At 43.1% G+C, this 72,089-nt stretch overlaps 2 protein-coding genes across 4 annotated transcripts; one reads left to right on the top strand and one right to left on the bottom strand.

Annotated features, from left to right (window-relative positions):
- Positions 1-36,637: 36,637 nt before the first annotated feature.
- LOC120106510 (serine carboxypeptidase 1-like) lies at positions 36,638-40,357 on the top strand. Its single transcript, XM_039119437.1, has 8 exons — positions 36,638-37,050; positions 37,604-37,711; positions 37,965-38,239; positions 38,310-38,561; positions 39,291-39,409; positions 39,511-39,597; positions 39,710-39,815; positions 40,048-40,357. The coding sequence occupies exons 1-8, from the start codon at positions 36,675-36,677 to the stop codon at positions 40,189-40,191; spliced, it is 1,467 nt and encodes a 488-aa protein (XP_038975365.1). The 5' UTR covers positions 36,638-36,674; the 3' UTR covers positions 40,192-40,357.
- A 3,853-nt stretch (positions 40,358-44,210) lies between these two features.
- Positions 44,211-66,796, bottom strand: LOC103723783 (polyadenylate-binding protein RBP47-like). Of its 3 annotated transcripts, XM_008814817.4 has the most exons (7): positions 66,390-66,796; positions 51,905-52,358; positions 45,710-45,765; positions 45,499-45,629; positions 45,278-45,374; positions 44,839-44,878; positions 44,534-44,659 (listed from the first exon to the last, which is right to left on the bottom strand). In XM_008814817.4, exons 1-6 carry the CDS (start codon positions 66,690-66,692, stop codon positions 44,867-44,869), a joined length of 1,053 nt encoding a protein of 350 aa, XP_008813039.2. In that variant the 5' UTR covers positions 66,693-66,796; the 3' UTR covers positions 44,534-44,659; positions 44,839-44,866. The 3 variants fall into 3 exon arrangements, with proteins under 3 accessions (XP_008813036.2, XP_008813039.2, XP_038975364.1); XM_008814814.4 differs by lacking the exon at positions 44,839-44,878 and having other exon boundaries at positions 44,211-44,659; XM_039119436.1 differs by lacking the exons at positions 44,534-44,659; positions 44,839-44,878 and adding an exon at positions 44,885-45,067.
- Between the last annotated feature and the right edge of the window lie 5,293 nt (positions 66,797-72,089).

Here is a 72,089-nt window from a genome sequence, read left to right as displayed (position 1 = left end):
AGTGATAAACGTGAAATAACACTGAAATTCTGTAATATCGAGAATGTAGAGTAATCTAGTATTATTCCAAAATTTGTAGTAATTACTCTTTCTAATCCTTTACGAACAAGTTATGCTTTCTCTTAATCTTAGAGAAAATGTATAGAAATATTAATCAGAAAATGATTCATTTGAAGCTCAATTTCTTTCAAAAGCATTTACATTTTCTTTCTTTTAGAGTCATTTGAGTGAACTGAAATATTTCTAGTTTTAAAGATCATTCACTCTATTGATGGAAGTCTTTAATAATGTAGGAGAGAAAAACATATAGATGATCATTGAAGTATATCTATTTATAGAACTCAATTTCTTAATTATAGTTTTTCTGCAATGGATACATGAAGCACAAATAAATCTTTTTAATATCAAAATAAGATCATATATTTAGAAATTTTTGTTTGCAATCAAGATCTTCGAAAGACACATCATTTGGACCAATATTAGTACACTTTGAAGATAAGAAATGATATGTTTCGGATGCGTATCGGAGCAATCAACCAAAGGCATCAGAATTAATTCTGTTTTTCTTACATTAAGATTTTATTTAGAAATCATATTGAGTCTAAGCTTGTATACAAAATCAGATTCTGAATTACATAGGATTTCAATTGAGGCTTTCAAAATCATAATTTGAGATATGTATCTTCCACATTATAGCTCATCTAAATCATTAAGATTGAAAACGCATATTTCAATAACATTAGAGCACTTTCAGAATCTTTGTATTTAATTTTGAGTTTTGATACAAAATGGAGGATATTTTAACAAGTATTAGGATATTATGTATCAAAGTTAGGCAAGTAGAAAGATAGATCAAGATTAATTCATTCTGCCTAAATAGAGATATCTTTCTCTCTCCTTTTTACAAATTTATTAACTTTCAGATTTTAAAGATGATTGTGAACGACAAATCTGAAATTTCTTTTCAATAATACCCAAAAATTTATGCAGTATTTCAAACATTCAATTAAATTATCTAAGCATGGAGCATTACAAAATATTGAGAACCCATAATTCAAAACATCATACCATATGCACACTATATTAAGTGTTAAGTCATACATTAAAATAATAAGAACAAGAATGTCAAGGATCAAAATCAATTCTTTTCAAATAAACTCCTCCTATTTAAATATTATCTTGCATTGATTTCATCCTTAAATTATGTTTTCAAGTGATAAAAAAGACTTGATTCTTCTTATATACTTTCATTTACTTTGTCTTTCATTTTTACTTTCTTATGCTCTATACTCTATTTGCTCCCTATCCGGTGGAGTTGGGAAGGGGCACGAGGTACTACCACTAGCCTCCCTCTTGTGCCGTCCCTAATATGCCCTACACCGAATAGTTGGGTCAAATAGTGCCGGGTACTACCACTAGCCTCCCCATTGGCACCATCCCTATGATGAGCAATATAGAAAGGTTAAAATGTTTACTTCAAACTCTCCCTGTTTGAGTGTAATTAATTATAGATTTTATCCCTTCCAAATGTGCCGAATATATTATGCTTGTTTTGCTTTTCCTTAAGATTGAAGTACTTGCCTTTGCTCAGATTTTTCATCTCTTGAACAATGTCCATTTTCTTTTCTTTATCTCTCTCTCTTTTTGTTATTCTCAAGTAATCTACATGAAAGAGCAGAATAAAGAAATAATAAAATGTATCGTATAGAGGTATATCATGCAAACACTATTTTCATTATGCCCAAGAATTCGTAGCTTCTCACAAGTCATTCTAAATCAGAGTTTTAATCATATACTTGTGTATTTCATGGTTATGATACAGCCATAGAAATATTTTAGATTGAGCAAACCATGAAACAATTTCCAAAAGTATAAGTCAGTCAATACACATAAAGACATGATATCAAAAATTAATAATTAAAGAATTTAATCATGCCATAATAGGATTTAAGTTATTGACTTTGCTCAATTAATTTGTGAGAAAGGTATCTAAAATTACCTATTCATTATATGTTCTTCAAGCCAAACTAGATTTCTTATGTGTGAACTTTTGGCTGAAGAAGATCCTCTCTCTTGTTTGCATGTGAATGTTTAGTGTATCTTACATGAAGATATCCTTCAAGTTGAAATTTCTCATTTTTCTTTCTTGAAGGAAGGTTATTAGTTTCTTTAAGATATAAAGCATTCATCCAACATATATATTTTTTAACTAGATGACTCAATATAAGATATGACAATAGTTGCATGTTGAGTCACTTTACTCAAGAGATTCCCTAAATATAAGCAAGCACATATCACTTGAACTAAAGAGATAGTTTCATTAAATCAGATGGTTCAAGGACAAGCATGTGAGGCAATAGGTAGATTTATCGAGGTCAAATCAATTTCTTATTTTCAAAATCAATTTAGTTTAGATTTTATTCAATAAGGCACGCTAGCTAAGTTTTAATCAACTTATCTTAAACAGTTGTTTCTATCACAATTCAGATTATGATTTATTTGTTTATCAATAAAATATGATTCATTAAAGTTAGATTGATGTCTTGCACAAGGTCACATAATGAGCATACAACCTGGTCTACTAGCTGTATGATAAAATAATTATTCTATCATGCTTCAATACAGCTTTAAAAAGTAGATCTATTTTGCTCATTCTTTTCAAATTCTACAAGATGGGGTCATAGACATACCTTCTTCATGCCAATCTTCTATGAGAGTTTTCTTGTGGACTAACATTGGTCAATGAAGATCCCCTTTCCTGTTTGTCTTAATTTGGAGTTTGAGAGAAGATGTTAATTCATTCATCATACATATTTCAAACTCACCTTGCAATATAACTCTTCATTAGTAGAACCAGAAATGATGTCATTAATGTATACTTTGAGCAAGTGAGGTGTCACACATTTTTTGATGCAAAGAATTATCACTATTACCTTCTATCAAAAAGGTTATTTAAGCTTTTATATCATGCTCTTGATGCTTGTATCAAACCATATATTGCTTTATCATATTTGTAATGAGTGTTTTCAAATATGGTGGTTATTTAACATAGATCTACCTTTTAATGAAATAACCACATAGGAGTGCATTCTACACATTCATTTGATAGAGAATAAAGCTCATTAAGCAAACAAATGATAATGGTGATTTTTACTTTTAATTATGCAAGAAACTTATCAAGATCTATTTCATTTTTTCTTGATTTAGTCTTTTAAACAGTCATCACTTTTTCTTCATTAAGAGCATATCTGAAAAATCCAAGTTGGTTCTAATTATTAACAAGTTTTTCAGATTGTTATATGTAAAAGATTAACCATATACATACATAATTTAATTTTAGTATCTTGATAATAAATCATTAGTCTCATAAAGAATAAAATACCTTGATATTTTTGCAACTAAAAACTTTTCATTGAATACTCTATATGCATTGCTTGATGAATGATATCCAAGGATAGACATATCTCTATCAGATTTGGCATTATTTTCATAAGAGCATATCAAGCATAACATGTACGACTGAAAAATATGAAAGATATGCAATGGTTCATTTTTCATTTTTTCAGAAGATCAAAATTTTCATCAGAAATAGATCTGTTGCTGGTGGTCCAAACCGTGAACGATTGGCACTGCGGTGTGAACGGGGTTCCGTCTGAGTTGTCTTGGTTGGTGTTGGTTGCGCTCCACCTTCCGCCAAGAAACCTGCAAACAAGCCTTGCACCACCACCAGGGTGGTGATGGCCCTCCGACGGTCAAGTCAGAGGAGATTGGAGGAGGAGGAGTGGTGATAATCGTAAGTAAGAGAGTGCTCTGGGAGATATTGCTCACCTCCCCCCTTTCTCCCCCCAGCCGCATATATACCTGGCTGGGGGGTCTCTCAGGGGGGTTCGTTATCGTGGGGCACGATGGTGTGGCCACTAACATGGCCGTTACAGGGCGTCGTGGAGCAGCACCGGGTACGGCCACGTTAGGGCATAGTGGGGCTCCGCTTTGTACGGCTGATGCAGGAGATCGTGGAGCAGCATCGGATACGGCCGTTGCAGGGAGTAGTGGAGCAGGAGGCCGCGGCGTGCCTCTGGGGAATAGCCTGTCGTTATCAAGAGATCTCCGACTCGGGGTCGGAGCGCTGGATCAAGGGGCAGCCGACTCGGGGTCGGGCTGCGGAGCCGAGGATATCCGACTCGGGGTCGGATTGCTGGATCAAAGGGCAGCCGACTCGGGGTCGGGCTGCGGAGCCGAGGATGTCTGACTTGGGGTCGGAGCGCTGGGTCAAAGGGCAGCCGTAGTCTTCCTGGGCGCGCGTGCCGGTCACGTGGGGCATGGCGGCTTATTTTCCCCGTAACAGTAGCCCCCCACTTCCGAGCCTGGAACCAGAAGGGGAACAGGTGAAGGGAGTGATGTTTCGGGATTGTCGCCGTTCCTCGGAGAGGCGCGCGCGCTTCGAGCTCCCCGCCCTTTTTATGGCGTATGGCGGTTATTGCTGACCTGGCAGTCTGAGGATTTCGGCGGACATCCTTCCTTAATGGTGTCGATTCGCCTTTGGGGCGCGAGCGACCCTTCGGCAGCCAGGCGTCCTCTGGCGTCATTGAGGCGTCACTTGCCTTTCCGCCTATTTAATTGGGGGCCTTTCCCCGTCCGTCTTCTTCTTTACAGATATTTTCAAGTTTCCCCTTTGCGCTGCTGTTGCTGCCGTCGGACTGTTCGCTCGTTTCTCCTTTGGCGCTCTCGGAGCCGTTCTTACCTCTTTTCCGGTGAGTTTTCCCCATTCTTCTGCTTAGGGCTCTCCGTACTTTCCCCTCTTATACTAGTGTACTCCAGTCGCTCCGGTCTTTCCCCCCTTTCTGTCCCCGTCCTGACCGTAGGTTTATTGGCCATTAGGAATGGGCGAAGTGAGAGCAGACCAAATTAAGTCGGAGCTGGTCGCCACAGACTTAGACAGACTTGTGGCTCGGTACCACCTTCCCGAGGCCTGCAACGCCACGCTCCCGGGGCCTGAGGAGAGGATGTCCCATCCTCCTCCAGGGAAGATCGCCATCAATGAGGGCATTCTCCAGGCCGGGTTCCGCTTCCCCCCTTCGGATTTGGTCATGCAGGTGCTACGGGATTTAAGAGTGGCACCGACGCAACTGGTGCCGAACTCGTGGCGGGCCCTGACGGTCTTCCAGGTTCTCTGCCGTATGCACGAGATCCCCGCCACCCTGAATGTTTTTTGGGAGTTCTACAGCCTGAGCGGCCACCCCCAGGACAAAGGGTGGTGGTGCTTCGCAGCGCGGCGAGGATGCGGCCTTGTCAAGGAGGCTCCTACCTCCATTCACAAATGGAAGGAGCGCTTCTTTTTTGTTGATGCAGATCCCTCTTGGGAAATCAGGGCGACCTGGGAGACCCCGATGAAGTCTCCGATCGGCCTATCGAGACTGTCAAGGGAGGAGTCCGATGGCTTGGCCGCCTTGAAGGGGTTGGTTGCCGAGGGCCAGCTCCCCCCGGTGGCCCGCCTTATTTCCGAGGATACTTTGGTGAATGTCGGTCTGAGCTCGGTCCCCACCGACCGTGAGTCCGCCACCGATTCTTTCTTGACTTTTTCCCTTCTTTCGTCCCGTTCTTTCCTTTGGTTTCTCCGTCTCCGACTATCCCGTCCTTTTTGCAGAGATCGACGACGTCATGCGGTCGGTGAAGACAAAGACTGTTGGTAGGGCGTCCCTGCTGGAAGCAGCCCAGAGGAGGAAACGAGCTCTTCCGAGCGGGGGCCCCACCGGCGAAGAGGTCCCGTAAGGAGGTGCCTCCGACGCCGACCGACGAGTCCGGGCCCACCGATCAGGGAGACGTCGTGGGCACGGACCGGCAGCTGACGCTGTATCAGCCCTCCGGTGGTAAGATTGCCGCTACTCCGGAGGTATCATCCGAGCCTGCCCGAGACGGACGGGTCGGACGTGATCGGTCCCCGACCCGGCCTTCGACTCGGTCGGCTCCTGATGACTCGAGGAGGGACGCGCCGAGGCCCCGACCGAGCGAGACCCTATCAATTCCTGGGGTGACCCCCGCCCCGAGCGCGATCGGCCGGACTCTTCCCCAGGCGATGGATAGGGGTAAGGCTGCAGAACCACCGTCCAGCTCTGGGGAGAAATCGGGGTCTGCCTTCACTACCGATGGCGCCCGAAATCTCATCGAAACAGTGCTGCTGGAGAAGGACCGTCGGCGGGTCCGGGAGTTGGAGGTCTCTGACGTTGGGGCTGCCAGCTGTGTCTGTCTCATGTCGGTGAGTGTTCTTCTGGCCGCTTTTCACCATTTATTGGCTCTGTTGTTCTCCGCCTGACTCCCTTATTTTTCCTATTTCTTAGCTCGCCCAGTACATGATCCGTCTGGAGGAGTGCTACAAGGAACAAGCGGGGCTTCTGGCGAAGGCCGAGGACCGGCTGAAAGCAGTGGAAAAGGAAGGCCAGGCTGTGGCAGGCAGGACGACCGGGGACTTCGAGGCGAGGCTCCGGGAGGCCGAAGAGCGGGCACTCGGCTTTGCTGCCCTCGAGAAGCAACTGTTGGAGGCTCAGGAGCAGCTCAAGGTTGCCTCGGGTCTCGAGGGCGAGGTCAAGAAGGCGGATGAGCGGGCCGAGAAGCAGTCCCGGAAGGCTGCCGACTACCGGGAGAGGTGGGAGAAGGCCCAGCGGTCAGCCGACGACGCCCGCAACCGAATTCGGTCTCTTGAAGCTAAGCTGGGCGAATTGGAGCCGGCCTTGGAGAAGTTCCGTGCGAGCGATCAGGAGCTTCATTCGCGCCTGACGGAGGCTGAGGCTGCTCGCATTGCTGCCGAAGCGAAGCACAAGGAGGCTCGGGCTGAGCTGCTGAGGGTCTCCACCGAGGCGGAAAGCCGGATTGTGGCGAAGGTCTTGGAGGCGAAAGCCCAGATTATGGAGCGGGCAGAGGCGGCGCTGGCCGAGAGGAGTGCGGAAATCGGGCGTCAGGCGGTAGAGGCTTATCGCCAGTCCGCCGAGTTCGCTCATGATATGTCGGAGGCAGTACAGACCTATCGTCAGTCCGACGAGTTTGTCCGTGACGCGTCGGACGCGGGGGCCGAAGCCTTTATCTTAGGCTTCGAGGAGGGCCTGGCAAGGGTGTCGGCTAAGTACCCCGAAGTTGACCTGAGCGAGATTTCCCTTCTCGACTCCTCTCCGGCGCCATTGCCTGCTGGTTCTCCTGCTGCTTCCCTACCTCCTGCGGACGAGCCCGACGTTCCCGACCCGGGAGTTCCTCCAAGCTGACCTCTTGTACCTTTCGTTGTCTTCTCTTTTTTTTGTATACCGGGGTTTTGCCAAATTGTATGGGCCTCGGCCTTGAAACAATGAAAATTAATGCTAGTTGAATGTTTCTTCATCTCGCCTTCGTCCTTCTTTTTCTTTTAACTCTCGGTAGCGTCTTGCTGACTCCTGGCTCCCGAAATTCTTCCGGCGCTAGGCCAGGCATCCGAGGGTTAGGCCTCAGGAAACTCTTCCGGCGCTAAGCCAGGCATCCGAGGGTTAGGCCTCAGGAAATTCTTCCGGCGCTAAGCCAGGCATCCGAGGGTTAGGCCTCAGGAAATTCTTCCGGCGCCAAGCCAGGCATCCGAGGGTTAGGCCTCAGGAAATTCTTCCGGCGCTAAGCCAGGCATCCGAGGGTTAGGCCTCAGAAAACTCTTCCGGCGCTAAGCCAGGCATCCGAGGGTTAGGCCTCAGGAAATTCTTCCGGCGCTAAGCCAGGCATCCGAGGGTTAGGCCTCAGGAAATTCTTCCGGCGCCAAGCCAGGCATCCGAGGGTTAGGCCTCAGGAAATTCTTCCGGCGCTAAGCCAGGCATCCGAGGGTTAGGCCTCAGGAAACTCTTCCGGCGCTAAGCCAGGCATCCGAGGGTTAGGCCTCAGAAAATTCTTCCGGCGCTAAGCCAGGCATCCGAGGGTTAGGCCTCAGGAAATTTTTCCGGCGCCCAGCCAGGCATCCGAGGGTTAGGCCTCAGGAAATTTTTCCGGCGCTAAGCCAGGCATCCGAGGGTTAGGCCTCAGAAAATTCTTCCGGCGCCCAGCCAGGCATCCGAGGGTTAGGCCTCAGGAAATTCTTCCGGCGCTAAGCCAGGCATCCGAGGGTTAGGCCTCAGGAAATTCCACTCGTTGGTCGACCAAGGCTGGCGCATGCCGAGGCAACTGGTCGGGACTTCAGGCTAGTCTGCTCCCGGGATGGTCATCGGGTTAGCCTGGCATCCGAGGGCCGAGCCTCGGAACCTTCCACTCGTTGGTCGGCCAAGGCTAGCGCAAGCCGAGGCGACCGGTCGGGGCTTCCGGCTAGTCTGCTCCCGGGATGATCGTCGGGTTAGCCTGGCATCCGAGGGTTGTCAAGCCTCAAGAAATTCCGCTCGTTGGTCGGCCAAGGCTGGCGCAAGCCGAGGCGACCGGTCGGGGCTTCAGGCTAGTCTGCTCCCGGGATGATCGTCGGGTTAGCCTGGCATCCGAGGGTTGTCAAGCCTCAGGAAATTCCGCTCGTTGGTCGGCCAAGGCTGGCGCAAGCCGAGGCGACCGGTCGGGGCTTCAGGCTAGTCTGCTCCCGGGATGATCGTCGGGTTAGCCTGGCATCCGAGGGCCGAGCCTCGGAAAATTCCGCTCGTTGGTCGGCCAAGGCTGGCGCAAGCCGAGGCGACCGGTCGGGGCTTCAGGCTAGTCTGCTCCCGGGATGATCATCGGGTTAGCCTGGCATCCGAGGGCCGAGCCTCGGAAAATTCCACTCGTTGGTCGGCCAAGGCTGGCGCAAGCCGAGGCGACCGGTCGGGGCTTCCGGCTAGTCTGCTCCCGGGATGATCATCGGGCTAGCCAGGCATCCGAGGGCCGAGCCTCAGGACATTCCGCTCGTTGGTCGGCCAAGGCTGGCGCAAGCCGAGGCGACCGGTCGGGGCTTCCGGCTAGTCTGCTCCCGGGATGATCATCGGGCTAGCCAGGCATCCGAGGGCCGAGCCTCGGGAAATTCCACTCGTTGGTCGGCCAAGGCTGGCGCAAGCCGAGGCGACCGGTCGGGGCTTCCGGCTAGTCTGCTCCCGGGATGATCATCGGGCTAGCCAGGCATCCGAGGGCCGAGCCTCGGGAAATTCCGCTCGCTGGTCGTGCGCTTGTCGCTCGCTGCCCGACGGGGTTTCTCCGTGGCCAGCCGCGATCATGTTTCTCCTTTTCTCAAGCGTTGCCTGGGGGAACACGAGAAGGGCATTAAACGCTAATTAATGCGTTACCTGGGAAATCGGATCACCAGCTGCTGCTTGCGAGGAGTGTTAGTTGAGCGGCCGCGATACGCGGGTTCTTCGAGGAGGATACGGCCTGGGCGCGAGCGGAGATATGTGGACCTAGGGGTACATGACACCCGGATTGTTAGCACAAAGAATGCGGTTTAAGGAGAATGACGCTTAGGAAATCGCGGGGAGATACGCCTCGGGAGCCGGAACGGCTCCGGTTTCAATGCGCCTGCATTTATTGGAGCCACCCGCATCGGAACGACCAGGGGGCCGCAGTTTGGCTATAAATACAGGTGCAGGTACGATGGAGTTTGCCAAGCCGGAGCTGTTCAGGTTGCCATGGATCGCGGACCTCCTCCTTGGCATATGACTGAGAGACTCCTGTTGAAGGAAAGGGGAGACGCTCCCCTTGCGACTTCAGCCAACTAGCCGTTTCATCTGGGATCAACAAGGAGGGTCTTCCCGGCGGAGCTCCGCTCTAGGCGTTTCATCCGGGATCACATCTCCCCTCCTTGAAGTTCAGCCTCCCGATCGAGCTCTGCTCCAGACGCTCAGTCCGGGACCGCGCCTCCATATGCTCTTTCCCCTCGTATTCCTTCTCTTTCCTACCACTGGGGAGGATGGGAATATCCTTTGGAGGCGGCGTTCCCCTGGGGGCAGCGGGAGCTTCTTCTGCGGCGGCTCCTCGTCTTTTTGGTGAGGTGCTGGATGGCGCCTCCGGTTAGAAGCACCCACTTCCGGTGGGATTGCAGCTGCTTTGGATTGAGGGTTTGGGATCCTCGGTCCTCAGCTCCACAGATTCTCCACCTCTTCTTTGCTTTCTTTACTCCCTAATTCCCCTCTGGGAATTCCTTGTAATCACACGAGCACGCCATTGTAACCAGAAATTATTGAAATGAAAAGTGTTGCACCTTTTCAAATTGTCTTTCTGGCCTTGTTGTTCTACTGGTAATACATCCGCAGGTTAGCGGAATTCCAGCCCCTTGGAATTTCTCGACCATCTAGGGCTTCCAACTGGTAGGAGCCAGGTCGGTTTACCCAACGAACTTTATACGGGCCTTCCCAATTCGGCGCTAGCTTCCCACCTTCCGTAGGTTGAGATGCCTTAGCTCGCCTCAGCACCAGATCTCCAATTCTGAAAAGCTTCGGTCGGACTTTGGAGTTGTAATATCGGGCCACCCTCCGCTGATACATTGCCATCCGAACCTGCGCCATTTCCCTTGCTTCTTCCAAGAGATCCAGGTTCCCTCGGAGTTGCTCCGAGTTGGCCTCGGGTCGGTGTGCGGCTACCCGAGGTGAGGGAAGTCCGAGCTCTACGGGGACAACGGCTTCCGTGCCATAGGTTAGGCTGAAAGGCGTCTCCCCGGTAGGAGTCCGATGCGTGGTCCGATACGCCCAAAGGACATTCTCGAGTTCCTCGACCCAAGCTTGCCCCGTCCGTCCGATCCGCGCTTTGATACCTTGGAGGATTGTCCGATTTGTGACCTCGGCCTCGCCGTTGGTTTGTGGATGCGACACGGACGTGAACCGATGTTCGATCCCGAACTCCTCGCAGAAGTCTCGAAAATGCTTGTTATCAAACTGTCGACCATTATCCGAGATGAGGACCCGAGGTACCCCAAATCGGACAATGATGTTCTTCTTTACGAACTTCCGGACTTGCACCTCCGTGATGGTGGCCAGTGGCTCTGCCTCCACCCACTTGGTGAAGTAGTCGATGGCGACAATCAAAAATTTCCGCTGGGCCGAAGCGATGGGGAATGGTCCGAGGATATCCATTCCCCACTGTGCAAAGGGCCATGGGGCGGTGATTGGCGCCAAGGGAACAGAGGGGACTCTCTGGATGTTGGCGTGGCGCTGGCAGGCGTCGCATTTCCGTACGTGATCCTTTGAGTCTTCCAATAAGGTCGGCCAATAGTAGCCTTGCCTCATGATCTTATGTGCCAGGGACCTAGCCCCCAGGTGCGATCCGCAGATGCCTTTGTGGACTTCGCTGAGGGCGTGAGCCGCCTCCGAAGGGCGGAGGCACCTTAAGAGGGGGGCGGTGAACGAGGTCCGATACAGCCTTCCTTCGTAGAGTACGTAGTGGGTGGACTTCATAACAAGTCGCCGAGCTTGATCTTCATCTTCGGGGAGGATCCCTTCGGCGAGGTAAGCTACAAGCGGGTCCATCCAAGATGGTTCCGGATCAATTGCCATTACCGCTTCAGCCTCGCCGATGCTCGGGGCATCTAGGGTCTCCAGGTATATCGCCCTTGACAAGTTGTGTGCCTCAGCGCCCACTAAGCGGGACAACCTGTCGGCCCTAGCATTTTCGCTCCTTGGGACCTGCTGAATGTCAATACTGCCGAGGTCGGGAATGAGTGCTTGCACCTTCCGGACGTAGCTCTGCATGGTCGGGCTCCGTGCCTCGAACTCCCCTCGAACCTGCCCGACCACCAGCTGGGAGTCGGTGAAGACCTTCAGACGCCGGATGCCGAGCTCCTTGGCGAGTTTGAGTCCCGTGACTAGGGCCTCGTACTCCGCCTCATTGTTGGTCACTGGAAATCCGAACCTCAAGGCATACTCGGCTATCACTCCATCGGGATTGGTAAGGACCAGCCCAGCCCCTCCACCTTCAGGGTTCGACGACCCGTCAATGTGGAGCGTCCAGATCGGGAGATCGAGGCTGGGTGTTTCCGGCGGCCTAGGTTCCGTCTCCTGCACAGTGCACTCAGCGAGAAAGTCCGCGAGCACCTGGGCCTTGATGGCGGGCCGGGGCTGGTAGCGGATGTCGAACTCACCAAGTTCTACTGCCCACTTCACCAGCCGTCCCGCATTCTCAGGATTGCTGAGGATCTGCCGCAGTGGTTGATCGGTCAAAAGGGTGACAGAATGAGCCTGGAAATAGGGGCGAAGCCTCCTGGTCGCAGTCAGCAGCGCGAAGGCGATCTTTTCAGCCTTCGTGTACCGCGTCTCGGCATCCCGGAGGACTCGGCTGGTGTAGTACACGGGCTTCTGAAGTTTTGCCTCTTCCCGAACCAGTACTGCGCTGACTGCGGTTGGGGAGACCGCCAGGTAAAGGTAGAGCATCTCCCCCTCTTGCGGCTTGGACAGCAGGGGAGGAGACGCCATGTACTCCTTGAGCTGGTCGAACGCCACTTGACATTCAGCCGTCCAGAGGAAGTCTTTCGGGCGCTTCAACACCTTGAAGAACGGTTGGCAGCGTTCGGCCGATTTTGCCACAAATCGTCCGAGCGCGGCGACCCTCCCAGCGAGCTCCTGAACCTCCTTCACTTTGGTCGGAGGGGACATATCTTGGATGGCCTTGATTTTGTCCGGGTTGGCCTCGATCCCCCGCTGGTTGACAATGAAGCCGAGGAACCTCCCGGCCGAAGCACCAAAGGCGCACTTCGCTGGGTTTAGCTTCATACGAAACTTCCGCAAGGTGGCGAAGGTCTCCTCCAGATCCGCAATGTGCTGATCCGCATGGCGGCTCTTTACCAGCATATCGTCCACGTACACCTCCATGTTCCGGCCGATCTGCTCCTTGAAGATTTTATTGACGAGGCGCTGGTAAGTAGCGCCAGCGTTCTTCAGACCGAAAGGCATTACCTTGTAACAGTACAGCCCCCTGTCTGTTATGAAGGCCGTTTTCTCCTCGTCCTGTGGAGCCATCATTATTTGGTTGTAGCCAGAGAAGGCGTCCATGAAAGACAGCAGCTGATATCCGGAAGTCGCGTCGACCAGTTGGTCTATTCGCGGAAGCGGAAAGCTATCCTTGGGGCACGCCTTGTTCAGGTCGGTGTAGTCGACGCACATCCTCCACTTTCCGCTCGCCTTCCGGACAAGTACGACGTTTGCCAGCCACTCGGGGTAGCTCACTTCCCTTATGAAATCTGCCTCCAAGAGTTTGTCTACCTCCTGGTCGACCACCCGAATCCGATCCGGGGCACAGTGTCTCTTCTTTTGCTTTACTGGTCGGTGGGTCGGGTCGACGTTGAGGGCGTGAGAAATGACCTCCGGGTCGATCCCAGGTACATCGGCCGCCGACCAGGCAAACACATCAGCATTGGCTCGGAGGAATTCCACTAACCGGAGCCGAGCTTCCAAGTCGAGGTTGGCACCGACCCGGACCGTGCGGTCCGGGCGGCCTTCTTCGAGGGGAACTTCAATTACGCCCTCGGCCGGCTCCCCGTGCCGCAAGGCCACTTCGTCTCTGGCGTCAAGGGACTCGACGCTCAGGGCCTCCATGGGCTTCTTCCCTTTGAGAGTTGCTAGGAAACACTGCCGTGCGGTTGGTTGGTCACCTCGGACCTCTCCAATCCCGGCCGCCGTGGGGAACCGCATGAGCAAATGGTAGGTAGAAACCACCGCGCGAAGGGCGTTCAGTCCGGGTCGTCCGAGGATAGCGTTGTAGGCCGAGGGGACACGGACGACCAAGAACCCGAGTCGCACCGTGGCTTCTGCGGGTGCAACGCCCGCAGTCACAGGCAGCTCAATGACACCTTCGGCCGAGATAGCGTCTCCAGTGAATCCTATGAGGGGGGTGGATGTTTTGTGCAACAATTGTCGGGACAAGCTCATCTTTTGGAAGGCCTCGTAATACAAAATATCAGCTGAGCTTCCACTATCCACAAGAACACGCCTTACATCATAGTTCGCCATAGTGAGAGAGATCACCATGGCGTCATCGTGGGGAGTCTGAACCCCCTTTACATCTTCATCACAAAAAGTGATTACATTTCCGACCCGCTGCCTCTTCGCGACGGCCACTCCTGATGCTTCCGCCGAGCCCCCTGCGTTCCTCACGGGCCGAGAGCAGCCCCCAGTGATGGTGTGGATCACTCCCGCAACGGGTCGATTCTGCTCCCGAGGCTCCTGAGGGGCCGGGTCGGCCGGACGCGGGTCTGCCGGGGGACGTCGGTCGTTTACATATCGACCGAGACGCCCTCGGCGAATGAGAGCCTCGATCTCGTCCCGAAGCTGGAAGCAGTCTTCGGTATCGTGGCCGTGGTCTCGGTGGTACTCACAGTACGCCCGAGAAGGCCTCCTCCCAGGGATCTTCTTCATCTGCCTTGGGACCGGGAGGTCCTCCCGCCCCTTGACCTCCATGAGGATCTGGGCCCGGGGGGCCAGGAGTGGGGTGTACCGGTTGAAGCGTCGGTGCGGAGAACGAGGGCGTGTGGCGCCGTGGTTCCTTGCTGGTGACGGGCTTCTGCGCCGGCGTTGAGGCGTCGGGCTCCTCCTCTGGGGTGCCTCTTTTCGCCTTTTCTTCCCGGGCTTTAGAGGGGCCTCGGCGGCCTCCTTGTTCCGGTGGGATGCTGCCTCCTCGGCGTCTGCATACTGGTTTGCCCGAGATAACAGCTCCGGGAAGCTCCGCGGCAAGCGTTTGTCCAGGGAGAAGGTGAGTCTGCCCTTCCGGAAGCCACGCTTCAGGGCTGAGAGAGCCACTTCCTGGCTCAGGTTCCGGACCTCCAGTGTAGCCTTGTTGAAGCGGGTGAGATAATCCCGCAGGCTTTCTCCCTCGTTTTGCCGGACATCAAAGAGGGAGTCGGAGACCAGTCGCCGCCTGCTACTGACGGCGAAATGGCTGATGAAGAAGCGGGTGAACTGGTCGAAGGACTGGATGGAGTTAGCCTCCAGGCCGGCGAACCATGCCCTTGCCGGGCCACGGAGGGTCGCCGGGAAGGCCTTGCAGAGGAGCGGATCCGATGCTCCATGGAGGAGCATAAGAGTCCTGAAACTCTCCACGTGGTCCCGCGGGTCCGCCGCCCCGTCGTAGGGTTCGATCGCCGGCATTTTGAACCCCGGCGGGTTCGGGGTCCGCAGGATCCTCGAGGCAAGCGCCGGCTGGGAGGAGATCTCCAAGTCAGCGAAGGGATCTTTGGAGTGGCCCTTCAGGACCTGGAGTTGTCTGTGGAGATCGTCCACCCGCCGGTCCAGGGAGCGCGACCGGTGGGTGGGGGACAAGGAGCGGCGCGAGGGGGACCGACTGGAGTGCGGGCCCCTCGAGGACTGGGGTGTCTGAGAACGCGCCCGGGTCCGCCTCTCGTACCCCGCACAGCTCCGATGAGAAGGTCCTGGCAGAATGGACCGCACTCGAGAATCCTCCTCGCGCCGGCGCTCCTCTCCATGGGAGAGGAAGGAGCGCGGGTTGTGAGGAAGAGGCGAGTGCTCGGGGGGCAGCGGCTCCTGAGCCCGTTGCGGCACCCGAGAGATCACACCCTGTAGATTCTGCACTGCCTCCGCGAGGGTGCGAACCTGCTGGGCTAGCTGGTCGAACTGAGCAGCTTCGACCGTCTGAATGGGAGAAGGGGCGGTGGAGTGCTGCTGAGAGTGCGTTGGGGACGCAGCAGCCTCTCGGCCGGAGGCGCGAGAGGCTCCGCGACCGGAAGCATTGGAAGCTCCACGACCACCTCGCCGTGCCATTACGATCGTTCTAAGATTCGGGCCCTCCTTCTAGCGCCAACTGTTGCTGGTGGTCCAAACCGTGAACGATTGGCACTGCGGTGTGAACGGGGTTCCGTCTGAGTTGTCTTGGTTGGTGTTGGTTGCGCTCCACCTTCCGCCAAGAAACCTGCAAACAAGCCTTGCACCACCACCAGGGTGGTGATGGCCCTCCGACGGTCAAGTCAGAGGAGATTGGAGGAGGAGGAGTGGTGATAATCGTAAGTAAGAGAGTGCTCTGGGAGATATTGCTCACCTCCCCCCTTTCTCCCCCCAGCCGCATATATACCTGGCTGGGGGGTCTCTCAGGGGGGTTCGTTATCGTGGGGCACGATGGTGTGGCCACTGACATGGCCGTTACAGGGCGTCGTGGAGCAGCACCGGGTACGGCCACGTCAGGGCATAGTGGGGCTCCGCTTTGTACGGCTGATGCAGGAGATCGTGGAGCAGCATCGGATACGGCCGTTGCAGGGAGTAGTGGAGCAGGAGGCCGCGGCGTGCCTCTGGGGAATAGCCTGTCGTTATCAAGAGATCTCCGACTCGGGGTCGGAGCGCTGGATCAAGGGGCAGCCGACTCGGGGTCGGGCTGCGGAGCCGAGGATATCCGACTCGGGGTCGGATTGCTGGATCAAAGGGCAGACGACTCGGGGTCGGGCTGCGGAGCCGAGGATATCCGACTCGGGGTCGGATTGCTGGATCAAAGGGCAGCCGACTCGGGGTCGGGCTGCGGAGCCGAGGATGTCTGACTTGGGGTCGGAGCGCTGGGTCAAAGGGCAGCCGTAGTCTTCCTGGGCGCGCGTGCCGGTCACGTGGGGCATGGCGGCTTATTTCCCCCGTAACAAGATCTAATAGAAATCATATGTATGACAAGCAGTGATGATAGTCTTTTAAAAATTATTTAAGTAGATGACTATCATACATAATTGTCTTTTTCATTTCTTCAAGAATTCTATTAACCCCTTTTTACTTATGATGTCCATGGAGCTGAAATAATTGAATTTAATACTATTTTCTGTATAACTTTAATCTGGATTTTGGTTTTCAACACTGTGCCATGATCTTCACAGTTTGGAAACCTTTTTCATTTGAAACGCTTCTACAAGATTTAGTAAATACAGAAAAATACTTCAGTTTTATTCTCCAAGAACAAGTCCAATGTAAGCTTTTGAAGACTTAGAGATGGAAACAACATCTTTAGATTTAGAAATGATTTTTGTTTGTTTCCTTAGTTAGCATGCATAGCAAAACTTTGACCTTTAAGTAGATAATCTAAGCAAGCCTATGGCAAGGTCTTTTGAGATTAAGTACATACTAGCATGAGTTGATTCTATGTGCCAAGGATGGTTTCTTTAATCTTGGTATTCATAGTGCATATATTCAAAAGCATACCAAGTACACATTATCATATTGATGATCAATAAAAATAATGCCATGGATAAAAATTCTTAATCAAGCATATAGAGGGTTCATAGAGTTATTTTTAATGAATTAATTAATCATTTAGCAACTTATCCAATAGTGAGTGGAGCATACAAAAAAAAATGAAGTGATTTGAATATATTTTCTTTTCATACCCAAAAAGACAAATATCACTTATATCACAAAAATGATTAATACTTTCAAGTTATGTTTTAATCAACTAATAAAGTAATTTCAATACGAGAAGATGTAAGAATTACTTATTTCATCCTTTCTTTCATTTAAATCATTCTTTTTAATTACACTTTAAATTCAATTCTTTAACACATGTCTAGAGCACCCATTGTTTAGATAACATCTTTCATTAGAACCTTGGATAGCTAGACATGCTTGCTGAAAGAATAATCATATTTTCAACTTAGGAACCCAAGCTCTTTTGGGTCCTTGTAGGTTAGCTATAATTGTTCCTTTTGGAACCCATATTCTCTTAATAGCTATTTTGTCCATGAATTTACAGATTTTAGGATTACAAGGGATGTATTTCTGTATCCTCTTGTTGAATTTAACAAACTTAGATCGAACATGAGTAGTAGGAAAACTTTTAATTTTCTGTTTCTCCCTTTTTGGTTCATCAAATTTGTAATGTATAGATTTAGGAACAACAGAAGAGATTTTACTTAGCTTTTGTTTATAAGAATCTGTTTTAGAGTAATTAAAAACTGTTTTAACAAACATATTCTTAAAAGGTTTTTGGGTGTACCAAGGTTGATATCCTAATGTAACTTTATCAAATTCAGCTCCTTGATTATTTATCATTAGGTTCAATTTTTCAGAGCTGAGGGTAAATCTTTCAACAACAGGTTTTAATCTGTCAACTTCTTTAGTTAATCTTCTGTTATCTTCTGAAAGTAACTCATTGTTTTTCTTAAGTTTATCATGACTTTCAGTGAGAAGTTGATCTCTTTGATTTAGTTCTTGATTTTCTTTAATTAAGATTTCAGTTTTACTGGTTAGTTTCAGTTTTTCATCTATTAGAATTTGATTTTCAATCTTCAAGTTTTTGTTCTTACAAATAAGTTTCTTATATTCTAAATACAAATCAGAAAAGGCATCATGGAGTTCATCAAATGTAAAATTGCTTTCAGTTTCAGCATGTACCTCTTGTGCCACCAAGCATGGATTTTCAATATGATACTGCTCTCCTTCTACACATGATGTTTCAGATTTGTTAGTGCATTCATATTTGTCTTCAAGCATATTCCATATTTCTTTAGCAGTCATGCAAGAAGATTTGCAATTAAACTCATTCCTATCTAATGCACAATATAAAAGGTTCATGGCATCAGCATTCAATTGTGCTAAATCCTTTTCATTAAAAGTTTGAGAGAGTGTGTGAAGATCATTTATTATGATTTTTCATAAATAATAGTTTTGTGATTGAATAAAGATGCGCATGCGTATTTTCCAATGTATATAGTTTATGCCATTAAATAGTGGTGGTGTATCAATTGATTGTCCTTCTCCTAGAAAACTATCTATTTGAGTTGTCATGATCTTTGGCTCTAGTCGGTTAAGACTACAAATAATATTTGAGCACCTGCTCTGATACCACTTGTTGCCCAGTAGATACAAGCCAAGAGGGGGGGTGAATTGGGTCTTTCAAAATTTTTATGCTACTTCTAAAACTTTTTGATTAACTATGCTAAGTTGTATAGATGCACAGTGAAAGTTAAACTTAGCAAGGGTTTGATGTATAGACTTCGACTTGATTAAATATGCTTGCAACTAAAGGATGTGCGGATAAGAATTAAGCAAGCAATTTATCTAAGTAAGTAAGTGTGTTAGTTAAACAATAACTAGAGGCATTACAAACACACAGGACATATAGTGGTTCGGTGCACCCCAGCACCTACATCCACTCCCCAAGACCTCTTGGGAATTTCACTATAATCCTACCGATTACAGCCAGTTGTTTTACAAGCTCACAACCCAACTTGTTGTTTTTACGAGCGCACAACGAACTCGGTCGGTTTTCCCAGGCTCACCGACTAGAACCAACCCCGATTGTTTTCCCGGGCTCACAATCAAACCCTTACACGTTGGTTTTACCCTCGGCTCACCAACAAACCTAAACCCCGTTGGTTTTCCCTTTGGCTCACCAACAAATCTTAATCCCGTTGGTTTTTCCTTTGGCTCACCAACAAACCTTACACCGTTGGTTTTCCCTTTGGCTCACCAACAAACCTTTAACCCCTTGATTCAATCCCTTGATTGAATCAAGTTACAAGATATTAAAACAAAGAATAAAGACAAATCAAAGCTTCTTAAACAAGCAGATATGACAATATAAACAAATAGAGTAAAGAGAAGCCCTCAAACGAGTTTTGAAGATGGAGGAGCTCGGCTTCTTCTTTACTTGACCCTCTTCTGATTTGGCACGAGGTAGAGGATCACTGAGGCAGCACACGGATGGAGAGGAAGCTTTGGGATTCTCTTGGATGCTCTTCTTCTCTCTATTTCACTTTGAATGGCCCTTTTGTGCTTATGGGAGATTTCCCTTGTAATCTCTTTGGAATCTCTTTCCTAAATGATCTCTCCCACTTCCATGATTTCTTCCCTAGCTCTCTTCTTGTTTTTATAGCTTTAGATGGCGTGGAAACAAGAATATAGCCGTTAGAGACAAAAATAGAGCCGTTGGACACAGTCTGCACTTCCTGACAATATTACCGTTGGGATCGGAGTCGACTCGCGCGATCAGGAGTCGACTCGCCTGTTGCAGGAGTCGGCTCGTGCTTTACTCGAGACGACTCGGCCACTGTTCCAAATTTGAATTAAAGTGCATGCCTTGACTGGGAGTCGACTCGGCTTAACCTGGAGTCGACTCGCCAACTTCTGGAACTGACCTGGCAATTTCGGAGTCGGCTCATCCACTGAAGTCCGTGGATCCAATTTTGAATTTTGTCCTCTCGAGTCGACTCGACTGTCCTGGGAGTCGACTCGAATCTCAGAGCCCGAACTCCCGATCCTCTGTCTTTTGGCTCGTCCAGTCTTGGAGTCGACTCGAACTTTCTTGGAGTCGACTCGGCTCTCAGTTTGCGAAACACAGCCTTCTGCCATCTTGGTGTAGCGCTGCCCTGGAGTCGACTCGAGCTGTCTGGGAGTCGACTCGAATCTCAGAGGCTACTTGGTTTTCTGTCTGTTGATGGTCGCGGAGTCTCGGAGTCGACTCGTGCAATGCGGGAGTCGACTCGAATCTCAGAGTCCAAAAAATGCTCTCTGACTTTTTCCTTGTGTTCCGCTGAGAGTCGACTCTTGCTTTCTTTGGAGTCGACCTACCAACCATCGGAGTCGACTCGCGTTCCACTGGAGTCGACTCGAATCTCAGATCCGAAAACTGCTCTCTGACTTTTCTGCCTGTGACTCCTAGGAGTCGACTCATACTTCCCCGGAGTCGACTCATACTTCTCCGGAGTCGACTCGAATTCCACTGGAGTCGACTCGAAGACTGTTTTTTTGAATTTTTCTTTTGATTTCACTCCTCCAATTTGAATCCTTTGAACTTTAAGCTTGGGCCAATAAATTGTAGCTTTCTTCCAACTTGAGAGCTTTGGAGGCCTTCTTGTGTTCTCCCAACTTACTATGTTCCTTGCAAAATAAATATCTTTTTCCTTGCAACATAAACATTAGTATCTATACTTCAAGGTTTTGTGATCATCAAAATCAATCTATGAATCAATCTTTGGGTCATCAGATTTGGAGGAGACTTTCACCACCTTGCGAAAGTTTCGCATGAAGCTGAACCCAGCGAAGTGCGCCTTCGGCGCTTCGGCCGGGAGGTTCCTCGGTTTCATTGTCAACCAGCGGGGTATCGAAGCCAACCCGGACAAAATCAAGGCCATCCAAGGTATGTCCCCTCCGACCAAAGTAAAGGAGGTTCAGGAGCTCGCTGTAAGGGTCGCCGCGCTTGGACGATTTGTGGCAAAATCGGCCGAACGCTGCCAACCGTTCTTCAAGGTGTTAAAACGCCCGAAAGACTTCCTCTGGACGGCCGAATGTCAAGCAGCATTCGACCAGCTCAAGGAATACCTGGCGTCTCCTCCCCTACTGTCCAAGCCGCAAGAAGGGGAGATGCTCTACCTCTATCTGGCGGTCTCCCCAACCGCGGTCAGTGCGGTGCTGGTTCGGGAAGAGGCAAAGCTCCAGAAGCCTGTGTACTACATCAGCCGGGTCCTACGGGATGCCGAGACGCGGTACACGAAGGCTGAAAAGATCGCCTTCGCGCTGCTGACCGCGACCAGGAGACTCCGCCCCTATTTCCAGGCCCATTCTGTCACCCTCTTAACTGATCAACCACTACGACAGATCCTCAGCAACTCCGGGAATGCGGGACGGCTGGTGAAGTGGGCAATAGAACTCGGTGAGTTCGACATCCGCTACCAGCCTCGACCCGCCATCAAGGCCCAGGTGCTCGCGGATTTCCTCGCTGAGTGCACGATGCAGGAGGCGGAACCTAGACCGCCGGAAACGCCCAGCCTCGACCTCCCGACCTGGATGCTTCACATCGATGGGTCGTCGAACCCCGAGGGTGGAGGAGCCGGGCTGGTCCTTACCAGTCCTGATGGAGTGATAGCCGAGTATGCCTTGAGATTTGGATTTCCAGTGACCAACAACGAGGCGGAGCACGAGGCCCTAGTCACGGGACTCAAACTCACCAGGGAGCTCGGCATCCGGCGTTTGAAGGTCTTCACCGACTCCCAGCTGGTGGTCGGGCAGGTCCGTGGGGAGTTCGAGGCCCGGAACCCGACCATGCAGAACTACATCCGGAAGGTGCAAGCACTCATTCCCGATCTCGGCAGTGTCGACATCCAGCAGGTCCCCAGAAGCGAAAATGCCAGGGCCGACAGGTTGTCCCGCTTGGTGGGCACAGAGGCGCACAACTTGTCGAGGGCAATCTACCTGGAGACCCTGGATGCCCCGAGCATTGGCGAGGCTGGAGCGGTGATGGCGATTGATCCGGAGCCGTCTTGGATGGACCCGCTCGTCGCCTATCTCGCCGAAGGGATCCTCCCTGAAGACGAAGATCAAGCTCGGCGACTCGTCAAGAAGTCCGCCCACTACGTACTCTATGAAGGGAGGCTGTATCGGACCTCGTTCACCGCCCCCCTCTTAAGGTGCCTCCGCCCCTCGGAGGCGGCCTACGTCCTCGGCGAAGTCCATGAGGGCGTCTGCGGATCGCACTTGGGGGCTAGGTTCTTAGCGCACAAGATCATGAGGCAAGGCTATTATTGGCCTACCTTGTTGGAGGACTCGAAGGATCACGTACGGAAATGCGACGCCTGCCAGCGCCACGCCAACGTCCAGAGAGTCCCTTCTGTCCCCTTGGCACCAATCACCGCGCCCTGGCCCTTCGCACAGTGGGGAATGGATATCCTCGGACCATTCCCCGTCGCTTCAGCCCAGCGAAAATTTTTGATTGTTGCAATCGACTACTTCACCAAGTGGGTGGAGGCAGAGCCGCTGGCCACTATCACGGAGGCGCAAGTCCGGAAGTTCGTGAAGAAAAACATCATTGTCCGATTTGGGGTACCTCGGGTCCTCATCTCGGATAATGGTCGACAGTTCGACAACAAGCATTTCCGTGACTTCTGCGAGGAGTTCGGGATCGAGCATCGGTTCACATCTATGTCGCATCCCCAAACCAACGGTGAGGCCGAGGTCACAAATCGGACAATCCTCCAAGGAATTAAGGCGCGAATCGGTCGGACGGGGCAAGCTTGGGTCGAAGAACTCGAGAATGTCCTTTGGGCGTATCGGACCACGCATCGGACCCCTACCGGGGAGACGCCTTTCAGCCTAACCTATGGCACGGAAGCGGTTGTTCCCGTGGAGCTCGGACTCCCCTCACCCCGGGTGGCCGCGCACCGACCCGAGGCCAATTCGGAGCAACTCCGAGGGAACCTGGACCTCTTGGAAGAAGCAAGAGGAATGGCACAGGTTCGGATGACGATGTATCAGCGGAGGGTGGCCCGATATTATAACTCCAAGGTCCGACCGAAACTTTTCAGAATCAGAGATCTGGTGCTAAGGCGAGCCAAAGCATCTCAACCCGCGGAAGGTGGGAAGCTGGCGCCAAATTGGGAAGGCCCGTATAGGGTTCGCTGGGTAAACCGACCTGGCTCCTACCAGTTGGAGGCCCTAGATGGTCGAGAAATTCCGAGGAGCTGGAATTCCGCTAACCTGCGGGTGTATTACCAGTAGAACGACAAAGCCAGGAAGACAGTTCGAAAAATGTACAATTCTTTTCATTTCAATAATTCCTGGTTATAACGGTGTGTTCGTGTGATTACAAAGAATTCCCAGAGGGGAATTGGGGAGTAAAGAAAACAAGGAAGAGGTGAAGACTCCGTGGAGCTGAAGATCTGGGATCCCGAACCCTCCATCCGAAGCAGCTGCAATCCCACCGGGCGTGGGTGCTTCTCCCCGGAGGCGCCATCGACGCCTCACGCAAAAGACAAAGAGCTGGCGCGGACGAAGAAGAAGTGGACGAAGGAGGAGTTCCCGCTGCCTCCAGAGGAATGCCACCTCCAAGGGATATTCCGGTCCTCCCCAGGAGAAGGGGAGGGAAGGAATACAAAGGAGAAGAGCGCGAGGAGGCGCGATCCTGGATGAAGCGTCTGGCGCAGAGCTCAATCGGGAGGCGGGGCTGAAAGGAGGGGGGATGTGATCCCGGATGAAACGCCTAGAGCGGAGTTCCGCCGGGGAGAACCTCCTTGTTGATCCCAGATGAAACGGCTAGTTGGCGGAAGTCGCGAGGGGCGCGCCTCCCGTTCCTCCGGCGGGGGTTTCCCAGCCACACGCCGGAGAGGAGGTCCACGATCCATGGCAACCTGAATAGCTCCGGCTTGGCAGGCTCCACTGCGCCTGCACTTATATTTATAGCCAAACTGTGGCCCCCCGGTCGTTCCGATGCGGGTGGCTCCAATAAAGGCGGGCGCACCGAATCCGGAGCCGTCCCAGCTCTCGAGGCGTATCCTCCCACGATCTCCCAAGCGTCGTTCTTCTTAATTGCATTCTTTATGCAGGACACTCCGGGCGGCGTGTATCCCACGGCACACGTATCTCCGCACGCGCCCAGGCCGCATCCGCCTCGAAGAACGCGCGTATCGCGGCCGCTTAACTGGCACTCCTCGCAAGCAGCAACTGGCCGATCCGATTTCCCAGGTAACGCCTCAATTAGCATTTAATAGCCTTCTGGTGTTCCCCAGGCGACGCGTCGAGAGGAGGAGAAATATGATCGCAGCTGGCCACGGAGAAACCCCGTCGAGTGGCAAGTGATAGGCGCGCGACCAACGAGCGGAATTCCCCGAGGCTCAGTCCTCGGATGCCAGGCTAACCCGATGATCATCCCGGGAGCAGACTAGCCTGAAGCCCCGACCGGTCGCCTCGGCTTGCGCCAGCCTTGGCCGACCAACGAGCGGAATTCCCCGAGGCTCGGCCCTCGGATGCCAGGCTAACCCGATGATCATCCCGGGAGCAGACTAGCCTGAAGCCCCGACCGGTCGCCTCGGCTTGCGCCAGCCTTGGCCGACCAACGAGCGGAATTCCCCGAGGCTCGGCCCTCGGATGCCAGGCTAACCCGATGATCATCCCGGGAGCAGACTAGCCTGAAGCCCCGACCGGTCGCCTCGGCTTGCGCCAGCCTTGGCCGACCAACGAGCGGAATTCTCCGAGGCTCAGTCCTCGGATGCCAGGCTAACCCGATGATCATCCCGGGAGCAGACTAGCCTGAAGCCCCGACCGGTCGCCTCGGCTTGCGCCAGCCTTGGCCGACCAACGAGCGGAATTCTCCGAGGCTCGGCCCTCGGATGCCAGGCTAATCCGATGATCATCCCGGGAGCAGACTAGCCTGAAGCCCCGACCGGTCGCCTCGGCTTGCGCCAGCCTTGGCCGACCAACGAGCGGAATTCCCCGAGGCTCGGCCCTCGGATGCCAGGCTAACCCGATGATCATCCCGGGAGCAGACTAGCCTGAAGCCCCGACCGGTCGCCTCGGCTTGCGCCAGCCTTGGCCGACCAACGAGCGGAATTCCCCGAGGCTCGGTCCTCGGATGCCAGGCTAACCCGATGATCATCCCGGGAGCAGACTAGCCTGAAGCCCCGACCGGTCGCCTCGGCTTGCGCCAGCCTTGGCCGACCAACGAGCGGTATTCCCCGAGGCTCGGCCCTCGGATGCCAGGCTAACCCGATGATCATCCCGGGAGCAGACTAGCCTGAAGCCCCGACCGGTCGCCTCGGCTTGCGCCAGCCTTGGCCGACCAACGAGCGGAATTCCCCGAGGCTCGGCCCTCGGATGCCAGGCTAACCCGATGATCATCCCGGGAGCAGACTAGCCTGAAGCCCCGACCGGTCGCCTCGGCTTGCGCCAGCCTTGGCCAACCAACGAGCGGAATTCCCCAAGGCTCAGTCCTCGGATGCCTGGCCTAGCGCCGGAAGAATTTCCTGAGGCCTAACCCTCGGATGCCTGGCCTAGCGCCGGAAGAATTTCCTGAGGCCTAACCCTCGGATGCCTGGCCTAGCGCCGGAAGAATTTCCTGAGGCCTAACCCTCGGATGCCTGGCCTAGCGCCGGAAAAATTTTCTGGGGCCTAACCCTCGGATGCCTGGCCTAGCGCCGGAAGAATTTCCTGAGGCCTAACCCTCGGATGCCTGGCCTAGTGCCGGAAGAATTTCCGGAGGCCTAACCCTCGGATGCCTGGCCTAGTGCCGGAAGAATTTTCTGAGGCCTAACCCTCGGATGCCTGGCCTAGCGCCGGAAGAATTTCCTGAGGCCTAACCCTCGGATGCCTGGCCTAGCGCCGGATGAATTTCCTGAGGCCTAACCCTCGGATGCCTGGCCTAGCGCCGGATGAATTTCCTGAGGCCTAACCCTCGGATGCCTGGCCTAGCGCCGGAAGAATTTTCTGAGGCTAACCCTCGGATGCCTGGCCTAGCGCCGGATGAATTTCCTGAGGCCTAACCCTCGGATGCCTGGCCTAGCGCCGGATGAATTTCCTGAGGCCTAACCCTCGGATGCCTGGCCTAGCGCCGGAGGAACTTCAAGAGTCAGGAGTCGGCGAGGCGCTACCGAGAGTTAAAAAGAGAAAGGATGAAAGTGAAATGAGGAAACACTCTGTTTGCATTAACTTTCGTTGCACCAGGGCCGAGACCCATACAACATGGCAAAACGCCAACATACAAAGAAAAATACAGAGGGTCAGCTTGGAGGAACCCCTGGGTCGGGAACGGCGAGCACACCCGCAAGGGGTAGGGAGACAGTTGGAGAATCAGCAGGCAATGGCATCGAAGGGGAGTCGAGGAGGGAGACCCCACTCAGGTCAATTTCGGGGTATCTAGCGGACACCCTCGCCAGGCCTTCATCGAAGCCTGAGACAAAGGAGTCGGACCCCGCGTCCGACATGTCACGGATGAACTCGGCGGACTGACGATAGGCCTGTACCGCCTGACGCCCGATTTCCGCGCTCTTCTCGGCCAGCGCCGCCTCCGCTCGCTCCGTAATCTGAGCTTTCGCCTCCATGACCTTCGCCACAATCCGGTCGTCCGCCTCGGAGGAGACCCTCAGCAGATCAGCCCGAGCCTCCATGTGCTTCGCCTCGGCAGCAACGGGAGCAGCCTCAGCCTCCTCCAGGCGCGAATGAAGCTCCTGGTTGCTCGCGCGGGACTCCTCCAAGGCCGATTCCAATTCGGCCAGCTTGGCTTCAAGAGATCGGGCTCGGTTGCGGGCGTTGTCGGCTGACTGCTGGGCCTTCTCCCACCTCTCCCGGAAGTCGGCAGCCTTCCGGGACTGCTCTTCGGCCCGCTCCTCCGCCTTCCTGATCTCGCCTTCGAGACCCGAGGCAACCTTGAGTTGCTCCTGAGTCTCCAACAGTTGCCTCTCGAGGGCGGCGAAGCCGAGTACCCGCTCTTCGGCCACCTGGAGCCTCGTCTCGAGGTCCCTGGTCGTCCTCCCTGCCGCAGCCTGGCCTCCCTCCTCTACAGCTTTCAGTCGGCTCTCGGCCCTCGCCAGAAGCCTCGCCTGTTCCTCGTGGCTTTCCTCCAGACGGATCATGTACTGGGCGAGCTAAGAGATAGGAAAAATGAGGGCGTCAGGCGGGGATCAATAGAGCCTATAAATGACGAAAGCGACCAGAAGAACACTCACCGATATGAGACAGACGCAGCTGGCAGCTCCGACGTCAGGGATCCCCATCTGCCGGACCTGCCTACGGTCACTCTCCAGCAGCACCGTCTCGATGAGGTTTCGGGCGCCGGCGAAGGTGAAGGCTGACCCCGACTTCGCCCCGGAGCCGGACGGTGATTCTGCGGCCTTACCCTTACCCATTACTTGGGGGAGAGTCATGCTGACCGTGCTCGGGGCGGGGGCCGCTCCAGAAATCGACAGGGTCCCGCTCGGCCGGGGCCTCGGCGCGCTCCTTCTCGTATCATCCGAAGCCGACCGAGTCGAAGGCCGGGCTGGGGACCGATCGCGTCCGACCCGGCCGTCTCGGGCGCGCCCGGGTGACGCCTCCGGAAAAGCGGTAGTCTCATCACCGGAGGGCTGATACGGCGTCAACTGTCGGTCCGAGCCCGCGTGATCGGTGGGTCCGGACCCGTCTGTCGGCGTCGGAGTCGCCTGCTGGCGGGACTTCTTCGCCGGTGGGACTCCGCTCGGAGGAGTCCGTTTCTTCCTCCGGACCGCTTCCAGTAGGGACGCCCTACTGACAGCCATCGCCTTGTCCGACCGCATGACGTCGTCGATTTCTGCAAAAAGGACGAGATGGTCGGAGACTGAGAAACTGATGGAAAGAAGAAACGAAAGAGGAGAAAAGAGCTAAAAAAGAAGTGGTGGCGGGCTCACGGTCGGCGGGGACCGAGCTCAGACCGACGTTCACCAAGGTATCCTCGGAAATAAGGCGGGCCACCGGGGGAAGCCGGCCCTCGGCAACCAGCCCCCTCAAGACGGCAACGCCATCGGACTCCTCCCTCGACAACCTCGATAAGCCGATCGGGGACTTCATCGGCGTCTCCCAGGTTGTCCCGATTCCCCAAGAGGGATCTACATCAATGAAAAAGAAACGCTCCTTCCAGCCGTGAATGGAGGAAGGAGCATCCTTGACGAGGCCGCACCCTCGCCGCGCCGCGAAGCACCACCACCCTCTGTCCCGGGGGTGGCCGTTCAGGCCGTAGCATTCCCAAAAGACATTCAGGGTGGCGGAAACCTCATGCATGCGGCAGAGAACCTGGAAGGCCGTCAGGATGTGCCATGAGTTCGGTACCAGTTGCGTCGGCGCCACTCTTAAACCCCGAAGCACCTGCACGACTAAGTCCCAGGGGGGAAAGCGGAACCCAGCCCGAAGGATGTCCTCATTGATGGCGACCTTCCCTGGAGGAGGATGGGACATCCTCTCCTCAGGCCCTGGGAGCGTAATGTTGCAGGCTTCGGAAAGGTGGTACCGGGCCACGAACCTATCTAGGTCTTCAGGGACCAGCTCCGACTGAATGCGGTCCGCCCTTACTTCGTCCATCCCTAAGAACCTACGGTCAGGACGGGGTCAAGAGGGGGGAAGGCACCGGAACGACTGGAGTACACTGACACGAAAGGAGAAAGTACGGAGAGCCCTAAATTGAAGAGTGGGGCAACTCACCGGAAAGGAAGGAAGAACGGCTCCGAGAGCGTCAAAGGAGGAGCGAACGAACAGTTCGGCGGCAACGGCAGCGGCACAAGGGAGAAACTTGAAGATGCCTGTGAAGAGAAAGGCGGACGGGGGAGGGCCCCCCGGTTAAATAGGTGGAAAGGCGGGTGACGCCTCGGTGACGCCAGAGGACGCCTAGCTGCCGAAAGTTTGTTCGCACCCCAAAGGCGAATCGACGCCATTAAGGAAGGATGTCCGCCGAAATCCGCAGACCGCCAGATCAGCGACAACTGCCATACGCCATAAAGAAGGCGGGAGCTCGGAGCGCGCGCGCCTTTCCGAGGGATGGCGGCAATCTCGAAGCATCACTCCCTTCACCCGTTCTCCTCCTGGTTCCAGGCTCGGGAGTGGGGGGCTACTGTTACGGAGGAACTTAGCCACCATGCCCCACGTGACCGGCACGCGCGCCCAGGAAGACTACGGCTTGATCTAAGCAATCCAACTCCGAGTCGACAATCTCTCGACAACAACAGACTGTTCCTCTGAGGCACGCCGCGGCCCCCTGCTCCACCACTCCCTGCAACGGCCGTATCCGGCGCTGCCCCACGATCCCCTGTGACAGCCGTACAAAGCGGAGCTCCACTATGCCCTGCCATGGCTGTACCCAGCGCTGCCCCACGACGTCCTGTAACGGCCATGTCAGTGGCAGCCCCATCGTGCCACACGATGACGAATCCCCGGAAAAACCCCCCAACCTGATATATATGAGGCTGGGGGGGAAGGGGGAGGGTAAGACATATCTTCCAGAGTATCATCTCACCTGCTACCTTCTCCTTCTCCTTCTCCTTCGATCTCCTCTGACTTGATCGTCGGAGGGCCCCCACTACCCCGGTGGTGGTGCGAGGCTTGCTTGCAGGTTTCACGACGGAGGGCGGAGCGCAACCAAAGCAACTCAAAGGGAACCCCGTTCACACCGCTGTGCCAATCGTTTCTCAGTTTGGACCACCAGCAACAAGTATCAATGATGATCTATCTATTTGTCTTTTCATTTGTGATTCCAACCATAGCTAAGTACCAAGCATCTTGCAATTCTGAAAGAAAAAGAAAAAAGGTCATGTGAGCTTCAGAGCTTAGTAAGAATCTCCATATATCCACACTAACATAACAATATAGTTTGAAAATACCAAGTATCCATTACACAAATATCATGAAATCACAAACTGACTATCAACAATGCTCGAATAAATGATATACATATGAACATCAAATATTAATAAAAAAATTCAATCACTCAAGAGTGACATATCATACAATATCTCACAAATCTTCAATAGTATTTTTACGTAGCTTATCATTCCGTTCCTTTTTAACCTAATTGTGATCCAAGATCAATTATCTTTTCGACTTTGGGCCAAATCTGGATCATATTTTTTTCCCATGATAGGGCAATCAATTGGTGTCATATTTCTTTCCCATGATAAGATGATCAATGGTGCCACATTTTTAGCCTATGATGGGACAATCGATGATAATGAGATTAGCTCAGAGTCCTTGTTTATTCAATCAAGTTTACATTCACAAATCAATATTTTTTATTTCTAGCTTTAGACTAACCACGGTCACATTTTCTGCATGTGATGTAGCAATCAATTGGTGTCACATTTTTTGCCCATAAAATGGCAATCAATAAGTGTCACATTTTCTGCCTATGATGGGGCAATCTATATAATATAGTTAGTCTAGAGCACTACATCCATTAGTCCAATTATGCAAATGTAAGTCATCATTCTATCAATACATAATCAAAATATAAGTCGATACAAAAACCATCATAAAAGAATTCTTGCATTTTGCTTATCTTGATATATAGCAAGAAATATCTTACCTCCACGCCAACAACCCAAACAAACGAGTCACCTATCTACACCACAATCAATAAACCAGAGTGTGCAAAATCTTGCTCGACATCCTTTTGCCCAGAAGATTATTCTTCTATAGAATCAGATCTCATCATTAGAATAATCATAATCATCCATGGATTATGGTAGATGATTATAACAAGATTGGTCCAAAAACTTAGGACCCCACCTACGGTCACATAATGCCGACCCAGGACCCCTTCTATAGCCATATAATGCTGACCTAATATTCTTAGTTACGCAATACTGACTCAGAACCCCTTGTTGCACAGTGTTGGCCTAGGATTGATACCAGATCAGAGCCCCTAGTCATGCAATGCTGGCCTGAGACCCCTCTAAAGGTCAACCCGAATCCACAAGACAACTCTGGACCCACCACTAGACTACTAAAATATGTTAATAGAGAACAAGAAGAGAGAGAAAGAGAGTGATGAAGAGATATACAAAGGAGAGAGAATACAAGAGAAAGAAAGAGAGAGAAGGCAAGAGAGAAAACAAGAGGGAAAGAGAGAGAGAGAGCCATGGTCGGCCCACCTGATGGCGGCGACCTCGACAACAGCGGTAGCAGCAGTAGTGACTCCGGATGGAAAGAAGAAGAGAAAGAAAAAACAGAGGAGGCCCTTTCTTCTTGAAATCAAGCGATTAGCTAGCTTCAATCGAGTTGGTGACTCGTGTCACAAAGCGCTCAGGGGAGCGGCGATGGCCATCCCAATATGAGCGGTGATCGATAGCAAAATAGGAAAAGAAAAATTCAAAATAGGGCATCCTCCTCATGGCTAAATCTAGCCACCAGCCAACATAAATTAGTCCATTGATGATGGCTTTAGAACTAGAAGAAGGTTGTGGAAGAGGATCGGAGATCCATACCTTGATTTCGGCAAGATATCAATGCTAGCTTGGCTAGAGGTCTCAATGGAAAAATAGAGGAAATTGATGCTAATCATCAACGATCGACCAGGATTTTGTGAGCTCGAGGCTTAGAGGAAAGAGGGTAGCCAAATTTATAGATCAAGTCCTAGGGCCTCATTGGAATCTAGTATGCCTTTGAACTCCTCTTCCTTATTGGAATCGAGAAAAGAAGATGACTTCCATCGAGCGTCTTCCTCTCCTGTCCCACGTGCCACGCACGCGGATGCCCAATGGCCAACCAAGCTCAATCCGGGCCTATCCAAGCCCAAATAAAAATGGGGTCTCACAAGTTAGTTCATAGTTAATTTTGTGTTTATAATCTTGGTTTGAACAGTTTGGTATATAATATATGAATGTTCTTCAGAGTGTCTCAGGCAAGCATATCATAAACCACATTGTTTGCTTACACACACACACACATATATATATGTATATGTCTATATATATATATATATATATATATATATATATATACTAGAATAGCTATTTAAGAGATTCATGCAGGAGTTTGTGGATAACGAATAGGATCATCGGATAGGAATAATATTGGACAACCATGAAGACAAAGAAAGGAAAAGAGGGGAAGGATGAAGGTGGATCTTCCACCGTCGCCCTCTCCCTCCGATAAGGATGGCTAGGGATGGACCTCTGTTTCGCCTTTGGCACTCACATATTCATGCAAGATGTTCAAAAATCACATCTTCATCACATGATGCATGCTAGATGGCCCCATGTTTTGAAGAAAATCCCTCCAATCTTGCAATTTCTTAGTAGCATAATAATGTAGGAGGCACAACAAGAAAAGAGAGAAGAAAGAGAGTGAAAGAAAGAGAAAAAGAGTGAAAATACAGATAGAAAGAAAGAAAATGGGGGAGAAAGAGAAAGAAAGATAAGAAAGATAGAAAGAAAAGAAAGAGATAAAGAAATAAAGAGAAAGAAGGAAACCCAAAGGGATAGTTGGCCAAGTGATGGTATTCAGTGGCTTTGGGTAAGTTTGATCTAAGCTACTCGATCGGTGGATCATAAAGCAGGGACTCCATTAAAGCTAACATTGCTCAGCGAGGATCATCAATGATGTGTTCTAATGATACTCAACAAGGATCAAGGTGATGGATCGACATGCTGCTCAACTAATAGGATAGTTCTAGGCTCCGTTATCAGGATCAACTTGGATCCATAGCAAAAGGGGGATAGGATCCTCTACTAGGATCCATGGATGATGGATTTGCTAGAGAGAAAGAGAGAAGATAAGAGAGAAAGAAGAGAGAGAAAGAAGAAGAGGGAAAGAGATGAAATAGAGGAAGAGATCCTTCCTCAAAATAGAGGAAATAATGGAAGAGGATGGTGACTAGTGGGTGTCGATGGCCGGTAGGCTAGAATCTACAGTGGCAGGTGGCAACGATAGGTAACCGACTGAAAAAGAGCTAAAAAAATAAAATAAATAAGCTAGAGATTTTGGCCTTTGATTGAGTCTGACGCTAGCCTACTCATCGGCAAACACGGTTTCTGCCATGGAAGGTCATGTAGGGATCCAAGGCTCGATCAGGGGTTCGTCTACAAGGAGCGGTGGTGGTGGTGATCAAGAAAAGAAAAGAAATTAGCCAGAAATATGAGCGAAATAGGGGCTTTCTTCTTAGTCATTTTTTGGTGAAATCAAAGCCAACGATGGTGGTTTAAGGCTTAAGGAAGATGGGGAAAGCAAAGAGGATATCGAAGCTTGACGTTAGCTTCGACGAGCGCCACATCCCTAATTTTCGGTGGGTATAAGTGAGAAAACCTCTCGGAAAACAAGAAGTAGAAGGGCTTGTAGCTAGCGGCAATGGATGCTTCAAAGAAGAGAAGGCTTTAAATAGAGGAAATAAGTTTTACTCCTGACTTTAGCAATACCAGAAGATCGATTCCTATTAGGAGTCATCAAAAAATCCGAGTCGCAAAGGGAGTCCACGGAAAAAATCCAAATCCCTTCAAGAGTCGTTGCCCAGCGCTGTCATATGCGCGCTCAGCATGGCTTATCTCATCTAATTCCAAGCCGGGTCTATTTGGATCGGTCCTTCGCATGGCTATTAGGAGGTAGTTAGGGTGTCGTAAGGGCTTGGACAGGGCAAACATTTTAAATCCATAACACACTGAATATTTGAATATAACATTTTGGAATAGTCACCATAGCTTTCTTGAAAAATATTAGTTTAGATGGCACCATTAATTAGATTTATACTTTGAATGATTGACGGCTGCTGAGATATTGTTTCTCTATGATGGGAACATATACCATTAAAATAAATTTAAAAGATAAAGTAGAGGACAGCACATTGACATGCAAACACTTCAGCATCCATAAATATATATCCTAAGAACTATATAAGTGTGCCACTATCCTATATGAAAGCTTTTCTATTTTCAAAATACCTCCTTTTCTCGGAATGCTTCTATTAATCTTTAGATATTTAAAATTTTCTAAACTTATTCTATAATACCCTTCCAATACTTAAATACTTATCTTAGAATATCCTTCTCCCAAAATGCCTGTTGGGATAGGATCCATACAACCAAGTCACTCATGTTTATGGTAGGCACACTTTAACATCAAGCAAAGAGAAAGTTGGCTTAAGCTCTAATGCCCACTTAGCGAGTAGAACTATTCATTGGATAGGTCAGGCAAGGTTTTGGCCAAGCTTAGCTAAAAATATAACTAAATTAGTCAGGCCTAGGCCCGGCCCATCTCGACCTTCAAGCCCAAGCTAGCTTCCTCGGTTTTGGCCGGCTTCAAACTTCCTTTTTCTTTTTTAAATGTTGAATGTGGAAGGAAAGAGGAAAGAAAGGGGAGGAGGAGGAGTGAGAGGAGGAGGATGGAGGAGGAAGGAGGAGGACAAAGGGATGGAGGAGGAGGAGGATGGAAGAGTAGGAGGAGGAGGAGGAGGATGGAAGAGTAGGCTCCAGCCACGCCAAGCAAAACCTAAGTCCGACCCATTTTGACAGGCATGCTTATATTTTAGGCCTGGTCCGACTTGTCGAACTTAAAATCCATGTAGAGGCCCAGCCAAAATGCTTTAAGCTTGAGTAGCCATCTAGCCTATGAACAAATATATTAGCAAAACACCGGCCTCCCAGTCCTTCAATTCAAAGAAGCCGGTTTTTTGCTAATGGTAGTATGCACTTTAAGGAGTTGCCAGGACCAACTAAAGTTTAATTTTCGAAGAAAAGCTTCTACATTCTACCACTAGATTGGCGGGAGCGCAAAGGAGGCTATACCAATGTAGAGTATAACTATAGCAGATGATTAGAATAGGTACATGACAATAATAACTTTGTTCACTTTTCTCATAATAAAATTCAATGCAATCCTTAGCAAAACCAATTCAACGGATAAGTAATTAACCATAGGAATTATTCTAGAAGTTTTCATATGTTAAAAAAAACATAGTGAGAGAGAGAAACTATTGGCCATTTCTTTACTGCTCATTTATTCACACAGATAATTAAGTCTCACTTGTCTCGTCTACGTTTGTATCTGCAGTTCTCTTTGAAAATCATGTGCTTCCCTAGCAATAGCATGGAGAGGTGGTTTACAAGAGAATTTCTGAATTCCTGTTCTCAAAAAACTATGAACATCATGAGACGCACACCATATGCATTATTTTTACATCATACATATCATGTGACTTGCTTCTTTCACCCTCAGAGCAAAGTTTTCCGATCTATTTTAAACCATTTTAAACCACTGGTCTAACACATTCTTCTACAATCCCTTGTCTGGCCTAGCCACATCAAACGGGAAGCCTATGGAAAAAAACTTAGTGTTCCTTACTTTAGAGGGGGAGAGGAGTCCCTAGTCACATCATTTGACCGTCTCTTTCTCTCAACGGTTGTTTCCTTTTAGCATATCTTTATATGACAGCTATTTTTCCATTCAAGAAAAACTTGCATCCATTCTATGGCAACCTTCAAAATTTTATGTTTCCGTTATGGTATGAAATTTTAACTTCTTGTTCCCTTCTATTGCTCTTTCTTTTGAAATCTATAGAGAAGTTGTCAGCTTCAAGAGGATTTATACAGCTTCTAAGCTTTGATAGTTGCAATTCCAAGAAAGAATTTGTTTAGCAAGCTCAGATATTGATTAAAAGAGATTAACATATTAAAATAACATCCACATATACGTTTTCTAAGATACTGATTAAAAGATATTAAGATATTAAAATTATATATATAGACCTAAAAAGCATGTAAGGAAAAAAAAGGGAAGATAATAAGTAGGAAAAAATTGCAAGAGATGTAAATAAATTGCAGCTGTTCCTTAGAAAACTCAGATATTGATAAAAAGAGATTAACATATTAAAATAACATCTATTATATATATATATATATATATATATATATATAGACACACCTCAAAGCATGCAAGTTTTATTCAACAGTCTCACACATTCTCTTGCTCTTTCTCCACCACATTCGAGATGTGTAATTCTATATTACTGCTTAAAGATCCAAGACCTAAACTGATGTTCAAATATTAGAAGGAAAAAAAAAAGAAAAAGAAAATAAGTAGGAAAAATTGCTAGGGATGTAAATAAGTTCTGACAGCTCTACTCTTTCCAAATCTGAAATATATGAATGTTTTAAACGCATTATGCAGTGTCGGAGATTGGTTGATGGCAATAAACAATAAGAGAAATGGGAAGGAGATCCTAATTCAAGTAATCTTTTTTAAGGAGTCTCTTTGAACGTTGATGGCAAGAATCATCCCAAATTTTTTTCAGCGCCCAATTGGACTTTGATATTTCGGAGAATGCTTGATGTAATCTAATGGTTTATGGCAGGTGCAGCCTATAATTTTCCATTGAGACCTTGGTCCATATTTGCAAATTGGTTAGCTTTACTTGGCTACAACGACTGAATAGTAAGGTGCCTTATTCTAACCCTCAAATTAATTTGACTGAGACGTGGTCCCAAAAGATACAATAATGGCTTTGTCCATGAGGTATCATGCTTAATAAAAGAGATTCCTTATATGCGTACAAAAATGTGGCCATCAGTTCCTATAACCAGCCTATATAAATCTATCTCTCCCTGCCATTCCTAAGTGAAGGAACCAAAGAAGAAGAGCATGATGACTGCATACTTCTCTCTGCTTCTCATCTCTTGTTGCCTCTTTGTATTGCCCAACAACAACGAGGCTAACCAAGCTGATCATCTTAGAAGGTTGATCAAAACTAAGAGACCAACATGGCCTCACCAATCTTATTCATGGGCTGATTTGGATGCCGCCGTGTCCGTTTCGCCAGTCTATGTTAGTAATCAAGATGGACTAATGGAGGCTGACAGGATCAAATCTTTGCCTGGGCAACCCACAGGTGTCGAGTTTAATCAGTATAGTGGCTACGTGACCGTGGACACAAAAAATGGAAGGGCACTGTTCTATTACTTTGTTGAGTCTCAGCACAACCCTTCGACGAAGCCTCTGATCTTGTGGCTGAATGGAGGTAACTGGTCCAATATTACTTACATGAATGATGCTATTGTTATCCATATGAGAGTTGGAACAAGATGACTTCTCATCTTGGTCTTCATTTTGTCAAGACATGTCAAAGTTTTCTATTCAGAATTCATATTTGATGATTCCCAAGCATATTTCAAGCTCCAATCATTGTGGTTTTCTCGGTTGTAGGCTTGTTGATTTTGGAATCATATAGGAATTTTTTAAATGAACACCATATTTTTTTTGTGTAATATGTTAAAAGGAAGGCAACTTGTATAATGTCCTCAGTGCTGATGAGCAATCAATGAAATAATTATGTTGTCCTATGCTATATTTGTTGCTTCCGTTTATTATTACCATTTTTCTGGTTACATTTCTTGGCGTGGCCTTAATGATGATTAGAGTGTTTAATCAAGTGGGAATCATATTGTTTTGTTGTTCTTTTTAATATATGTTGCTGCCATCACCATTCACTAAAATTTATATTTTCTTCTTTCTCCTTTAGAAAAGGAAAAAGAACTGATTGGGTTTGTTTTGATCAATGTTGGGATCCTCAGGGCCAGGATGCTCCTCCTTAGGATATGGAGCCATGCAGGAACTAGGCCCCTTCAGAGTGCATAGTGATGGAAAAACACTTCAACGAAACAAGTATGCTTGGAACAATGGTGAGAGATCCAAATTTAATACTTTGAAGATGAAATCACCCTCCTAACCTTTCTTTTTCTTATCCTATTCCCATTTTCTTGGAAGTTGTTGGCTTGGTAGTCTTACCCAACTCTTTCTCTCTCCAAAAGAAAGCAAAAAATAAAAAAGAAATCTTTTTTACTTGATTGGAGATCCTTTATTAGCTATGCATACTAAAAGTTATAGTGCAACTCATCATGTTCTCTTGTTAACTATTTGTTGCAATTGTGTCAGTGGCAAATGTTCTCTTCTTGGAATCTCCAGCAGGGGTAGGATTCTCATACTCGAACACTAGTTCAGATTATGATATGAATGGAGATCAAAGAACTGCAGAAGATTCATATACATTTCTAGTCAATTGGTTTGAGAGATTCCCACATTACAAAAATCATGAGTTCTTCATAACCGGAGAGAGCTATGCCGGCCATTACGTGCCCCAGCTTGCATCCACCATACTTCACCACAACACACAGACCAACCAGACTGTTATCAATCTTCAAGGAGTTGCTGTAAGTGAGCAAGATCTATGAACTCTTATAAATGCTTCAATTCAATTGATGGGTCAAATTCTGCTTTTAGATTGGCAATGCTTTCGTTGATTCCGCGACGAATGACAAAGCTGGCTATGAATTTATGTGGAATCATAACCTAATCTCCGATGAGACCTATGCCAAATTTTGCAAAGCATGCAATTTTTCTGGTATAGAGAGCACCGTCGACTGTGCTGCTGCTACAGAAGATGCTTATGTAGAGTCTGGCGACATTGATCCTTACAATATCTATGCTCCAAAATGTGATGACTCTAATACCACATCCATGTCCGGCATCGCGGTAAGAAATCTTCATCATCCATACCTGTGAAGCTGATGTACATACTATCGATCCATTCGCTATTAGCTCAAGCTTAATTTTGTCGTCCGGTGACTGTTTATATACATTGTTGATGCATTCCCTATTAGCTTCAGCTTTGGAGGCTAGTGATTATTTCACAATGTCTTTGATTTTTTCTTTATGGATGGAGTGCTACACTTGTCAGAAAGGTTCTCTTGAGAGATTACAGAGAGTTTCAAGCTAATATAGTTATAGTTGATGATTGTTTATTTGGTGATTAAGAATTGGAGCAGCATCAAAATAATTGTAATCACAAAAGTCATGCAACTGGAAACAACAACATGAAGAATCAAACGTGAAAAAGCCTTCTGCGATGCAGAGGAATGCAACCATTAGAATGTACACTAGTCTGCAATATATGCCAAATTCTTAGCTAAAACATTTTCAAATAATTAACAGACAGGATAATGAATTTCTTTCCCTTGTCATATATAATACCAAGTTCATATCTTTTCTGCTATTAAAAGCAAACTCGAAAGTTGTGCTTGAGGCTTTGCTTGTGGATGTTGAACTCCACAACTTGTGCAGCACATATGGCATTTTTTAATTTCTTAAAATGTGAAGAAGTTTGAAGGGGAAACTGAGATCTGCCTGTGAGAATAGATTCATCCTTCGATCATTATTTAATATTTTGCATGCTGAAAATATGTACTTTCCTCAACTGAACAGATGGCAGACTTCGATCCCTGCTCCACCTCCTATGTCGACTCTTATCTGAACAACCTCGAAGTGCAGAAGGCTCTTCACATAAAAGCTCCAAAACTTCCAAATCCATGGCAAAGTTGCAGGTTACAAACTACATTTTTCACCTAGTCAATAAGACGTCCACTAACATGGCCAACTTTTCCTTTCCATCTTACTCTCCTTTCTTTCCCTGAGTTTCATTCAGTAATTTGGCATGGGTTGACATGGCTCCAACCATGCTGCCGACAATTAAACAACTCATTACTAGCAGAATAAGGTTATGGTTGTTCAGGTAATTCCTTTCTTGCTTCCATCCTCATTTAATCCAATGATATGTAGTCACAATGGACTCACAGTAAGAGAAAACATATTAGATGGAACTGAGAAATTTTTCTTTCTTTTAGTGGTGATATTGATACCGTGGTTTCTATCACGGCTACCAAGTATGCAGTCAGAAATCTTAACCTCCCCATCAAGAGTTCATGGCGCGCATGGTATTCCAAAAGCCAGGTATAAACACTACACTGATCTCTTGTGCTTATCTTGATGTCTCTAATTGTTTTCAGAAACAGCCCAATGAAAATTTTAGCAGGGTGCAGCAGATACCTTATGTAGCCCATGGTTCTAAATTTGGTGTTGTTTCTTTAGAAGGACTAAAATGTTATTGTCAGGCTAAAATCGAAATAGTTGATGAGGAATATGATTTTTTTTTTTATGCTTATATAATCTATTAATGCGACAGGTTGGAGGTTATGTTGTGGGATATGAAGGACTGGCATTTGTAACAGTTAGGGGAGCTGGGCACATGGTACCAAGCTACCAACCTGAGAGAGCTCTCACCATGATCTCCTCATTCCTCAAAGGAGAGCTCCCACCTGCTTCCTGATATCTTCACCAACCAAAATAAAACCATGTTTTGTTTGGATTGAGGGCATGTATCTAAGATTGTGACTAATATTCACTTATTTCTGTTTATCTAAGATTGTGACATGTAGAATTTATGAAACAAACTCTAAAAGTTATCCACTCCGAATGCCAAAGTTTTATGAACACATGATGGATCATGGCGAGTGAAAATTTATCCACTCGATCTGTGAAGCTAGGGCGTTGGTTGAAAGAGAGATTTGCCAAAAAATGATGAGGAAACTATAATAATTAGATCTTTTTCTGTGATTTTATGCCAAATTTCTGGTTTATAGAATTCTCTTGCACTCGCAAGATAATTTGGATCTGTATCTCTGGATGACCATCAACTTTGGGAAGTGACCGGTTTTAGCTTCTAGCTGTTTGCTAAGATGTTACATAGTATATATATACTTTTGCTTTTCCAGTACCCTTTTTACAGAAAAAATAAAAATATAAAAAAATGCATAAAAAAAGTAACTCGGTGATCATGTTGTAACAAATTTTTATTTAAGGCATCTTTTAACATTAAAATTATAATCTCATTCACTACTATGCACAAGTGTAATCCACTCAATGTTACCAAAGTCATGCTCTTGTTAACCCAGCTCATGCATCTTCGGTCAGGGGTTTAAGTAGCCATATGATACATGCCCAACTCAAAATCCTTAGCTTATGAAATTGTTTTAGAATCCAAAATGCATGATCTCATTTTACACAAAATAAGATAAAATTAACAATACCTTTTTTTATAGCAAAATTTATCAGAATTTCTTCTAAGAGATTTTTCGACCATTTTCAAAGCCATAATAAAAACTTTCAAAAATAGGACATGACAAGCTATGTTTCTTTTTTTCAGGAAAAAAAAAACAACCCATATAGATTTACTTAAGATCTCTTCAGCGTATAACCCATATAAGACTAAACACACTTGTACATATCGTCATACACTTTTGGCATCCAAATCAATTTAAGAGTTTAAATTCAAAAAAATCGAAACATATATACCATGATCGGCCCATAGTCCGGCCTAAACAAGCTCATGTTGCAGTAGTTCCTAATCCACATGAGCTACGAGTTGGGTCTATTCTGACGCCATTTGTAACCATTCAGGATGTAACAATTCAGGACTTCATCTAAGAAAGTTAATTGGAATGTATGATTGGTTTTTTTATTTAATATAAGTACCAAAGATCTTCCCTATAATAGATGTGGAAGTAAAGATATGCCCATGTGGATCCTCACAATTATTGTCACAACAAATTTATCTACAAATAATATATTGAAATCAAAGCTGGCACCTTGAGTTGGTATCATTTGAGCACCTTTTTTTTTCGCCCCTCTCGTCAAATGACAACAGAATATTGGTCGGAAACAAAGACTCAAGTTGGTTAAATAAAGACATGCAACCAAGAAAGCTAGCAAAAAGTGGGCCTAACTGCTAGACACCACCTTGACTGGGTCTTTGAATTGAATCATGGCAAGTTGAATGCTCCACATATCATCAAAGTTTTCAATGATAACCCTTGTGGAAGTTCTCTCGGCCACTTAATCATTACTTGTTACTAGTGGCACGCAAGAAACTCAGGCAATTTCAGCACATTCCATCTCCACTTCACCCAACCAATACCCAGGTGCCCACTACCGAACGTGGGCCTGCATGACTTTCCCAACTTGCATGAAGTAGTGTAATTGTAACTAACTTCCCTTTTAGAAACTCTCAATGTGAGCCACACAAAGAGGCTTCGTCAAAGCTGGCCTTCCTTGTGATTCTTTCAAGCCACATTCTATCTAGTCTTTGGGGAACATTGGATAAAACTCTATGCTATCTCTTCCATCAAATATTATATCTTTTGCTATTGTCAAGAAGAGTGCAGCTCGGGCAACACCAGGATCAATGTCATATATCATTCATTTGACCATTAACTTTCTACGATCAGTAGTGCAAGACTATAATTATAGAAGACCAGGTATCATCTCATTTGACAACTAGTGGGGCTGGTTGGAGCAAATGAGTTTTATCGGCCTGAAAAGAAGACAGCTTCACCAAATACACAGACAGCAGGAAAATGATGGATGTGAGGGGCAAAAGACAAAATATTTGTTTGAAAATAAATTTGACATGCAGGACCAACCAAAAATACCTATTTCATGTGGGGGCTTGCATGAAATGATAAGCTGGACTGTCAACAAGCCCGGCTTGAGTAGACTAAGCCTAGCCCAGGCCCGACTCATTTTGTAATCATACTGAAATTAGCTTATAATTTAGTTTTGAGATGAACATATACAATTGATGAACAGCTACTTTAAGAGATTTGATAAGAACTTAGACTTTAGTTTCTATATTTTGAGCTACATATTCTCCTTTTATCTCAAATATTGAATTAATATATATATATATATATATATATATATATATATATATATATATATATATATATATATATATTTCAAGCTAAATTGAGTTAAGCTTGAATGAGCTAAGTTAAGCTCTAGCTCCACTTATTTGCTAATTGGACGAGTCAAATTTTGAACCAAATTTTGAGTCAAACATGAGGTGGCCCATGACCAACTCGCCATGTATGATAACCGTAGCGACCAGTTCATCCCCTCATGCTTGGTGTAAGATTCTTTTAAATTCATCAGTTTTAAGTCAGCTTGGAACTTGAGGGATAAAGATTATGATTCAAGGTATCTCTAAGCATATTACATAAAGGCTCCTATTATTGTTATGAAGACTTCTAGGTTCTTTTTATTTTGGGAGAAAAATTGGAGTTACTCCAACCAAATTTATTATGGCAAAGAACACAAAGAGGGATCCAAAAAGGAAGCCCACAAACCTCAGTTACACAAAGGCTTCTAGAAATTTTAGCACAATCAACTTTACTAGAATTAGGGTTGTCATATTATGAGAGCCGGTGTTGTTGCTTCTAGAGCAATATTATACCCTGCCATACATTTTGTTTGATGTATTATATTGAAGGACATAATAGTCAGTATCTGTGGAAGGTCCATATTTGATAGAGATATGAGTTTTTATTACTAGAGTGTTTGACCGAAAAGTAGCGAAGAGTTTTGTCTTTTATCTCGAGGAATAGGTTAAGATGAAGATAAATTGTAATAGATGTTATCGAGAGAGGAGTTGGCTTTTGACTTTTGTGCTGAGTTTTTTCTTATAAAAAACTCTACATGTGAAAGCAATCTACTGTAATTAAGTTGTAATTAAGTAATATAAAACTTATATAGTTATAACTTTTGAAGTTCTAATATCCAATACATAGATAATGAAGTTGTAATTCACTATTAATGCACGTTTAGTACTTGGCTTTATATAGACCGTACCAGTGCAATATAGATACAGCTAAGCAAAACAGGAACAGTAGCCTTAACTCTTTGCAATGCGAAACATGAAATGACAAGTCCATAAAGGGGAGTGCTCATGAAATTTTGAATGAAGATTGAAATTACATGGCAGTAAATTAAAATACTTATTTATTTTTTAATTTTCTCATTCCATGTGTCGTACCTTTTTATCATTTTCTGCCTATCCTGCATATATTGCACATATATTGGTATAAATGGAGGAGACATTACTAATTGGCAATGGAAAGATTGACCGAGTATCCTTGGACATTATAATAACATCTATATATTCTTCAAACACTGATGGAAAGTTATAAGTTCTGTCTAATGTGAAATTATCCGATGACACTTTATTTCGTCCATCAACACTTGTTTTGTGACACTTAAATCATGATACTGTATCTGCTTTCGCAACAATTATGCCACTACGGTGGCGCATTACTCTAAAAGACTTCCAAGTGTATGCCATGTTTAATAAACACTGCCCACATACACAGCAAGGAGAAACTCTGCCAATATGCTGTACAGGCTGATCCAAAACAAGCCTGAGGATCCTGATGATGCTAGACAGGGACAGCCATAACTTCATAAATTCTACCGAATCCAACAATCTAATGGAAAATTGTCCCAAAACCACCATCCAAGAACTTAATTTTATAAGTTAATTTTGTTATCGTGCATATAAAGCATCTTAAAACAACATATAAAATTGAAGCACATAATCACGGCTTAAAAAAATCTAGTTTACTTTCATCACCGAGTCAAAATTTATAAAAAAGAATGGCAAAAATCTTAGATGAAAATGGGTGACTAGGGAAGTGCTAAATCCGGATTATGTTACATTACCAGTCAACCTACTAGCTCTCCTAAAGTCATCTACCTTTTATCAGTCACTCAGTGCAATTAAGCCAGTTTTGATTGTGATATCCAAATCAGTTCACTTGTTGTTGGTTTCCATTGAAGGAATAAGCCCCATAAGCAGCAGCATACATGGTTGGGTCTGGAAATGGCGCAGCATACCCATATCCATTGTAGAATGGTGCTCCATAGTAAAAATTGTTCCATTGATTACCATGATCACCTCTTAACTGTCAACGACAAAACAAACAGATTAGAAAAATAATAATAACAATAACAATCAAGCCTGGAATTTCATTCTCATATTTCAGCTAGAAAGTGTTATTTGGATGCCTTTTCCATTAAACACCAGAATAACATAACCAAGAAATAGAATTTCCAGTGCGAGGATGGTATTAGCAGTCATTACCTTTTAACTTTCCCTCATAATCCGCATTCTAAGACACAATCTGATTCAATATGACCTAATGTTACTTGAAAAGAAGTGGTATTAAAACAGGCAATTAGATTTCTAAAGCAAATCATCGGTCATCCCTTAGCAGGGCAACCCGAGCATCATCAAATGTTCAGTTAACTCTGTTCATCTTTTAGCAGGGCATCCATCACAAAGCCTTTTTTTTCTCTTTATGCATAAATACCTGCAGTAAATATCTCCCATGTTTATCATCCTGGGAAGGCCATACTTTATTTTGGGTCATGAACATAATCCAAGTCCACTAAAACTCTGTGAAATTAACAATAGGTGGGTGTCTATAACCTCACCTGGTTGCTTGGTTTGTGACCTAAGCTGAAAAGACACTTTAAATGGTTTAGTATTGAACGTAATATTTTAATTATACTAGATATACCTGTTTGTTTGCAGGGTTACGACCCCATGAAAGACGAACCTGCTGCTTCCCGATAACTGTTCCATTCAACGCCTGCAATGCTTCTTGAGCATTGTTTCTACCAAACACAATAAAGTGCAATACACATAAAATCCTCACAAATTTAGTGCAGCAACTAATAAAAGTTACTACAGCAAGCACTGCCTCAATCACAGTATACAATAGAGCACTTAGAACTGTACCTCTGAACAAATTGCACAAATCCACATTGTTTTCCAACTGGAATTTTCACAGAGGCAATCTCACCATACTGAGAAAAGGCTTGCCTGAGATCATCTTCACTGACATTTGGGTCCAGTCCTCCAACAAAAACCTACAAGAGGAATCATCAGAATGATGGAAAAAGTACAGATATGGACTACAGAAAGCAGCGTGGGAAAAATTTGTACTCACTGTTGTGTTAGTTGAATCTCCATCTGATTGTCCAGATGCACTATTTCCAGATCCACCTAGAATGATAATGCTAGTTCAGTTCAGAAAAAGACATCCACCACTTCCATGACTCCACGTGCAATGTAACAAGCACGTATACTTTAATGGCAGACTCAAGAATCAGTAGCAACAAAATGCCAAAGTACAAAATAAATATTTTCCTTGCATCATAGAATCTAGGGGATAAAAATTAACATTTTGCTTATTAACAAATTTCTAGCCTTCACTGTTGCTTGAACCAACATTCCAGGCTATCACATTTTCTCATGCTATAATTCGTCTAGGGTTCAAAATATAATGCCAAGCAAAACTAAGAAGTGGATTCTAACATAACCGGTCCTAATGATGAACAGGATAGCCTGTTTGTTCCCTCGCAATAATCCCTTCACTCTCCCTCCCAATCAGTCCAAGAAACGATCACAAATCTGAACCTTCAGAATACATGATCACCAGAATATAATCAGCATGCCCTGAGATTACTTTCAAATAGACTTTGATGACTATCCAACTTGATCCCCAAATCCTCTCATTGGAATAAGCTTCCCTTCCAGCGAAGGCACCCAAAGAGATGCCATTCAATGCTATAAAGAAAATGTTCATGTCATAACCAATAAAAAACCTAGGAATACATGGTAGTACTAGAAGATGAACCCCAATGTGTTAACCAGAATGATGTCAAATCTGTTTATCTGAACTAGAGCCAATTCAACACATCATGCAAGTATGAGGAAGAACAAACTTAAGCACCTTACATTATTCTATTACCAGAATTTCACACATGCAAAGCATGTGAGAAAGGAAATTTCCCTAATTGGGGCACTTGAGTTGATCGATCATTGATCTATGACCATAGCGCAATCTAATAGTCCTTATAACTGGGAGTCATCGTAACTCTCCCGTGAGAAATCACAGGAAACTGTAGGTGAGATAAGACTCATGATGGCAGAAGGGCTTTATATATTTTTTACTGGCATATAATAAATATTTCTAATCCAATAAGCAAAGTTTCTCGCTAAATAGGATGCTTGGAAGTAATTTTGTTGACCGCATATTTAAAATCCTAGAAAGTAGAGATCAGCCAAGTCATATTACCTTTCCCTAACTTTTAGAGGTTGAATTCTTATTCCTTCTTGCCAACCCCCATCTTGATTCTCCAAGCATAAACATACTGGGATAGGCAAGATCACCTAATCCTCCTGCTTGATCCTGAAGCAGATGGCTTCAAGCTTTTGAGTTGGGCCTCAACTCCAAGGCTCCAAGCATTTGCATTATAACAGATAAGATAAATAATTACATATCAAGATCATGTTATGAATCAGCACCAATAGAAGAAAATCATACCCGTGTGAGCCCTGTTTCTCCACACATACGAAAATCTAGTTCCAAGAACCCTTCCTAGCTCAAGCGCCATTCCTTTCGGCAAAAAATTTTAAACTCCTAAGGAAAAAGAGGAATTTTATGAACTCACAAGTCACAACATTCACCTTCTGAAAGTTCCTTCTGAATATCGTATTCCAAACAATACCTCCATTAGCAGAAACATGTCAAAGAATTACCACACCCATCAAAAAGTTCTACCAAAATCAAACTTTCTATACTTTTCTAACACAAGAATCTACTCCCTTACCAATTGTTCCATTCTAACTTGAAGAATTTCCATTTAGTTCATTTAATCTTGTAAATATCTAGGCCCACAATTGGCAATGATATCCCCTCCCCCAATCCAAAGAGATGGTTCTTTTCTGAATATCAGCACAACCATTTATCAAAACTTTGATATCTATCCAAATCTCAACGTCTCATTATGTGACTATAGAAGCATCTGTAACGACAGTATAGAAGTTTTTATCAACATAGCAAGCTGGAAGTCTAAAAGGGGATGAACTAATACAATCTTTCCTCGGAAAAGAAATCTATCCTTTAAAAGATCAATACCTTTTGAACTTCTTCAAACTCCATTCCCATAATGACATGGTAGAAGGTGAAATTCACAAAAAATGATGCGAGCCATGAAAATAAAACACATTAATATATTAAAACAACCTTCTTAAAACAATGAGTTCATTTCACCAACTTGTATTTGGAGATTTTGCTCTAGCAACATCAACTATGATCCGAAATCACTCTAAGGTGAATGGTAGAATAAGTAACATACTTATAGGAGATCAGTTCAAGTCTTCAAAAGAATCCATTCATGAAACTCAACCACCAAGCATACAGGCATAAAACAACCATTTAGTCCTATTACATATTTTCTTTGCCCATGCAAATGGTATCCCTTGTATCATTCTTGTTCTAGTTACCAAATGCTCTTTCACTGATAGTCTCCCTAAATCAAGCATACCCTTGCATTTGTTTTCACCATGCTCCTAAAACAATTAAGTTTTTTATGTGGAGAAAGATGGAAAAGAAAGAAAGCAACCAAGGTTCTTAGGATAACCTTGGAATTCATTCATTGCTGTGTTGGAAGTTGATTACAATCCATCAGCATCTCCATTCCAAACTTCTCTAAGCAAATGAGCTCATGTCTGTCAGATGTCTGACACCAAAAAGAAAAAAAAAAGTGACTATCAACAGATAGTATGTTCCCACAATAATTGAATAAGGACTATTAGAAACTTTACTGCAAAAGACTGTTATGGAAATTAATATCTTTAAAATTAGATGAGATCAACATTCTCTCTTTAACCAGGGTAACATCACTATGGATTGGCATACCGGCCAATTTAAAAATAATCTAGTGCACATTAAAATGTTAAATCCAAGACTTAAAATGTTGCGTGTTCTGGGCAGGGACTAGTGATCAACACCCCCTGAGGAACAACTTGTGGGAAAATCAGCCTGAACCGACTTAACCACCCCCATACTGCTCTTATTTTTAGTCAGCCTTTGCCGACCCAAATGTCCATAGCATGATTTTTGTTTTGTCCCAAAGGTCCCATACTGCTCTAAGAAATATAATCAAGGAAAGTTACCCTTAGATATGGGATTTAGATGAATCTAATGATGCTTAAGCAACACTTTCCATTAGTAAAATCATATCATTAGGCAATAGAGATTTTAAGAATTTAGCATTTGTGTTTACCTAAAGTATGATCAGGAGTACTACTAGACTTGGGAGCGGGGAAACTCCAAAACCTTCCTGAAGTCCATCGAGTACTTAACTATACCTAGACTTCATAGTGAATGACCAACTTATGGAAGTTAAAAACCAGCAAGTATTTAATAATTATGCCCTGATGGGTAAATATTGGTATTATTATATATACCTTTCTCCCAAATGCATACACTGTGTTATTACATGATGTACTTTTTTATGTAAACATATAGACAACTTCTGAAAAATAAGGATAATAGAAGAAAAAGAATTATAATTAACTAGGATAATTATAAATCTCGTACATGTATGTATTTACCTAAAGGATAAGCATATACATATAAATAAAGATTTCTTGAGTTTTAAAAAGGAAAATCTATAAATTATTGTTAAGACATATATTCAGACTACAAGATCTGATAACCACTACAGAGTCAATGAGAAAATCAAGAGGCATGCTGAGATGCACAATCGCTACAAAGATCCAGACACAAATATGGATGATAAATTCTCCAATTTGCAAAGATTCTAATCCAAGAATTACTCACTACATATTGGTTTTGGATATGACAGGAACAAACAGAGGGTAGATTAAACAGAACTAAGGAGACATGGTGATGTAGGACCAATTGGGAATGCTGTACAACATGTAAGTGGACCGAGGGATGAGATCAAACAAAGACTTGGGTCAAGAAATCTCATCCTGAATAAAGGGCAGAAGCAATGTTTTTCGTTTTTTTGCAATTGGAAAACTCAATAAGGTTAAAAGAAAAACTGTTTTAGGTCTTTAGATGAGATACGAGTCCAAAGAAGAAGCTTCCAAAGAAAACTTGTAAATTCATGGTGGTCCATAGTCATCCTGTAGTGGAAATTCAGATCACACATTTATAATTATTGATAAAAATAATAAAGTGAGGTTTAGAAAAGCAAAAACAGATAATATCAATAGAGGTTTAGACAAAAAAAGTTAGATAAAAAAGAGACAGTAGAGAAGAAGACTGAGAGAGAAAAGAAAGGCCAAACCTGACATAATGTGCAATGCTCTTCTCATCGAGCCCTTATAGACTTCACATGACTACTTGTGCAACCAAACTTAGACTCTTGGAAACCAAGAACTCAATATTTATGCCCAATACTTTCCTAAGAAAATGCAAAATTGGGATACCACATAACCCTATACAGAAAGACACATAAAACAGCCAAATATCATATCTGATTTCATCACTTCTCAAACCAATTTATACCAAAAGTAGATTTCTTGCATACCAATCCTACTTCAAATAAGGCTATTACCCAGTCTGTCCTGGTAATCTGGTGTTCTGAGAAGGGCAAAATGGGGACTGATCTAACCTTTGGCATTCTTTTGAGCAAAGTGGTGCCTCAGGACTTGAACCTCGCACTATTGCACTTGTCAGCGCAAGCCTTTAATGACTTTAATCATAACAAAAGTTCCAAAACAACAAGGAAATCTAGGATTTTATTTGCCATCATGTGGTAATTTTCATGGTAAGATTGTATCTTTTAAATGTAATATGCAAATGTATCAAGTATTAAGAACTATCCATGAAAAATACAATATCAAATAATAACCTAGAAAATTTGAGAGAAAGAAATATAAGAAAAAAAACAATTTAAAAGCTCCACGACAGATGGTATTATCATACATATTAAGGCTTGATCATGCCAGAAACAGTAATGTATTCCTGAGACTAATGGCATATTTTGCTCAAGGGTACACGCCAGATAAAGCACAAGTTTGTGAAGAATAACTTGATAATGCACTATCAAGCATCTACCACAAGGAATGGAATGAGATCAACATCGAGAGCAAAGATTGTGTAATTCACGTAGTAACATGCGCGACTGCTATCTAGTAAACAATGATAGCAGTGCTATGATAAAAATACCACAACCTTAAACTTGTGTGATAAAATAATAATTATCTTTCTAAGGTCTGCATCTTATAAATGCTACTATGTGAAGATCCACAAAATGTGTTGCATAGAAACAGTATTCACTAGCCCATATCTGCTTTATTCCACCCAGGAGGAAAGGAAAACTAGTAGAATAAAAGGCCAACCTGGAAATCACTTTGTCTATACTCTTAGATTAACCAAGATTACAATAACAAATGTCAAGTTATCCTGATTTTGATGTCCTGAGTTCACACGATAAAGCAAATTCTACAGTATCATTAATGATAAAACTCACAGCACCTGTCAAATTGCTATTATTGAGGACTACTGATTCAAAACGTATTATTTTTCACCCATTTCAAATATAAAGAGCTCTTACAATTACATGGATAGACTATTCCATGCCATGGTAAGATGCTAATTCGAATCACCTTAAATTATATAGAAACTTCAGTAATAAATATTGCATTATAATGGGAATGACATGTTCCCCTTCCACCACCAAAGCAACACATACACTTGCCAATCAGAAGTAGCAGCATCAGGTCCTGATCCTGATGGCTGATATTAAAAAAACAATGTCATGCAAACCATATTGTAGCATGTCGTCCCAAGCACAAAGTGACCCTCCCCCCAAATGGAAACTTTGTTTAAGCCAACTTATTGTGTGTTACACTATAACAAATTCTACTAGTTTTGTCAATGTCTAGTATAATTACAATACATGCAATAAACAAAAACAACATAGAAAATAGTCATATCTCTTAGAATGGGTAGATTTTTGCAATAAGAGGATATCAAAATGATATTAAGGAACAAATTATTAAATGAATGAATGAAAAGATCATCTCTATTAGATCAAACATAAGAAAGTGTTTTTTTAATGTGCCAGCTACCAGATCATGCTAATAGTAAGGAAAATTGGGGATTGCAACTACTAAAACATTTAAACCGCACTTAACACTTGACACAACAGGAAACTATTATGTGATTTACATTAACATTTTAGAGTGACCTGAGTTATGGACAACATAAAATGCAAAGAACAGTTTTAATTAGCTATCAAGCAGCAGTGCTTAACTAGATAGGTGAAATCTCAAAAAAATAAATGAGTGTACAAAACTAGGTATGCTTGAAACCTACCAGATGACTTTCTGGGGGTTGCAGGACCAATGCGCATGGGCCTACTAGAGCAGTATACACCATTCATTTCAGTCATGGCAAGTGTCTTCTCGTTATCATTACCAAATCTTACAAATCCATAACCCTTTGAACGGCCAGTATTTGCATCAATAACAACTTTTGCACCTTTTACAGATGGGTACTTACTAGCAAAAGTTTCTTGCAGCATTGCATCAGTAACATCAGCAGCTAGATCTCCTACAAATATCGAGTGGTCAGAAGCAACATCTGAACGCCTATCACCCATGCTAAATGATGCCCAATTTAACCTAAAAGGCTGATCAGTGTTGGGCATTATATGACCAACAAAGTTCTGAAGTACTTTTTCAGCTGCTGCACGTGTATAAAACTCTACAAAACCATATCCCTCTGACTGTCCAGTTTGTTTATTGCGGATAACTTTAATAGAGACCACCTGCAGAATGTTTAAAAGGGAGGTTACAGAACACATGCTAAGAACAAGATGTACTTCATGTAATCAACGAATGGTAAAAATCATAGCTGACAAGGTGAATGATGGGTTGGACAACAAGATCAAGACCAATTAAGTCATTAAGTGATCACCATAAACTACTATAAGCGTGTGGCTATGAGGTGCAAGAAAGCAGCAGTATTGAGTGTAGGATAAACTATTTTCCATAATTGAAAATACCGAATATTGATGCTTGATATTGAAGACAGGGAAAGCATGACCCTTTTTTTAGCATAAGAGATAGAGGAAGAGAATGATAAGCAAGCTCTGAATTTATCAAGTTGATCTAGGAACAGGGATGGCAGTTAATTATGAGAGCAAGACTGTCTGAGTTGTTTACGTATTTGATCAATATTAGATTGTGTATTTCATCATCTGCAGGGTTCTCAAACCAGGTGCATGTTCCTTATCCAAGCACAGAAAAAAAATAAATAAACCTACGCCTATAACCTAAAAAAGGTGTACTACATTAAGCACGCTTATGTATGTCGTAAAGATGATCACCAGTTTAGAAACAGAGTCTCATTACCATACAGACTCTCATTACCATACGTGCACATATTATTTTATACAGATTCCGCTTTGCATTTGAGATGCAGGGGGATTGTTTTACTTATTAGAATTGTCCTTGTTTTAGTCCGAGTTCCATCAGGTGCAATTTGGCTTCTTCTTTTTTTTAATTTGGGTTAAATTTTGTGATTATTATTTGGGATAGTTTTAAAGTCATACTTTGGGCAGGAACGTTGGGCATCATTAGTGTCAAACCATTATCCTATGGATATAGGCTGGGTGAGGGAAGTTTCGAAAGTCACCAGGATTTAGTTTAAGAATTCTAAGCATGCTTGCACATGAGAGGAGTTGGGAATCCAAATTTGTAATTTCAAAGAAAGGTCTTTTATGAACAGCTAGACTCTCCCACTCTATTTATTAAAAAAAAGGTTGGTGATCTCTTGAATTATTATGAGCAAGATATAATAAAGTTTTCTACCCTAAGATTTAGGACCACAAACCCTGAAAATAATCCTCACTCCATATGCTTCCTGCCTCTTTTAGTTTTTATATCAAATCAATCATCAAAACTCCTCTATTCCACTGCATAAATTCAATCTTATAGACACTAAAGCATTCCTTTCACCTTAAATTCTATCATACTCCTTCCTGCTTATACTCCTTTATCCTAGTAGGCCTTAAAGATCATATATTCCTATTTTAGTTTCCATTTTTAACTTCTATATACATATCTATCCCATTGCGCATCTGAGGATAGCAGAACAAACCTTCCATTGAAATTGTATAAAGAAATTCTCATAAATTCCGAAATTTGGAATAGGCATAAAAAGTCATCCCCATGCACAAGAGCCTGATCTTTATGCACTAAACATATACCAGACAAACCCCAAATCCTTTATTGAGGTTCAGATTTTCCAGTCTCTTCAGACAGCACCTACTTTACTCCAATATTAATGCCCAGAAGGACAAAAACATTCAAAGTGTCTGACACTATTATAGCAGTAGGTTATTGATACATAACAGTGCATGCCACTGTATCTTGTACATTGGCCTGCAACATTGTGCATTAGCTTGTACTAGTGCAGATTGCTGACAGTATGCAAGGTATAATATAATATGCCAATATTTAATTTCTCATGCCATTGCCTGACCACTCCTGGCAGCCTTGTTTCTGTTAAGGACCACAAATAAATCTTTCCCATTATTTTTCCTTTTTCCATGTAGATTTTTAAGGGCCTAATTGAGGATTTAACATAACAATAAAACAAACTGTATATTCTACGTCATATCAAGTGTAGAAATCAAGGTAGATCATAGTATATGAGCTTCTAATAGCATTGCAAGTTCACAGCTTCATATGGTATAAGCAAAGGTTCGCCATCTCAGTATCGGATCCTATACTAGTATAACACAAGTACAGTATCAACACACTCAATACGAGAATCGGTTTGGCATACAAGACTCAATATGCCTCCTGTATCATGGTCTACCGAACCGTCCGTTTCCATGTCAGGACGGCTTCACCCGGTTCCGGCGTACCAAGCCGACCTGGCATGGAACCGAGTCAATGCGGTTGTGGGAGTCGAAGCCGACCTCAAACCGGTCGGAACCGGCCCTGAATCACACAGAACCAATCCAAACCGGTCCTAAGCCTTCTCAGACCTTCACTCAAATTTTCTTCACCCCCCCCCTCGGAAAAAAAAAAAAAACACGACGATTCAAGACAACTCAAGGAGGATCTAGCCCAAAATAAGATATGCTTTTCCTCCCCTATCTCATTTCCTCCTCTTTTTTTCAACACTAAACAATGCCTCAAAATTTCCAAAATAAGGAGAGATCATGTAAAGAGTTTCGATTTTGGCAAGATTTCATAATATGTTGTAGATATATGGATGATCTACACAAACCACTTAAATTTTTAATTGTCAAATTATATATAATTTTTTAAATTAAAAATATATATTTCAATTAAAAATTTTAAAAAAAAATAAAACTCAAAAAATGACTGTAAAATTAGAAGCTTATTTAGGAGAATGCAAACTAATCTCTAGCTAAATTTGGTGTTGATTTATTCAAGTTTTAACGCGATCATGCATACATTAGCCCGAACCTAAATTAAAAAAAAAATAAGAAATAAATAGTCTTTGATACATGCCCACGGACTTCGAAATATAAATGTAGAATCTATGGTAGGGTTCTACTATGGAGCTGAGCTCAAATTAATTTTCTAAAATATTTATATTTAAAAAAATAATTAAAATATATAATTAATACAAAAATTTAAAAAAAAACTAGTAGTACACATTACATATTTCAAAAGTAATTTCTGAAGTAAAAAATATATTTTTCTAAATTTATGATATTTAAATATATTTTAAATTTAAAAATTATTAAAAAATATAAATAAATCAAAAATATTTATTAGATAGTCAAATATATTTTCTGAGATAGAAAATATTTTTCATTATAACAAAATTTTGTTATTTTTAAATAATTAATAAACTGGCGTACCTGATAAACCTGCAGGAATAAAACCATCGAGAAAAAAGAACTCGGAGCATGACATTGATTGAGATCATGGGCAAATGCTCTCGGGTTGTCTCCACTAAAGGTGTAACTGATGCAACACCAAGAAAAAAGTAACTAGATTGAAGCAGCACCTAGTTAATGGTTATCTTGATATATCTATGTGTCGAAAATGCCCACAAGAGGTCTGACAGCTAATGAAGAAGCATTCCCTGATTTCAAAACAACGAAGGAAAGAATTTCTAGGAAGAAAATAAAGGTGAACTACTGAGCAGTAGAGGCACCTTTCTATTACTCCAGAGTAAGAGGCATCCGCTCCAGATGATGAGGAGGCATAGATCCAAGCTGCCATTCAGGCAAGCCCGAATGATCAATAATAGCCGGATAAGGTGACTAGGTATAAGGCTCGATTTAGGCCCTCACATTACGAGTCAGGCTCCGATTCTATGACCAGCAGCACAGATCCAAAGTTTAGGAAGGCCTCCTTAGTTAAGGAGGCCGTCAGTAGAGGCGGTGGTTGTATTGCATCTATACTGAAAGTTTTTGGTAGCAGAAAAAAAATCCTCCAAAAAAATTCTATTAGGAGCCACCAACCATGATTTAGATCCCCATGTCTTTCCCAGCAATGATTCAAAGCAGCAGAGGGTTGACACAATACTAAAGAAGGATAAGAAGAATATGTGGGAGCTATTGGATTCTGATACCACTTTAGCCACATCCCAGCGAATGCAACAGACAACACATACTATAGGTCTATTATTTCCTCCATATAAACTGCCGATCCCGAAGAACATCTATGGTAAGCTTCTTGATAATAATAAGAATAAGCTAAAGAAGTAGATTTTCTCATACAAGAGCAAGTGAACCATATATAGACTGACGGTGATATGTGATAGTTCAACCGGTCCTACCAGGCGAAGCATCATCAACTTCTTGACATACTGTGATAAAAGACTTTCTTTAAGAAGCCGGTTGATTCTTCCAATCAGGTGCATGATGCCATGTACATCCTCAGATTGATGAAGGAAGTGATTCATCAGGTAGAAGAGAAGAATATCGTACAGGTCATCACTGATCATTGGCCGCAATATAAGGTCATTGGGGAGATATTGAGGAAAGATATGGGCCGCAAACCATCACGATATATATTTATAACCATACATAGATCCTATCACTGATAAGGAGGTATGCAGGAGAAAAGATATTGAGACCAAGTGTGACACGATTTGCTACTAACTACGTTGCACTTAATAGCCTCATTGAGAGGAAAAGAGATGCTTGTCTGTGTCAAGTGGCAAAAAAATAGATTTGCGATGGCTGACATTGAGAGAAGCATTGTGGAGGACTTGGTGACGAGACAGACATTCTGGCAATGGGTCAAAAAAATAGTGAAGGCTATCAAGCCATTATACGAAGTGCTTCAAGCCTGGATAGCAGAAGATATCCCTAGATGGTCTTCTTGTATCATATGATGGAGAGGACAAACAATTAGATTAGGAAGACAGACTCGACGCATGCCTAGAAGTACATCGACATCATTAAGCGATAGTGGGACTACCAGATGGGTAAGGCATTGCATCAACCAAGTAAGCAAAAATATTAAAATTTGGATTGCTCCTATACTTATACAATTTTACTAAAATAATTACGAGATCTATCTGCAGCTTACTACCTAAATCCGAAGTTCCAGTACATCGTACATGAAATCGATATGGATGACAAACATCTGGCCGCTCTGCGTAATATGATTTACAAGATGGAGCCTAATCCAGAAGTCATGGCCTTATATTTAGAAGAGATTAATTAACTTAAGTAACATGCATAAGTTAACTCGTATCTTCAATGATTAATATATTACAAGGTTCTTTTTCACAGATGAAAATATTTAGGAAGTCTCAGCAGCTATCGTAAGTAAGAAAAGTATGAATCTAAATATATTATATATTAACGATAACTATTATCTGGCGTTAGATGGTTATTAATATGATACTATCTTATATGTAATTATTATCAATATTTTTGCAGCTGAATAGAGGATTCATTTTGGTTTGTCCGCGAGAAATCTTAAACAGCTAGCTATCTGAATCCTCTCCCAAATGGTCTCTTCAAGTGGCTATGAGCACAACTGGTCCACCTTCACCCTCATCTACAGCAAACAAAGAAACCATTTGACATGAAAGCACCTCAATGACCTTGTATATGTTCACCAAAATCTGAGGTTGAGGCTGAAGTTCATTCAGAAGGAAGTGGAGCTATAATCTATAAATCCGATTCATAATGCTTTCGTTAATAATGATAATGATCCTATGATCTGATAGCTTGTGAGCCAGCAGCAAGAGGCAGAGCTTGATGAGCCAAAATTGCCTCCACGATCGGCCAATTTCGTAGGCAACAAAGCTAAGGTCGATGCAGGGCAATGGGTAAATTGCAATATTTTATGCATCCTTCCAGTTAATCAGCCACAACCACAAGGGTCACCGGAAAGCCGATCATCACATAACTCCTTGTCTGAGACATCCTCTCAGAGATATGATCGAAAGTTGCTGAGACGAGGCCACCATTCTACCAAGTCGACTCAGTCAGGAGAGCGGCATCCATCCACCCAACGTAGCCAGGCAAAAAGGGGCACGAAGAATAAGCAGTTAGCTGCTCAGCGCAACAAAAAAGCAAAAAAAAAAGGCAGTTGCAGCCCCGATAAAAAAGTGCGGAGTCAATTCACTCAAATTCAAAGACCAAGAGCAGCGGCGATGATAATTCTGGTAGTCATAGATCTGTTGGCCAGAGAAAAAGTGGACATGAGACCATTTATGAGACAGTCGCAGGATGGTCTTTGATTCATCGGTGAGTCTCACTTTACACATGTTATATATAATAAAGACCTCAGTGCACGATCTGATAAAGCCCACAAAGATACGATTGTATATAAGAGATAAACTTCTTGAGGTTATTCAGAAGGATACGATGCAACTGCAGATGACTTCGCACGTAGAATAGAATTTATAGACATATCGGATTCCGAGTTGTATACTGAATTCTATTATCCATAGCCACAAGCACCTTCCGACCCATATGGATACATATATTTAAATTATGCATCTGAAGCATCGTCTTCCGGTGGCTACTATCCTACGCAGTCCGGAGCATCTTACGAGTCGAATTTTTCTGTCGGCATATTTGGATGGCCCCTCCACACCAGTATTATCAACCAGAGGACACCTCTCAAAGCCAGTGCTTCAATGAGAGATCCGAGAATGGTCGAACCCACAGCGCGTTCCTTATGGAATGAGCGCACATTACGGCTTGATTAGAGGAATATGTTGATGTGCCTCTTAATTATGCTAACGATCTAAATTTTTACAAGAGGCATCGCCACTCGACAAGATTTTAAATAGCAGTATGTATGTTGCATTTTAAATATATGTAATTGATTGTATCATTTTATATTTTGTATCTCACTAATTGATTTTAAGATATTGCATACTACTTCTGTAGCATGCAATATTTCACTAATTATTTTATAATTTGCATCACTCTAAAGCATCAAAATGAATCATTTAGGTTATATCGAGATCATAAAAACATCAAAAAAAAATCAAGAAACATTAAATTATACTTAAAAATCATAAAAAAAGTTAAAAGAATTGATTACCAATAAATTAAATCGAAAAAACATTGGAAAAAAATGGCGTGCCAGTTTCGGTATGGTACTAAACCGGTACGATACCGAACCGAACCAGCCACCGATTAGTACGAGTCATGGTATTGGTTTGGCGGATCTTGCCCTGTATTGAGTCTCGGTTCAATACTAGTAAGATACGATACACTGGTCTGGGGCGGTACACACCAGTATAGCAAACCTTGGTACAAGCAATACTTGTACAAAATATAAAGCATGCGATCATTTCAAAAGTTCAGAATATATCCTTAGATTTTTTTTTAATCGACTTGTCTATAATAGTTGTGTACAAGCCACCCACAGATTTGATAGCATATGAGCTTCCAGAGTACCAAGAACACATGTCTAACATCTAAAATGTATAGATGCAAATGAATGTGAGCTAAGTATGTAACTTCAAATGTGCAAATATACATGTTAGAAAAAATAGAATAAATATTTAGGATGATGTATGATGCTATTTCTCAATAGATTACTTATGAATTATGAAATAGAAAGACAAATGCAATCTCTATATATTAGTGAATTTTTTTTTTAGACTAGTGTTGTGAATTTTTTTAGGAAGTGTAAAACTGATATTTAAATCTGATCTACAACGATCTAATGCAAATTGAAATTCGATTTGAAAAAGAAAAGGAAACAAAGAAAAGAGTTGTCTTTGAGCCCATAATCAAAGTAAGGAAGATAATGCATTGTGACAAAAGAAACTAAAACTTCTATTCACAACATACAATCAAGAAATTAATATAAAAAATAATGAACTGTGAAAGGTTTTGTGGCCAATCAACATGATCATATCCATCCCTAATTAAGAAAAAGATCCTGATCTATCTAAATATTATTAAAAGAAAGATCTAAGTGCACTCACAGGGACGTGGGGCTCATTACCCAACAGAAATAATAAGTTAATTGAAAAAAAGAAATATAAGATTTCGCCTGCTTAGATAAAACCATAGGCCTTAACTTTAAGACTTAAGCAACCAAATTGACCCACAAAGACTTCCCAAGAAATAATATTGAAATAATTTTGAAAATATAGAAAAAAGCAAAATTATAAGCTTTTCGCTCCACCGACAATCCAGTTATATTATGAAGCTTATTTCTTTTCTTTTTTTATGGATAAAGGTGAAGATTTTCTTGGATCTTGATTTTAAGCTATTTAGGAAGTTCAATATTTCATGATGATTACACACCAGCATCCCTTCAAAAGGGTAAACATTATTTATGGCTTTCGATGGATAGATGTAGTCCACTCCCAATTTTCAACATGATGATAAATTCCTATTTTATAAAGACAACATTAAAATTAAATTTTAATCTCATTACTCTATCAATTTAGTGACTTGTTTAAGAATGTAATCTTCTATGGCCTCCTTGATTACAATTACAATATAAAATAAATCAATGGGGGCGGTTGCTTACCTTATGATATATACTGTAACGAAATTGTTGATCACTTTGCAACAAAGTTTGGTAACCCAAGAGGAACACATAATTTGGTGAAGTAGTTTTTCAGATTGATTTATTGCAGAAAATAATGGGACATAATAAGATATTGATACTGTAAATTCATAGCATAAGTTTAGTTGCAATCCTCAAGCTAACATGCCATGGAGAAGACTTAATGATCAACTAGCATCTGTAGTGTTGTTGCACACTTGTTGTGGACTTGCGAGGGCAAATTGGGTACAGAAAAGGCAAACAAATTCGGTTCTAAAGATGAGATGAATAGGGTTTGATAGATACATTTATTGCACGTGAGAGTATAAAAGGACATTACAGGAGGTGTGCACAAGAGTCTAGGCTTGGCTGATTAATTCTATGGGGAAGCATATATAGATAATAGTTACTCAAATTTCTATGATTGCTAAATTTTAATGCTCTGGTGAAGTATTGGTTGACAGTATTTTGGAGCGGATGAGGCTGAGGAAGTCCAAAACACCACAATCTGCAATTGCTAAAGTTAAATTCAATTGGTTTAGGAAGGTACTAGGTTTTGGAGATTGCAACCTACTAAATAAAAGAAGTGGCCCTCTTGTCTACCCACTATTTTCCTCTTTGAATTTATAATAAAACTTTTATGCTAGTAACTATTGAAACTAGATGTAGAGATCAAAACACCTACAAGAATTCAGTATTAAGAAAACATCTATAGTTAGATAAAATCCAGTATGATGTATAACAAGAAATTTCACTTGGAACATAAAATTATTATCCATAGAAAAAATAAATAATGACACAAGGACACGTGATGCAAATAGTTATGTCAAGTCATCCAAAAGATTCTTATAAACTCTGAGATATCCAACATGGAAACATTACCACACAATATACGTGTATATTTACATATGCATGGATGTGCAAATATTAGTAATATATCATATAGCCAGTTAGATTTGATGCAAACTGATAGAAGTAAGATGTTTTAGGAACTTATTTAATTCTTTTAAGTAAATTTGGATTTATTGAAGTATAGAGATTTAGCATGATGACAGTCATAGTTACTTGGGATTCCTTGTATAATTTTAACTATCACAGATTTCTGTTTCAAGTGAAACGATAGTATAAAGAGTTTCTGTTTCGTATCAGGTTAGCTATGTTTAGATCTCTCTCTATATAGATAGGTATCTCCGTGGACAGAGATAAAGATAGGGATCACCATATCAAAATTGATTTAGAAAATATAATTGTTACATTGAGTTGGGGAAGCCTCCTGTTCTTCCTACCCTGTTGAAAAAGAGACAACTCCCTGCTCCTCTTCTTCGTATGAAATAGTAGTGCCTACCTTTCATTTCGTCGAATAACTTCATTAAGATTGTCACCATTGTCACATTTGGGGTCTTCAAATATGCATGTAAAAGAGGTACGGACACAAAGTTTTTTAGAATTACCAATGTTTTTTTGCCATGGATGGGTTCCCCATAAAATCTTCTTGTGCCTTTTCCTCCTTTTCCTTTTCTGATTTATCCTTATTTTCCTTTCCCTTCTACCATTCTTCTTTGCTCTTTCTTTATCTTCTTTTTTTCTTGCTTTTGTTCATTTACTTATTTTCTTCCTCGCCAAGTGGCAAGAGTTAATACCATCCAAGCAAGCACTTGGTTATCCGTTTATTAGTTCCTAGTTAACCCTAAATTAAATCATAGATAGCAGCAAGAGAAATATGCAGTTTTGAACAGTACTAAACTACAGATTTTAATGTGTTAGATACTTCAGGGTACAAATTTAAAGGCTATATTTTAGGTTGACAGTTTCTGAGCGGCAACTGCAGATTTTATATTATGGTACAGTAAACCAGCAAAAATAAAAGTTATGGGCAGATTACCCAAGGGAAGAAATAATAACACACACAAGACTTTTAACCCAAAGATAAATCAGACATCAATATTTAGTAATTTAGTACTAAGATCATATAAGTGATTAGATACAGCAGAGAGAAATAAAATTACGACAAACAAAATGTGAAATAAAAATGTCAAGAGAGTATGTATATGTGTGTGTATATATATACATGTATGTATGTATGTTTGTATATATGTATATATATATATATATATATGACAGGAGAAATATTAGAGATAAAGGGAAGAAAGACACGAGAGAGAAACGACCAAGCAGATTTGGTTGGCTTGGTGGAAACCAAAGTTGGGAATGGAAGGCAGCAAGAATGACCAGATGCTTGGGAAAGGATTGTAAAGCCATTACTATGCTAGGAACAGCAGAATCCAAACAAAAAAAAACCTTCACTTCTTTTCAGTTAGTAACTCATGGACATTCATTACTAGGTTAATTATAGGGCTTTTAGAAAGATTAGTTTTATGGCCCCAAAGCATGGTCAGGTGAGTCCTTTAGGCAAAAAACAAAATCTAAGCTTATCTAGTCTACATATAACTAGTCACATATTCTTTTAGAATCTGACTCCTGATATGGATATTAAGAGGAAAGAAATCCTCACCAAGTAACTTTTCATTATTTAAAATGCTGTAGCATGAACAGTGCTGGTGAAAGAAAACATTTCAAAAACAAAGGCTTGTAAAACAAAACAGATCTTCCTAAAATCCAATAGGAACTTGAGGTTTAAGTAAAAGGCCCTTATCATTCAACAAATCTGGACTGTTGACGCTCTTGGATACTCCAATGAGGCAGAAGTCATCAACTAGTTACTTCAGATGTCTCTTCAAATTAATTGTGATGGAGAAGGCATCAATTCAGATCATAAATCTTATTTTCATCTATTAAACACTCTTGAAGTACTTGGATGTCTGTTCAAAATTGTCAAGAAGCAATTATTTCTTTAACAATATATGATTGAGCCATTAAATAGTAAAATAGAAGGGGGAAAAGCTATTTTATAAATAATAGTACTAAGGGACCTAGCAAATCCATAATTTGGATTATGGGGTCTAATTCTTTTGTAACACTGTTATATTTTGAACCTTTGAATGCACCAATTCAAGAACATGCTCCATCAACATTCCAGAAAGCTAACCATAGGGCCAGGAAATCATATAGATTCATGCAATGCATGATATCAGCCCTTGACTACATATAACTGATTGGTATCAAGGCATTCAAAACTTAACTGCCTTGTAGTATATAAACTGGAATTTGAATATTTCAATGAGGTCTACGCTGCATTGCTAGCAGTTCACTGCCAGCATTTATTAGGACAAGACGCTTTCTGCAAATCTAATTAATATGTTTTGTTGCATACAACTATATATCTCCATGTGAATAAATGTATTAACCTATAGCAAATTAAATAATTAAAGATTAACTGTTAGTACATTTCTTATTAAAATATAACAGTGAACAATATCGCATTGAACTATGACATTAAAATGAAGATGGTGACATAGTGACATAATTAAACAACAATGATACATGTTTCATGGAAGACATGGAACATCAATATCAATCTGTATGCATCCTCAACCATCCATGTCTCATTACTATAGTGGACCTAAGCGGGTTTCCCCTCCAAAGCAGATGTGAAAGAGAACTCAAATCAAAAGCAAGGATGGCAAAGACATCTAAAAAAAAATAGAATGCGAATATTTATACAAAATACATAAAAAAAAGTTACAAATTATCAGTTGGTTGCAACATTTATAAGAAATATATGGTAAAGGATCTAGTAAATTATAAAATAATAGATAATGCAATTATTGATTAAAGACAGACTTTGACACAGATTGTAAAAATACAGCATGATTGAAAAGGACGATGAAGGAAGCAAGAGGATGGTTTTTTAGCAGGTCTAGGACCTTAGTTATAGACAAGAATGTTTCTTATAATTTTTTTTGCTAATTCTTGTACAGGAAAGGTAACAAAAAGTAAAGGAATGCATCAGATTCTTCAAAACTTTGATTCATGAAACAATGGACTTAGTTTACATAATACAAGGCTATATTTTAATGAACTACAAGAATTCAACAATCAATAGCATTGGTATGGTCTATACTTATCCAATGCATGTATCCTGACGTGGTAGCAAAATACCCATCCTGCATTATTACAACTCAGCTTCAAAATTTCTTAGACTTCATAGAGATATCACTAAAAAACAAAGAATGAGTTTCTATAGTAGCTTAAATGCATATGCACTTGGAATTATAATGAACAGGTAAGTGAAGCTTCAAAGCCTCTCGATAAGCTAAAGAGTGCATTAAGCCTACTCAATCTAGAATTGCGAAACATGTTGTTTTGTGCTTTAAATATTGAAGCAAGCACTATCCATCAAGATCAAATCACATGTACATAGAAGTTAGGATAACAACCTCTATTCACACAGCATTATTTCATTAAATTACATGAAACTATCATATCTTGTCTGTATTTTTCAGTCAAAAGTCAGAAGTGATTGAAAACTCAAAACCAAGGCAATATATTAAATTTAACAAAGGATTCAGATGACTTATTTAACTAATAAATCAATGAGTGTAGAGACTTAAAGGCACAACAAAGTGATGGTATCGGTACCCCATCTAACGCAGCAACCATCTTTCTTCAAGAAAATCAGTATCCTATAAAGAATAAAAAAATTAAATCTAATGTAGGTTGACTAATATGTTGAATAATGAAGTAAGAACTACAAGATATATAGGCATAAGAATCAAACAGTGAATAGAACGAATCTTAGATTGTCTTAGGTATTCGTTTTAACTGCAGTTGAGTTATCACTGATGTTACCTTCTGCATAATTCTGTAACAAGTAAACAAGCCACAAAAGATTGAGGCATAACAATGGCAGGATGCAATGAAAAGGTGGAGAGAACATGTGAAAGGAAAATACCTTATAGAGCAAATTGGACTCTACAGAGCATGCAAAGGATATATATATATACACTTAGAGATCACTAATTTGGTCATGGGCCATATAACGCGTAAATATTACAATAGCTTAGATTGGTTTGAATTTAACCCACTAGACAACTCTATCATGTACAATGGCATAAGACAACATGACTTTTAAGAAAGATATAAGGCCAAGTGGTGGCATGCACAAGTCTCAGCTCAACTTAGATCAATTTGAACTTCAAACAATTTTAGAAGTCTAATGAATACTACTGTATAAAAGAAATAAAAAGAAAAAGAAAACTGAAAGCAATTATAAACATGATTTTAATTTCAATAGACTGGACGAAGATAGATGCAACAAGGAAAAAGGGCTAATCATTATTCCACAATTTATCACATCATCAGCCCATATCTAAGAAAAGAGTTCAAACTGATGAAATAATAAGAGCTCTAATACAAACTAAATGCAGAGACGCACTTTCTTGCCACCAATCTTTCACCACAACAGCCAGTTAGCGGTCAAAATCCTGTCTAAATTTCAATTGTACTATAGTCATTGTATCCCATATATGTCTTATGCATTCTAAACCCGACTTTCCGATGGTTACTTATAAAAAGGGCCACTTTTACATTCCCAATTTGCATCTTTTCATAAAATATGAATAAAGATTTAATTTTTTTAGATCTACAATCGATAATCTTGCAAATTAAACAAACACTCACCAACATTTTTTAAGATCTGTATTCCTCAACTAACAATTTTAAAGCAAACTCGTAAACAAGCGTCTTACAAGATTTTAAACAACTACAATCCTTTCTTTACGAAATCCTTTGTTCTATTCAGGTTGATAATAAAAAACAAAAACATATTTTTTCTCTATTCCACTCATTGAGCGCAAATCTCGATAAGATCTAAGCAAAGGCATATCGAGAAAAAAAGAAAGGAAGGGAAGGGAAACCCTAACCTCGCCGGTGTGGCCGAAGCAGCTGTGGAGGTAGTTCTCTTCCATCCAGTAGTGCAGGTCCCCCACCCAGATCGTCTTGTTCTCCTCCCCCGCCGCCGCCCCGGCCTGGTGCTGGTGGTGCTGCGGCGGAGGCGGCTGGTGGTACGACAAAAAGTGCTGCGAGTACTGCGGAGGCGGTGGCGGCGGCACCGCCGCCACCATCTGATGCGGCATCACCATGGCCGCCGCCGGCGGGTACTGCATCGCCACCCATTGCTGCTGCTGCTGCTGCTGGGAATCAGCGCCTCCTGCCGCCTGCTGCATCGTCGCTGCTGTTTCGCCGCAGGGATTCGTCGCCGGAGGAAAGGCGTGGCGAAGAGGCGAGAACTCGGCCGAGGGGCGAGAGAGAGAGAGGGACGAGGGTTATGGGCAGGGGTGGGGATATATGAGGGGCGGCTTCGAGACGAGGAGGGATATGGGCCGTTGGATCGAGATGGTGGAACAGTTCTTGACCGTGGATGAGAGCTCGAGGGTGGAAGCATGAGGTTGACCGAATCCACGTTGATGTCGGCCTCCTCTTGGGCTCGGCTCTCTCCGGGTTACGCGTCGTCCCACCTGTTCCGACTTAAATTAATTAAAAATATATTATATGAAATGGAAGATAATTAATTGGGGATTGGAGAGCTGGGCCGGCCTGTACTTGACTGGGCCTTTCAAGCCTAGGTAACATTTAGTTCATTACTGAAGGTTCTTTTGATTAGGTATTTGCCGGAAACTAGATTAAAAGAAAAAGAAAGCAATGTGATGAGTAATTATTATATCTTTTTTATCCAAAATATGTGGATTCAGAGAGAAATTATTGATTAGATTAGTATTTTAAAAATTCTCCAATGGATTGTTTTACTGAATGAGAAGGTCAAAGGTTAAAACAAAACATCATACTTTCCACTTTCCAGCATAAAGTTGCATATAAAATGACCTAATGGTATCATTTTAAGATTGTAAAATAAAGTTACTAATTGATGGAGCTGAAGTAGTTTTTTCTCAAGAAAAAAAAAACAGAAGTTGAAGTAGTAAATGGAAGTGAGACTTGGATATATGACAAGATGTGGATCAATTTTATTGGTTAGCATATGCTAGGAGCCTTGAATGGCACCAAGGAGCACCATTAAGTTGGAGCAACTAATGACTACCATATCCTCCTCTAGAAGTGAATTCAAGGTCTAATTAGTACTTCTTGATGATTGGAGATACAACAAAAATAATCCAGTATTGATTATATAATGATTTAGTTATTTATGAAATTTATTATCTCCCTTTGCTTTCCTGATCCAACTTAAGTCTAATAAATGAGATAATTAATAGTTGTTATCATTTTACCTTGAAACTTCATTGGAATTTTACTTTGTTTGACGCCTTGCTCCATCCTAACTCAATGAAAACTCTTTTCAATAACCAATCATTCACATCATAAAAGGAGTATAAATGGATAGAGGAACCCATAGTCACAATCATTAATTTTACTTCTAAAAAGCCTTCTTTATCGGTGTATTCTTTTTTTCAATGACCCATTAAATGGCCATAAGAATGGGCCAAGAAGAGGCAAACTCTAGTTCCAGTAGAGAAGCTCTACTTCCCTTATCCAACAAATTCTCTCAACTTCTCCCCCCATCGCTTCCACTTTCTTCTCCCTCCTCCAAATCCATGCTTTCCCCCTCTACCATGGCCTTGATGCTAGCCTTTCCCTCCTCACCTACCTTATTTCCTCCTCCTCTTTTCACTACGGCTTCCGTGTGCCATGCATGCCATGCCTTTGACTAGAACTTTGCCTATGACTCTATTCTAAATAACTCTATGATCCACACCATCATCCACCACCACCGCATGTCCATCACCTTCTACTTTGGCCTGCCATCTCTCCCTTATTGTTTATCATTTTATCTCGATAACTATACATTCACCTTCCTCCTAAAATCTTGTACCTCTATTGTTGGCCCAAAAGGATGAGCCTAAAGAAGGCCTCTAGCTCCATGTTGATATGATAAAGTTGGGAGTTTTACCTAAACTGGGAAAGGGAAAAAGAAATAAAAGGGGGAGCTTCAAGATTCATGCAATCCTAGATAAAAAATGTAAAATTGTGGACTCTGATAAGGGTTTAATTATCATTTTAGTACTCCTGTAAGAGACATAACAAGCTAAAAGAAGTGATGAATTACAACAAATTATAACTTTATTTGCTATCAATTTGCAAATAGGGATAAAGAGAGGTTTAATAGAAGATTTAAAAGTAACTTTAAAATCTTTATGACATAATTGACTAATACTAAGTAAATTATATTTACAGCCATCTACTGACATAATATTTTCAATAAAAGCAGAGGGGGTGATACTAGTTTTATCAATTTCAATGATCTTTTCTTTATCGTTGTCACCCAAAAATGACCACCCCTCCTTTTTTTTTGAAGAAAGATGAATTATGATTTATCCTCTGTCATGTGTCTAGAGCATCTACTAAGTACTATTTTCTATTTGATCTATGGGCAGTTAGACACACCTACAATATAGAATTCAAATTTTTGTCTAGGTATACAAGCTCTCTTGGATCCTTGCAAGTTAGCTATTATGGTCTTTTTGGAACCCCGATTTTCTTAATAGCTACTTTACCATTTAAGATATTTGCTCTATTACTGCAGGTAAGGAATTTATGGCTAGTTGTTCCATATTTAAAACATGTTGTTTTATCTGATTGATTATTTAGTGATTTGACAAATATTTTCTTGAAATATCTCTATTTTAATAGAGGATTATAGGTAAGTCCATCTTTATCAAAAATAGCTTGTTGGATATCTAAAATCATGTTTAAGTTTTCAAAACTTCAAGTAAATCTTGCAATAATTGGTTCCAGTTTACATACTTCTTTACTTAGGTTCTGATTTTCTTCTAATAATGTTTGTTTAGCTTTTAATATATTTTCATTTTCATTTTAGGAGCTTGATTTTTTAGTCTAAGTTCTCTATTCTTGTGACTAAGCTTTTTAAATTCATCTAATAAATCATGAAAAGCTTTCTGAATTTCCTCAACGGTGAAATTATTTCAAAGTTCAGAGTTTACCTCATCCTCATGAACCATGAGGAATAAGTTTGTTGTTTCTGGGGTCTCGTCCTTTGAGCTTGATTTATTGCTATCACTCCATATAGCGATCATTATATTTTTCTTTTGCTTTTTTGGAGCTTTCTTAAGTAATGGGTAGTCCGCTCTAAAGTGGCCTGATTTTTTGCATTTATAGCATACTAGCGACTGCTCTTTCTCTTCTTTTTTTGCTTAGCTCTGCCTTAGCCAAAGGCCTTCTTCTTATCCTTTGCTAGTTTCTTCTTATAAATCTTCTAAATTTTCTTGATATCAGAGCCATTTCCTTATCGCCTTCTACAGTGTCAGATTCTTCACTCTCTTCTTCTTGTTGAGTTGTAGACTTGAGAGCATGGTTCTGCTTTTCTTTGACTCTTCTTCTTCAAGTTTCTCCTTCATTAATAGCTCATGAGTCATTAGGAAACCCAACAGTTCTTTTAGAGGAAAGGCGTTGAGGTCCTTTGCCTCTTAAATAGTAGTGACTTTGGCCTCCCAGCTCTTGGTAATGACCTAAGAATCTTTCTCACCAAATCACTATTTGTATAAGATTTACTCAAACTTTTAAGATCATTAATAATATTAGTAAAGCGAGTAAACATATCAGACATAGACTTATTAGACTCTATTTTAAATAGCTCATATGTATGTACAAGCATACTATTTTTAATTCTTTAACTTGGTTAGTGCCTTTGTGACTCACTTCCAATCTATCCTACATTTCTTTAGCACAAAGGCAAGTAGATATTTGATTAAATTTATTTGCATCTAGTGAACAGTACAGAACATTCATGACCTTAGCATTTAGCTGTACCATCTTTTTATCAAATTCATCCCATTTTTCTTTGGGTTTGGAAAGAGACACACCATCAATGATCTTGGTAGGTGTGTGAGGTCTATTAACTATGACACTCCACATGTTATAGTCTAGTGCCTCAATAAAAATGTCCATGCATGCTTTTCAAATAGTATAGTTTATGCCATTAAACAGTAGACGTATGTTTGTGGATTGTTCCTCAGCAAGAGAGGTACCAATAGGGGCTACCATAGATCTTTGACTCGTTGACAGTTAGGACAATGAGAGGCTTGAGTACCAGGCTCCGATACCACTTCTTGCCTAGCTATACAACCTAAGAAGGGGGTTGATTGGGTTTTTCAAAAAAATTTGAGAGTAATACAATGGAATTAAAAGCTTGACAAATGAATATTAACTTCAGCAAATGAGAAATAAGTAAATATGCAAGAAATTAATGCAAGCAAAATATACAACACAAATACACAGAATTTATAGTGGCTCAGTGCCAACTCTGTACCTACATTCACTCTCCAAGACTTTCTTCTTGAGAATTTTACTATAATCTTTCAAAATTATAGCTCGATTGTTTTAAATAGGCTCACAATCAACCCAGTTAATTTTTTCAAACAATTAACCAAAATCTACGCTGATTGTTTTACTCGGGGTCACAATCAACCAAAACTTTCTCCGAGCCTATCTCAGACTCAACATAATCCAATTCAAGGTTTGGATAGATCTTTTTCCAAGTTTCAATTTTTAAAATTTGTTACAGTAAAGTATAGAAAAAATTAAGTACAAGCACAAAAATATAACTCCAAAATAAAAATACAAGAATAAATGAAACTTGACTTTGTTGGCTAGGTTTGAATGATCCTGAATGCGCTTCACCAATTCTCATTTGTAGAAGATGTGATCGTTCATTTCACTATGAAAGCTCTTTAATATTTTTTCTTTGAAGCTCTCCTTCTTTTTCATTTTCTTTCTTGCTCTGATAGATTTTTCTTTGTACTTATTGAGCTCTATTCTTTCTTTGGTGTGCTTAAGCTTTTATACCCTTTAGAGGAGGGTGGAATATACTCCTAGTCGTTAGATAAGTAATAGAGTTGCTGTAAGATGAAAAACAACCAAACTGCCTCATGGAAAAACTAGTTGTTATTGTTGTCGGACGTAAAGAAGTTGATTTGACATTTTCAGCGTTCGACTCGTGATTTCCAAGAGTCGATTTATGATCTTAAGGGGTCGACTCGAGCTTGCTTCTATTTCTGCTGCACTCTGTCTTTCTTATGTATACATTGTACAGTCGGCTCTCTCAATTCAAGGGTCGACTCGTTTGGTGATAAAAGTTGACTTATTATTATTAGGAGTCAACTTTTCAACGGACTAAGTTTTACTGCTCTCTATCTTTCACTGTGGTTGTTCAGGGGTTGACTCATTATTTTTTAGGATAGACTCTTGTTTGACTAGAGTCGGCTCATGAACTTTATGGGTCAACTCGCCAAAATAATAAATTTCTCGACTTTCTTTCTATCTTCCAAGACCGTTTTGGGGTCGACCCGTGATCTGCTAGAGTCGGCTCGTGATTTTTCAATAGTCAGCAATTTTGTGCTATGGCTGACTTGTTGCAACTTGGGCTCGACTCTTGAGGTAGCTCAGAACGAAATTCTCTATCTTTGCATGGAAGCTTTCAAAGAATATTTTGATGGCCATTTTGGAGTAGTTCTTCTTGATGTAGAGCTTCATATAGAAGATCTTCATTTGAAAGTAACTAAAATCTTTTCGAAACAAATCATTTAAACTCAAAG

This window comes from Phoenix dactylifera, unplaced genomic scaffold (genome assembly GCF_009389715.1).
Source record: "Phoenix dactylifera cultivar Barhee BC4 unplaced genomic scaffold, palm_55x_up_171113_PBpolish2nd_filt_p 000550F, whole genome shotgun sequence".
In the NCBI taxonomy this organism is placed as follows: domain Eukaryota; kingdom Viridiplantae; phylum Streptophyta; class Magnoliopsida; order Arecales; family Arecaceae; genus Phoenix; species Phoenix dactylifera.
The sequence above is the reverse complement of the archived record's forward strand: the minus strand, read 5'-3'. Positions and strand labels throughout refer to the sequence as shown.

Bases quoted from the DNA above. Each gene is read 5' to 3' on its own strand.
- LOC120106510 (XM_039119437.1), top strand. From the start codon at position 36,675: ATGATGACTGCATACTTCTCTCTGCTTCTCATCTCTTGTTGCCTCTTT. The intron at 38,562-39,290 runs GTAAGAAATCTT...TCAACTGAACAG, and splicing joins CATCCATGTCCGGCATCGCG to ATGGCAGACTTCGATCCCTG. The intron at 39,410-39,510 runs GTTACAAACTAC...AGTTTCATTCAG, and splicing joins AATCCATGGCAAAGTTGCAG to TAATTTGGCATGGGTTGACA.
- LOC103723783 (XM_008814814.4), bottom strand. From the start codon at position 66,692: ATGCAGCAGGCGGCAGGAGGCGCTGATTCCCAGCAGCAGCAGCAGCAG. The intron at 45,630-45,709 runs GTGAGTACAAAT...TTCCTCTTGTAG, and splicing joins GAGATTCAACTAACACAACA to GTTTTTGTTGGAGGACTGGA. The intron at 44,660-45,277 runs GTATATCTAGTA...TGTCGTTGACAG, and splicing joins GTAACCCTGCAAACAAACAG to TTAAGAGGTGATCATGGTAA.